At 45.5% G+C, this 72,089-nt stretch overlaps 1 protein-coding gene across 1 annotated transcript; it reads right to left on the bottom strand.

The window, feature by feature from the left end:
* Positions 1-49,582: 49,582 nt before the first annotated feature.
* Positions 49,583-59,132, bottom strand: LOC135919452 (uncharacterized). Its single transcript, XM_065453275.1, has 5 exons — positions 59,066-59,132; positions 58,671-58,843; positions 57,049-57,276; positions 55,577-55,754; positions 49,583-49,869 (listed from the first exon to the last, which is right to left on the bottom strand). The coding sequence occupies exons 1-5, from the start codon at positions 59,066-59,068 to the stop codon at positions 49,753-49,755; spliced, it is 699 nt and encodes a 232-aa protein (XP_065309347.1). The 5' UTR covers positions 59,069-59,132; the 3' UTR covers positions 49,583-49,752.
* Between the last annotated feature and the right edge of the window lie 12,957 nt (positions 59,133-72,089).

Raw genomic sequence — 72,089 nt, 5'->3', positions numbered from 1 at the left:
TTCTTTTTGTCTAAGGTTCTGTATTGTATTCAAAGCTTTATGTTTTGTATGTATCAGCATTCGTTTTAATGCTCCAAATGGACTGCATACCACGTTTGTTTTATTTTGGGGGTAGAGGCCATGGATGTATATTTAAGTGCAAAGCAATGCGGTGGTCTCAGCAACACTACTTTTTGTGTTAATTGGATATATAATGCCAAAAGCATGACGATGTGTGTGCGAGGGGTGTAGGGGGTGTTAGCTCGTGGAACGAGCGATGGGGGAGGGGGCATGGATTTAATTAAGGGCAAAGCAATTTGGTGCTCAGCAACACTGCTTTGTGGGTTAATTGGATACGCAGCGGCGACAGTATACGTGGATGTGCGTGTCATTTTTTGTATTTCAGTTTGCTTGCAGCGCGCAAAGTGTATTGCAGATAGATGTATGGTTGGTGTGAAAGCTGCTTTCTTATGAAGCGAGATAAACATTACTTATTTCTTTTTCTCTAAGGTTCTGTATTGTATTCAAAGCTTTATGTTTTGTATGTATCAGCATTCGTTTTAATGCTCCAAATGGACTGCATACCACGTTTGTTTTATTTTGGGGGTAGAGGCCATGGATGTATATTTAAGTGCAAAGCAATGCGGTGGTCTCAGCAACACTACTTTTTGTGTTAATTGGATATATAATGCCAAAAGCATGACGATGTGTGTGCGAGGGGTGTAGGGGGTGTTAGCTCGTGGAACGAGCGATGGGGGAGGGGGCATGGATTTAATTAAGGGCAAAGCAATTTGGTGCTCAGCAACACTGCTTTGTGGGTTAATTGGATACGCAGCGGCGACAGTATACGTGGATGTGCGTGTCATTTTTTGTATTTCAGTTTGCTTGCAGCGCGCAAAGTGTATTGCAGATAGATGTATGGTTGGTGTGAAAGCTGCTTTCTTATGAAGCGAGATAAACATTAATTTTTTCTTTTTCTCTAAGGTTCTGTATTGTATTCAAAGCTTTATGTTTTGTATGTATCAGCATTCGTTTTAATGCTCCAAATGGACTGCATACCACGTTTGTTTTATTTCGGGGGTAGAGGGCATGGATTTATATTTAAGTGCAAAGCAATGTGGTGGTCTCAGCAAGACTACATACTAAACTGTGTGTTAATTGGAAACGAAACGCCAAAAATATACGTGGATGTGCGTGTCATTTTTTGTCTTTCAGTTGGCCGTGCAAAATGAATGCCAAATGTATGATTGGTATGAACGCCGCTTTTTTATGAAGTGAAATAAACATTACTTTTTTTTTTCTCTAAGCTTCTGTAGTGTACTCATAGCCTCATGTCTTGTGTTATGTATCAGCATTCTTTTTATTACGCCACATGGACTGCACAGTGTTTTATTTTGATGGAATGAAATAAATATGGAATTCCATTGAAAGCTTATCCTAGCATCTCTTTTCTGGAAATGGCACTGCTGTTCAAACCCTGCCCGACAGCTGCCTTTCCGTATATTTTCACATCCTACAAAATGCTGCTTCCCGCCCTAAGCAGCGCGCGCCTGTAGAAATAAAAAGCACGCGCATTAATGGTACGAAAAGGGGATCAGCGCAGCAGGCGCCACGTGTACCAGCTAGTATTCAAAACGCGCGCGCACAAAACCAAAACCGGAAGTGTCCTTCAGGTTTTAACGTCGACGGCTAGGTGCGCTGCAGTCAATTCGGCCGCTGGGCTCTATGGGAGTGTCCCCTCTTATTGTATTTTTCTTTCTCTATGGTGCACCTAAATCTAAGCACACGGGTGTTTTCGCATTTCGCCCCCATCGAAATGCGGCCGCCGTGGCCGGGATTCGATCCCGCGACCTCGTGCTCAGCAGCCGAACACCATAGCCACTGAGCAACCACGGCGGGTGTTTGCCATAGCAAACAGCCTACACAGTTGCTGCAGTAGACGACGCAGTTTTTGCGAATATATTTCTTTAACTCCTTGAGATGTCAAATGCGGATGAATTATAACAAATGACATTGCTGTTTTCTTTTGCGCTTTTAACCAAATCTATTTTTTGACGTTAGGTGAATATGAGAAGTGGATTTGTGTCCGAAACAGGTGGTCTTCTGAACGCGCGATACATTTCGCCGCCGATCGCTTGCGGCGTCCGCAGTCGCGCAGTCTCAAGGGGGGGCGCTACGAGCTCGAAAAGTGATGGAGCGCACGGTGCATCGGCTCCGTCGACTTTTGACTGGAACCGCGGACCTACAAGCTGAACCCTAACAAAATTGGAGCCATCGGACGCCTAACATCACAAAAAATCTGCGGACACCAATCTTTCAGAGGTGGGCTAACTTTCGGCACTTGAAGCCTCCGCCACCCCACGGCTGAGTCAGCCCTAACGAAGGCTACGCTTGATGCAGCCGTCGCCGGGGATGCCGGTGGTGTGGCGGCGACCAAGATCGCCGAATATGACATGACCACCATGCAGTGGACTGAAATCGTCGCCAAAAACCAAAATGAAGGTGTTCCACCCTCGAAAATGAGTGTTTGCAAGCACTCTAGTGTAACTACGCCAGGAGAATACAACCAATGGCGACGCCAGAGAGGCGTAGCTGACGCAGGCGAGGATTTCCCTCTCCGTGATTCGCGGCAGTGCTCGCGCTGCGCCGAAGAAGGGAAGTACGAAGACGCCACGCTTGCATGTGCTCGCAAGACCCCGTCGTGGTACTGAAGCCCCGAGGGACCCTCAATTTGAAGATGGTTTTCAAGCGAGGAGCTGTGGGCTCCGCGGTCTCTAACTACGTGGGTGACCTGGCAGCCGGGGATGTCAGCGTCTGGCCCGTCTGAGAACAGAACGTGATCGTGTGCGGCACGCAGACCGCACCCATGGTGGACAAGCTCATCAAGGAATTCGATCTTTATGGTTGGGGAACAGACCTACCCTTTCCATGGCCATCGGAATATCAACAGTGAGTGTTGCAAAGGGGTCATCCGCATCCGCGAGGACGAAACCTCTGCTTCACTGAAGGCCAAACTCCGATGAAGCGAGAGCGAAATCGCTTTTGTCAGGATATTTAGCTCCTCCGATGTAGCGTTGGTGACCTTCGTGGGCCGAACATTACCTCGATACATCCAGTACAACTATGACTGTGTCCCCGCGGGCACCCACAAGACAATCCCGGCGTGCTACAGATGCGGCACAGTAAGTCACAGGGCAGACAACAAAGACGGACGCTGCAGATACTGCGGCAAGCAAGTTGGGGCCACTGCAGACGGCCTAATAGAACGCCAGTGCCCACCATCCTGCAGAGGAGGTACCCACCTCACTGGGTCGGCGGAGTGCACCGGAAAGTTCCGTAAGCTCCAGCGCCCAGCGGCAACGAACCAGGCAGGACCCTCAACAACACGGCCCAAGCAGCCACCACCACCTCCGAAGATGGGGAAGCAAGGCCAGCAACAGCAGAAACCTCCGCAACAGAAGCGCGGAAACAAGAACACGTCTTAATATGCCAAGCACGGACCAGGAAAAAAGCGCCCGACATTCCAGGCCGGGGATTTCCCTCCATTTGGCAACGCTCCGAAACAGCAGGTGAGCTGTTGGGCAGGGGTTGCCTAACAGTCCTCTTTTCCCTACCCCACCCCTCTCACACTCGATATGAATAAGAAATCGGAGCCCTTACGGAAACGAAATGGGAAGCTAGCAAGCAAAATACAGGCACTACAAAAGGTTAGGGCGGAGACCTCTATTCCGCACATGCTTGACGGAAATGACTCACTTTCTGTGTGCTCGGCCAGTGCGATAAAATCTCGCACGGCTTCGACCGGAGACCTGGAGGCCCGGGTATCTAATATCGAACAACAGCTATTAGCCAACACCAAACTGATTGCACAGCTCCCAAATATGATTACTGAAGCTGTGCAGACCACTATCCAACTGCAGACGCAGCACATGGTAGCAACTGTAACCGAGCAAGCAACGCGATCCGCTCAGACATGGCTTATCAGCAAACCGACACCCCTTCGACGCACCGGGCCCACATGTGAGGTTGGGCGTCCCAGTAAGTTCCTCCGCGCAACGGAGGAGGAATAACACGAGGACTTCACAGATTCTCTAGAGACTCCGCAAAATGTCCATGCAGCTCTCCCCACGAAACCACTCACTAACCCTACTGAACAAACATTATGAATGTGGTAGGGACTACTTATAAAGTACGGAAAAAGTATTTCTCGTTCTAGCCTCTATAATACGTGTGCAGATGCCACTGCTCTCAAGAAGACCACGTACACCGCGAAGATTGCCACTATGTGCCCACCACTCTCGTTGCGCGATAGCTCCTTTGGAGCGCACTCGATTCCAATATATCCATTGCTTCTTTGACATGGCTTTACAATCCCAGTGGACACTGTTTTGGGGAAGTTATTTTTCTGGCCGCTGCGCCAATGGTGAAGCTGAGGATGAGGAGGTGGACTGACAAAAAAAAAGATAGGAAAAAAGGTTGTGTGTCGTCGCTGATGACAATAGTCAACGTCGACGTAACAGCGTAGCAAAAGGACAGACGTATGTTACAGCGTAACAGAATGGATAGTTGGATGGACGGCACGGACAAGGAAAGGCGAGTTTCATGCACTTGCTGTCACAGGAAGGGGTGCAATATCGTTGAATAAATGCGTACTACAATTCAAAGACTTGGTCCTAGAAGCGAGCACTTCATTGTCCCCTGTTTTCCTGCAAACCAGTGCCAAAAACTGTAAACTGAATTCACACAGTTTGTAGCGCTATCACTGGCCTGCCACCCCTATAACAAGCTAAGACTGTCTAATTTTCTATTCGAGCAGTTTCCAACTTGTTAGCTTGGGTTATATGGCTAACCAATGGTAGCCATGCGGATTCCAAGCGCATTTTTCACAACTATAAAGGAAAATTGAGACTGCAGGGAGTGTAGTACAACGGAGCGAGAACGAAAACCCCTGCTCTAAGAATCTGAATTCTTCACCTAGCAGCATGTCGTCAGATACATTGATTTGTCAACGTGTGGCTTTCAACATTCCGCTTTCGTAATAGCATATACTTATGTTACAGCATTTGATCGTAGGTCACCGTGACTTTGGCAAAGATAAGGAACAAATGAACAGGCAAAAGGAAGGATAGATTTCCTTGAATGCGCAACATAAGATAGATGTGAGTTTTATTGTTTCCTCAATGTATGTTGTTAATTTTCCTTACCACGATTCCATTATCGTCTGGAGACAGTCAATTTTCAGAAGTGAATCGTTTTAAAAGCTTCCCCACGTGTTGGCTATGGCTTTCTGCTAATAAGCATGACGTCTCAACCTGAATTGCTTACCGCGGTTGCTGCCTTAACATGGAGGCCAAAATAAAGAACAAGAACATGCTCACGTTGGCGTCAAAAAAGCCCAGGTGGTAAAAATTTTTCCTCAGCCCTTCACTGCAACGTCCTTCATTAGCTCCTTTGTAATTTAGCGAAATTAAATCCGTCAATTTATTTTAAAACTCAATTTAACAAGTTTAGCTTATTGACTGAACGTTATTCGCCTTAGCTAACTGCATGGTTGGCACGAAACTGCTATACTTTACTGTCATATACGAGAGCTAAGTTAAGAAGTTAAGACCATATTCACACTATCAATCAGGTTATAGAGAAATGTGCGTAATATAACCAACCCTTATATATAGCTTTCATTGATTACGAGAAAGCATTTGATTCTGTCGAAACCTCAGCAGTCATGCAGGCATTACGGAATCAGGGTGTAGACGAGCCGTATGTAAAAATACTGAAAGATATCTGTAGCGGCTCCACAGCCACCGTAGTCCTCCATAAAGCAAGCAACAAAATCCCAATAAAGAAGGGTGTCAGGCAGGGAGATACGATCTCTCCAACGCTATTCACAGCGTGTTTACAGGAGGTATTCAGAGACCTGGATTGGGAAGAAATGGGGATAAAAGTTAATGGAGAACACCTTAGTAACTTGCAATTCGCTGATGATATTGCCTTGCTTAGTAACTCAGGAGACCAACTGCAATGCATGCTCACTGACCTGGAGAGGCAAAGCAGAAGAGTGGGTGTAAAAATTAATCTGCAGAAAACTAAAGTAATGTTTAACAGTCTCGGAAGAGAACAGCAATTTACAATAGGCAGCGAGGCACTGGGAATACATCTACTTAGGGCAGGTAGTGACTGCGGATCCGGATCATGAGAGGGAAATAATCAGAAGAATAAGAATGGGCTGGGGTGCGTTTGGCAGGCATTCTCAGATCATGAGCAGCAGGTTGCCATTATCCCTCAAGAGAAAAGTGTATAATAGCTGTGTATTACCAGTACTCACCTACGGGGCAGAAACCTGGAAGCTTACGAAAAGGGTTCTACTCAAATTGAGGACGACGCAACGAGCTATGGAAAGAAGAATGACAGGTGTAACGTTAAGGGATAAGAAAAGAGCAGATTGGGTGAGGGAACAAACGCGAGTTAATGACATTTAAGTTGAAATCAAGAAAAAGAAATGGCATGGGCAGGACATGTAATGAGGAGGGAAGATAACCGATTGTCATTAAGGGTTACGGACTGGATTCCAAGGGAAGGGAAGCGTAGCAGGGGGCGGCAGAAAGTTAGGTGGGCGGATGAGATTAAGAACTTTGCAGGGACGGCATGGCCACAATTAGTACATGACCGGGGTTGTTGGAGAAATATGGGAGAGGCCGTTGCCCTGCAGTGGGCGTGACCAGGTTGATGATGATGATGATGATGATGATGATGATGATGATGATGATGATGATGATGATGATGATGAAGTTAAGAAGAAAAAGCACCGCATTCCGCGAGAACGGTATGCTATACAAAGTCACTGTCTGCATACACACCACACACTCAAGCTATGTAGTGTATGCGAAGATGCTTCAAATGGCACTGGAGTCTAAGGCAACGAACTTCGCATTTCTTTTTATTTTCAATTTATCTCGGGAAAAAGTGCAGCAAAAGAATTACTTCAGCAGTCAATCTATTACCGAAATAACATTTCTCACTATATAGACTATATTTGCTTACATGTTGAATAGGTAATTGGATTTCGCCTCCTTTAGGACCTCCTGTAAAAAGTAGAGACGTACAGTCACGGACAGAATAAAATGGACCACGGGATCTCCGAAAACGTTCGATTCCCGAGCAGCCTCTAGCACTAACCAGTAAAACTGCCCACGACAACGTTGTTAGCATATTCTAGTCGAGGTCCAAAATGCAAAAACCAGATTGCGGTGTGACGTTGCGGAGATATTCAGCTTTTTCTTAGATTTCATGGTCCATAATATTCTGTCCGCGACTGTACATGTTTATGTTCTTGCTTTCGCGGGGGCGCTGGCTAACCTAATACTATGAACTTTAGCAGAGGCACGCCGAATTTGAAAACAGCTATCAAACTTGCGTTTTTGGTTTGTAATTTATGAATTCATTTCATAATGTGTTATGAACCCGTCTTGTTCTAGCAAAAAAATATGTGTTCGTTTCATCCATGTCCTGAAGACACCTAAAATAAGTTATATTTACAAGAAATCTTTTAAAACATTTAGAAAAAACAACAGAGCGCGCAAAAAGGAGCCGCGATAGAATTCACTGCATCAAGAAGAGCTATATTATGCATAATTGGTGCGAAATTGATGAAATTTTTGACCAACGGCTCACTTGGTGGCTCAAGAAATAATCGATCATAATATCACAGAAAAATTATATTCTACATCTAAATGTTTACTCTCGAAAAAGATTTACCATCTCCAAGAAACGTTGTTGTACGGCTGATACTTCCCCTCAGAAGGCAGGAAGAAAACAAAGGCGAAAGTACAATGAGGAGGACAACGAAAACCCTCCTGCCTTTTCAAACGAAGAATCCCTATGGACCCGCTAAGCTTTCTGTGGTTCCATATTTATGGCGAAGTTTCGCCTTCGTATACATGCATTTCGTATGTCGTCAACATTCCTTCTCCGTCTCCATCAGCGTCCGCAACACGGACAAAGTCCTTTGATGCTTCATTCCTTGCTGAAAAGGCCAGACGTCCGCACTGTGCGGCCCACTTGCATCCGCACGCATTAAAGATGCGCATATGTACAAGCATGCATCTGCAAAGCCCGTTCTCGGGACGCCTATTCAACGTGATCTGTTTACTTCCTGGCTCTGCGCCAGTCTCCTTACTTTTACGCTGCTCATCAGCAGCTCTCTCGGGAACGGGGACGCAGATTTCGCACAAAGCGAAACGTTATTTTTACTCGAGTTATCTTTATTAGCCTGGCAAATACAGTTTCAACTCCTCACAAACTTCTTCTTTTTTTTTTTGAATGCGTGATTTCTGACGAATGCAGGAATGGACTCTGCGTCGTGGCAAAAGCAAGGTCACATCGATAGTACAACATTTTCGTTTTGCATGAGCAGTCGCTGAAAACAAAACGCACGAGGGTATGGCGTCCTACTTCTTCATTTTGTGTTATTGCCGACATGAAACGCGGCAATTTTTTTTTGATAGATGGCGGGAAGCATGAAGAACGTAAATTATGTTTTGTGGTCGAGCTAAGCCTGCCTTTTTAGGGCCACGCTGAGCCCAACGACAAAACAGGAAATTGTGCCCCAGTTGCCTTCAGCGACGCGAACGGAGACGTTTCATTCATCTCCGGTTCTTGCATGCTACCAGCTTCTTTAGCTCGCTTTATTTCATCGTGACATTTATATATATATATATATGTTATATGTTTTAACTTCGAAGTTATCACGCATGTTTTTGGTTCGGATTAGCTTCTTTGCGTCGCTGAAGATTCGGACTATCGAGCAGAAATTTGAGTGAAGTTTCAGAGGGAGATACTTTACTTCCCTCTCTTGAAGGAGGTAAAAAATTGTCTCTGCTCAACTCCCCAGCTTCGTCATATATAACTGGTACAGAAGTATAGCATTTGTGCTACATGTCCACCACGCTTCTTTTTATAAAGCTCGTAATGCTGCTTTAAGATTTCCATTTTATATCCTGTGACATGTTGAAAAACCATAGTTGAAGTTCCAGAAGCATTTTTATTGCAAAAAGGTGCTTGTAATTTACCTGCCACGCTAACAACGTGCCCTATCTCGACGGACTCACGGCTTTTCCCAACGTTCCTGATACCCATTGCACTTCTTTAGTGCAGACGCCGATGCTCCATCTGACCACTGAGTTCACCTAAAAGATAGTAGCGATAGTATCATGATGCATGGTAATTTCGAGTGCACTGATTCATATTTTTTAACTGTAAACGTTGAATCAGCACCCATAACGTGAAAAAAGGAAGGATGAAAGAGGAAAAAGAACGCTGTAGGCTATCAACTGATGTTAAGAAAAAAACGACACATGTTCATAAAAAAACACAAAACACCCCCAAAAGGACACGAACACCAATCGCGCAAGCGCAGGACCTCACGCAAGGATGCGTGACCTATTATTTTTAAAAAATGCAGCTCTTTTTGGCGCAGAGAACCCGAAAATGTGGCTACTCAGTGACGCGACTAGCATAATTAAATATTACAACCAGTTAAACCAATCGCTCTCTCTGGTTTTTGATATTGAGATTACAAACAGAACCAGCTCTAGCTACCCTTCAGTGTTCGTAGATTAAAAATATTAACGTGCTAAAATTGTTCTTGACGAGTTTAAGTTTGACCACCATCTGTTGCTCTCTACGCACGGTCGCTCTTTATTCCCCAGTTTTGCGTTTCTTTAAATATATGTGCTTTTCTCTTTCTCTAACAAAACCATTCCTAACTTCATCGTTTTTTTTTGTGCTCTTCTATTCATGTCCTATTTTGTGTCTTTGCTTATGCTGGCTCTGCTTCAATAACGATTGTTATCATAAGCAGCTTGTATCTAATATAGGCTCCCTCTATGCGCACAATGTGCAAGCTCGACTGTGCTCAGCGTCTTATACACTTGTCGCCGCGGACTATGACGTACCCGCACATATCCAATCGAGTCCACAGCCCTTCATAGCTGTTACAGCGTATATAAATTCTTGTCGGCCGCCAAAGCGTACTCTCGCTGAGTAACGGAGCTCCTGCATCCTTTGTTGCTTTAACGTGAAGGTAGGGGTTCTCTTCCTGATTGCGTCCCTGATTTGCAAGCACGTCAGGCCTCATTCCGCGCCCACTCATATGCACTGTCATGAGAATACATGCGGCTGCTCGGGCCACGTTGGCGACGCTGAGGTGGCATTAGCGGGGGGAGACAGGCGTGGGATCGTTAATCAGCACAGGCGAGTGACAGCGAACACGGATGACCTCGCGCGTGTTGACTGTGAAGATTAGTTGCGCCGTGCTCTCGCATGTCAGGGTCGTCCGCTAACTCAAACAACGCTCCGCTTTAGGTTCGTCGTTCATCGCCATCCGATGCATATGTATATGAAATAAAGGGCGAGGATATGCGCGGAGTGAAGTTCAATACTAGCCATAGCTTACAAACCACTATTGCAAAAAAAAGTAAAGTTCAGTCCGAACGCTAATACGATTGTACGAAATAGGAAAATGAAAGAGGAATAAAGCTTCATGAGTTGATTTTTCAAGAAGAAGACGGTCAGCGGTAATTCAAATCTTGGCCAACACTGGGTGCGCGCCATCATAAAAGAAAAAACGAAGCGAGAGGAATCATACACGAGGGCGCGATCGTGAACACCTTCAGTTTTATGTCCATAAATTCTGCTTGCCAGTGAAGATGAGAGTTTATATTGTCGATTTCTCTCCAATTCCACCAATTCATCGTTTTTGAAAGTTTCATTAGGCATATCTCATGTCCATATTACACAACGCTCACTAATTCAAACGCACTACGAGTAATGGTATCACATTTATCGTGAACAGGCATTGCTTAGTTGATTTGCCTTAGTAGAAAGACGGATTTTACTTACAGGAAAGATAGAGAGGTCGTCCCGGGCTAGTGTGCCCTAGCCTTCTACTATGCGTTGGGTGAGAGAGCGTGGAAGTTAAAGTACAGTTATTAATGATGAGGGGGACAAGGGACGGAGTGAGCCTGCAGGGACATTGCACAACGGCGCTACTGAAGCCAGTCGTCCAGTTCCGTGGCATGCAGCAATTCCAATAACACTATCATTGTCTGCGGCGCCGTCGTAGTACCACGCCAAGGGTCCGAGAACAGCGCTTTCTGCCATTGGCTGCTGCCCTGCCGACGCTGGTTAAGGAGCTGTCGAGCGTCCGACTCTTTGGTCCATAACCTAGGCAATCAAATATTATGTATTCTGGCGTCTCATGCGCGTGGTTGTGTTTTCAGTTGGGGCTGCTCCACTATACGGTAGACGTGCCTGGCGGCTCCTCGTAGATGAATCCTCGGTATCAAGTGTGCCTAGTGCTGCCTTACATTTGAGGGTACACGTAAGTTACCGTTTGGCAATAAAACTTATCGCTGGCTGTGGAAGTTTTGCTCGTAAGCTTTGTACGTCATCGTAAGGGCCTGCATGACTGACATGATGAGCGAGCTGGTAATAGTTTACGAGTAGGCGATTCGCACGTCATCGACTTCACTATGAAGACACCAATCGGAACTTGAGGTTGTGGCCCCTTCACAGAGCACTGTCGGGAAACTGCAGTTTTTTAGCAGGATTATGTAATGCAGCCATCTCTTTAAAGAACACTGTACTTCCTGTAGCCTGCCCGACTAATCAAACAATTTGCCTGTTTGAGCTAATTACTTATGCTTACAGTCATGTAAAAAAATGTCATGCCGGTGACCAGTAAAGCTACAGATAGGGTCATCGCGCCTTTGAATTTGGCCTATTCTCAAGCGACCGCGCTGTGCTTTGTTCCAATCCGTGGAACATAATAGCAGGTTTACATTCCAATCGTTGTCAAACTGAAGATCGTACTGTGCAGTAATAAAAGTAGTATATTACTTCTAACCTTTAATTGCACCATTTCACATTTCCATACGGAATCATATCAGCTCTCATAGATGACACCATGCTGCAACTAATATGCGTAAAAGGATAGCGTGTATAGCGCTAACAGGCACGTGAAGGCACTTCTAGCATTTATGTGCCCTCTTTTTTTTTTAACGTCGGACTCTGCATCTTTACAGTTCTGGCTTAATTTTTTAAGTTTTTTATTTATAGAAAGCCTCTCTCTTCGCGCAGCCAAGAAAAAGAAACACGGGAATGGTGACTTCAGCGTCCTTATTTACGATGCGGTGTGAGCACGCATGCAAATTTTACTGTTGTCGCCATAAATAACGAGTGCGAACGGCACCTGCGGTCGGCGTGCGGCCGCATTTGTCGCTTTGTCTCGGGCTGCCAGCTTGCGGTAACTGCCCTGACGTGCGGAAATTCTTGTGTCGCTTGCCTCTCTGAGCACTTTTCGGATACGTTTGCTACAGTGTTGCTTCGTGTTGCTGTGCCTGTTCGACACGGGTAGTATAATAGTACCCAGTTCTCAAAACGATGGTTTTCAGACAACCAAAACAGACTTCATGCAGTCGGAAACTAGAATATGGTGTGGCGAGGCGTGCCGACTACAAGCACATCACAGTGAAGAGAAGAAGGAATCGAATGCTCTTCAGAGGCATTATTTTATACATTGCGTAAGCTGGTGGTATGTGTTTCGGGAAAGTTCAAGCACTGCTGCTCTGACTTCGCTTCAGAAACTTGTGTGAGCTTTTCAATTGACTGCACGGGCATTTCGTTACAAGAAGGAAAATACATCTCAAATTCCCACTACGTAACCATTGCTATGTTGCTGATCTTTTTGCAGCAATAGCTGGTACGGATTGTTCACAGTTGCAACTCCTGCATTGGTGTCGTAATGTCTGAATGGAACGCGCCAGCTTTGTGTGTATGATGTAAAAATTGTTTGTTTTCGTAGTATTCCCTGGTGTTTCTAGTGCCAAGTGTCAGCTGAAAGACATGCACCAGGAATAGTAGTTATCAATACAGTGCAGCACAACGGCCATGTTTCTCTTTTCATTTTTTTTCCTGGAGGGAGCATCAACGACACGTACGTGCTATAGTAGCATAGTAGCATGTAAGAAATTAGCATCCATACGTCCGCTTTCTTGACGCGGTTGATCACGTGAGCTGGCTCGCGCAAAAAGACGAATACGGCCCAGCGTGTGCGCCATTATTTTACTGGCCGCGAAGCTATACATAAGCGCTACAGTTACAGCATTACAGATCATTGCAGTTACAGATAACTTTTTCATTTGACTTTTTTTCTATTTATTGATGCCTCAACGGTCCCAATAGGACATTACATGATATATAGCATTAGACTGAATCCCCAACACTGGAAAAAACAAAAGCGATAACTAGCTTGCAAAATAAAAATGAAATTGTTATCAAATTTTAGTACATAATTTGTGTATAGTAAGTATTCCAGATCATTCGTGATCTCTGAAATTTTAGAAAAAAGACTGTATGTCGCAGCACGCCGAGATTAGGCGTCAGAGATGCATTTTGGGAGCACGTAAGCAAGCGCGTAAGATCTCCTAGGCATAGCAGGAAAACAATGAATAAATATCGTCCACTTCTCACAGAATCGCAATTAAAATGCTGATGTTTCAGACTCGACAGACTTGCCACAATGTACTCGATTTGTGCCAAAATGCTCTCACTAATCATGGACAACTGCTCTAGAACTAGTGCTTTTATTTTCCCTCTGTTTTATCATTCAGTTGCGCAGAATATGAATTTGGCACTCTTCAAGAAATCCTTCACACGCCTCTCTCCCAATTGATATGCTAAATAAAGCTAAGATGGTCATGAGAGTTTCACGTCTTTCTGAAGTGCGCGGTGTCTCTTTGCTGTGGCTTACGACTTCGCCCGCACACAACAGTAGCTCTCATGGCAGGCTAATGTTAGTGATGACAGCTACACAGGATATGTAGCGTCAATGCACCGTCGACTTTCATGGTTGTATACTTGTACCAATTCCCGGCTGATGTCCAACGTGAAGTCAGTATACCACGACGCCAGAAAAAAATAAAAAAGTACTGGTTCCTTGTTAAACAAAAAGCGCGCATGCATAGCTTATTTTCTACCTGAGCGATATATAGGAATGGTAGCTCGCGTTACGTAATCTTGCAAATTTGTATTACATTACGTTAACAAAGTGCTACGAAGCAAATTCGTGGCTGCCATACAGGTTGCGTCGAATTTAAATTTTATGATCGATGACGCCATCGCATGCCGCATCCCGGAACAAGAAGGAGTTCAATGTTCTATGTTGTACTTAAGTATTATTTGTCACCGGTAGCATCATCACGTTCATCATCATGTTTCGCTGGCAGAATGAGTCGCCAGGAGAGAGAATAATTGAACTGAAACGGCGCGGTGACTTCACCTACATGGCCTATCTGGGGAGGGACTTGTTATGTGGGCTAAACAAACGTCGCACATCTAGGCTTCGCAGGAGAAGCTCTAGGTTGCGGTAACTATAGTTAAGTTCATTCTTTTTTAATCCATTTATGGTGGACGGTGATCTTATGGCCCAATTCCAGCCACCGCATTCCCATCAGTTAACCATTAGTTAAGGAAACATTCGTCCTGCAGTTGACATAATTTTTTTATTAATAATGATGTAGGCCTGCCATTCGAGTACGTATAATATGAGTCCGTAAAATATCTCTCAAGGTTTGGGAATGCCTACACTAAACTGTTTACTTTTTGCTGAATTATACATTATGCCTTATACGCCCCCCTTATGTAATGCCTTCGGGCCTTTAAGGTGAAATAAATTAAATTAAATTAAATAAGCAGAATACAGAAAAATTTCATGTGAATTGTGTTCCGAATGCAGCTTTCGGCATCTAGTGCAGAGCGACACAAGCGCAAAGTGACACTGTCTACTACAGGGTAAAGTTACCTTGCCGCAATCAACACAGGTTTAGCCTTAGCTAAAATTAGAAAAAAAGATGATATAAAAGCGTTGGAGCTAATTTTCTGCGATAAAGGTACTCAGGACTCTCATTTATGTGCAAATGTAAGTTTTTCCTGTGCCCTGCGCTGTACCATAAAAATGACAAGTGCAGCCACTTTTACCATTGCAAACGTAAGCATCGTTTGTTGCTATGGTAACCATCTTTGCCGCTCGAACTTCCATTTACTTGTGCTAACCTGAAGGCTCTTCTACGGTGATAGGTTGAGTTAGCGTAAAGAAAATGTGCGCCTAGATACTCTGCGTGTGAACCTGCGCTCACTTCATTTAAATTTACAGCAGATTGTACAGTAACCGTCTGTGTCCTCACTGCAATGCATTAGGCACCCTTCGGCACGTCATAGGAGAGTGCAATTTTTCCATAGACCACCCCCCACCTGTACCCATAACTAACCCCCCTGCTATCCCCACCCTTTACGAGCGATGGGAGATCATGCTGTCCAGCCCCGCCCTGGAAGACCAGCTCCGACTGATCCACAGGGGCCAGGCGGCACTGGAAGCATATGGAGCCCGCGAAGAGGGAGCCACCCCATCAGACGCTTAACGCGTTTCATTTCATAATGGACCAGTAAAGTTGTTTCTCTCTCTCTGCCAGATGTGATGGAGCCGCTTGTCCAGGGAGCTTCTTGGAAGGGGCAGAAATTAGCTGCGCAAGAGATTACAGTGTTTCGATAACAATAAAACGTCTGACTCGTGTAGTTATCTAGTTATCTAGAGTCCATCGAGGGAGAAAACATGAAAGCCATATGTGGCTGACGCTTATTGACTATCACCGTTCAAATAGTTGCGCTTGATTTTCGTGAGCTTCAGAGGAGAATTTGAATGCAGAGCATGCAGCCCTATAGGTTGCCTCCTTGCTGAAGGGACAAGAAAAAAAAACGGGAAGAAAATATTAAACAATTAAATATGAAAAAAATATATAATTCATTTACGGAAAAAGTCATAGTAGTTATTCTGTCTAACGCTTAACTCAAGCTATTCATGCGAATGCGACCTACTAGCTGAAGGGAACCGACAAACGGCGAATAGAAATCGGTGCAGCTGCTTTGATGTTACTATTGGCGTATTTTCTATTAACAAATCGTATTATCTAGATAAACCCGAAATAATATTGCAGTACGTACCGTTGATATTGTGAATCCCCGCAAAACATATGTATTTTTAGTAAAAGCGTTAAGTTGATATTTGGTACTTTGTACCAACTATCATTAAATATCATGTAGAATTCTTCCGCCTCGCGTAATAGAATTCTACAAAAGTCTATTACGCGAGGCGTCTACCTGCACAAGATGGATAAGGTTTCTGATTAGACTTGACATTAACGATGATACAAAAATTTTATTTTGGTGGGTAAGCCGAATGCGATGCAGCCATTTATGTTGACAGCATATGAGGCTTCATTTATACTAAATCCAGCAGCCATAAAGCTATAGCCGCTTAACTTTCTGTTCTAGAATCTGTCCGTGTCTTTCGTTTCGTAATAATTTCCAAATAATCAGACATCATGTAAAGGATGTGTAACTGATGTAATAACTTTAATATTCTTACGGTGTTAAAAACAGTCAGACGTGTATTTGCAGGATATTTACAGTAATCGTAGCGGCTGACAAGATGGTCGACAGCGCGCGAAGTCCAGAGCGTCGTCTTCTTCCGACCAAGCTGACAACTTCTTCTTCGTCAGCGTGTCACATGACCCCCGGCGGCGGAAGCACCGGCTCGGTGCTGGTTAGGAGGCGGGCGAGTGATACAGCTTAAGACGCGCGACATGGACCACGTCGGAGCGATGCTGAGCCACGGTTGGCTTAAGAGGGGCGATTTCGTACGTGACGTCAGTTACTTTACGCAAGACACGGTAAGGGCCAAAGTAGCATGAAAGTAACTTCTCCGAGAGGCCAACGTGTCGCGACGGCGACCAAAGGAGGACCAGGGCGCCCGGTGTGTAATGGACGTCACGATGGCGGGCGTCATATAAGCGCCGCTGATTGTCCTGCGACTCCACATGTCGACGACAGGCAATATGAAAAACGAATGTATTTATGCATACTGGACGTCTACATACTCGATGTTAGTTCTATTAAGAAAACCACCAACGTTTCAATCCCACACAGATGTTTAAAAAATGAACAGAGAAGGAAAACATGTTGCCACTTACAGCCTCGATCCTGTTTTAATTTAAAAAGGAGATATGAATTCAACCACGCAACCTACAAAACATGTAGCATGACATCTTGTGTGGTTCCACCATGAAAAAAACTTTGAGAGAAAGAAGGCGTTAAACATGGGAAGTAAGAAAGCCTAAAGGCTTGGTGAAAAAAAACTAACGTGCACTTGTTGTCGGCTTTGTTATAGCTTACCATAGTCTACTAGAAGAGTAGTAAATTACCTATCAAGAAATGTTTCAGGTAGGGAGACATAGTTACCTATGAAGAAATGTGTCAGGTAGGGAGACACAATCTCCCCAGTGGTATTCCCTACATGCTTTGAAGTAAATTCAAGCTATTAGACGGGGAAAGCCCATGAGAGAGGATCAGCGGTCAATCTCTCAACAGCCTTCGGGTTGCAAAGGACATTGTCCTCTTCTGCAACACTGGGGATGGATTGCAACAAATTATTGAGGACCTTAACCGAGAAAGTATTAGAGTGGGGTTGGGTATTGATATGCAGAAGACGAGGGCAATGTCCAATAGCCTGGCAAGGGAGCAAGAATTCACGATCGCCAGTGAGCGTCTGGAGTCTGTGCAGTAGTACACTTCTCTAATTCAATTACTCACAGGGGAATCTGATCGTGAAAACGAAATTTACAGAATAAAAATGCCTTGGAGTGCATACGGCAGGCATTACAAAATCCTGACTGGGAGCTTGCCACTGTCCTTGAAAAGTTCACAATCATTTCCTTCTACCAGTGCTAACATACGGGGCATAAGCAGGAGGTTAACAAAGAAGCTCAAGAACAAGTTAACGAGCGCGCAAAGAATAATGGTACGAAATAATGTTAGGCGTAATTTTAAGAAACAGGAAGAGAGATGTGTGGATCAGAGAGTAAACGGGATTAGCCGGTGTTCTCTTGACAAAGAGAGAAATAGGGAGCGCAGTTGAGGATGGCACAAAATTATGCGGGGTTACGAAATTAGGAATTTCGAAAGCAGAAGTCGGAATCAGCGACCTCAAGACAGGGATAATTGATGATCGCTGAGAAAGGCCTTCGTGCTGCAGGAGACATATAAATATGATGACGATGATGACGATGATAATGATCTGCACACCAAGGGAGGTTATATACGCAGTAAATATTTTTTCAACCTTAAAAAAGTGCTGGTTTGTGTAGTGTTTAACATTCATACCTTTAAGGCATTAAATTTTATTATTGCATGAGAAAAATACACCTGCGATAAAAGAATTAAACAGTGTTTAAAAAGTGTATTTCTTATTATTCCCAAAACCTGGCGCGCACCGAAATATCCCACGCGAAAATGTGGCAGTGGCAGTTATGAAAGTTTATTCTGTTTAGTTTTCGCCTCGTGTGTTTCTCTTTCGTGCCGTTTTCGCCTCCTGTTACAAAGAAGTCACCCAAAAATGAAACCTTAATTCGCCCTCATTAGCAATTCGATATTGCCCTTTAAGGGGAGAGCGTTAACCATGGGCTAAACCAGCACCCTTAACGGTGCAACCATATTTATGTTCTGCGCAGTTGTCGGCCGAGCATTTTCATTAGGTCGGACCTAGCTGCGACCACAAATTGCTTGATGAGGACGAGCACGGAGGCGCCACTAAGCGTTATAGACTCGTTGGGCGGTGACCGATAATCTCTCTTCGCGTTTGTGGGCAGAGTGGTTGCGTCATTAGCGTGGCCGCTGGCCGAAACGCATTACTGCGTTACTCTTGATCGGTTAGCAGTCATTATTAAGGCCGTCTCGGCACCAATGCATCATTCGTTCATGATTATCCCTTGATGTATAACGAGAAGTTAATTACTAATTAGCAAGTGCGTTCGGCCAACAACCGCGGTGGCTGAATGGATACGGCGCTGCGCTGCTGAGCACGAAGTCGAGATTTCAGTTCGTGGTCATTGCGACCGCATTCCAATGGGGGCGAAATGCGAAAACGCTCTTGTGTCGACCTTCAGATGCACGTCAAAGAATGTCAGGCGGTCACAATTACTCCGGAGCCCTCCCCCCCCCCCCCCCTCCTTCCAACTAAGAAGTATCTCACGACCCACTATGCAGTATCGCACGTTAAACCCCACAGTCGTATCTTTTAAGGCGTGATGAGTTCTGTAGTCCAGGTTTTACGCAACCTGATCGGAATAAGAGAGAACGACGACTATAGCCTGCCGAATATGTTCAGTATTATACACGTCATTGCTGTGACGAATTAATGGTAGTTCGCTTGACCGAGTGAACCCATTGAGTTCCACATAAGCACGCTCATTTAATATTGTTCTTATCTTGCAAACTACGAAGTTTACGGATGGTCTCGTATGCTCGTTGCGTCTCCTACAAATTGTGCACGCGTTACATTTCCGCATGCCGAATTGCGTAATTGCCACTTTAGGCCAGAGTTGAGTGCAGTGTGTGCTTCTGCCACTGCAGGTCCGAAGCTTAGTATTCCGATGGATTTATCCTATTACCCCGTCGGCACTTAACTTTTGTTAACTCACCTGGCAAACTTTTCTTCCCTTTGTTACACTTCTCATACGCTTCACTTTACTGCCCCCTAGTCTCCGCCATTCGTCACGCTTATGCCACTAAACAGTACCAATCGGTTTTACTCCAACTGACTCTCTAGCTTTCCCTGAATATATGAATTTCTTTTCCTGTTAAACACATCAAATTGACCACAGTGCCGCATTTTCTGTCCGTTTCTGTCAGGGAAATGAAATTGCATTCGTGAAGCATTCACGCCTTATAGGGGCGCCTTGTCAAAGTACTACTTTGACTATTGAGACCGTTACACAAGGACGAGGGGGAGAAGGAAATAAAGAGAGAAGGCTTGAATCGCAGTGTTACTTCTCTTGTCGGTATAAATACAACACCCCCCCAACGGGTCCATGTGGTCGATCCGTCAGTACAGATGTGTGCGTGGCTACTGTGTTTCTCGTACAGCAGGATTAGGCTGAATCATTTTAGTCCAAGCGCTTGTAGATCTGACATTTTCTGAAGTCCTGGAATTCTTAGGCGTACTTTAGGGCGGCACAAACAGCATCGAGGAGACACTGATCTGGCCGCAGGTGTGTATCCCGATGCAAGCGAGGCAAGATATGCCCTGACAGCTGTGTTAAATGACGTGCGGGGTCTTTCCGCGGCGAGGTGATGGCAGGGAGTTCGGGCAATGCGCCTGACATGTGCACCCATTGTCTCGAGCACCCAATTGTGCACCCAATTGTGCACCCAATTTTCTTGAGAAATAGCAATAGTTTCAGCCCTTGACGCACTCTATGGTAATCTAAGACATACCCTCATAGCTTTGGCTTGAATGCTCTGAATTGTGCGCAAATTGGTTTTGCAGGTGTTGGATATAGCAGGTAGGCTGTACCGGAGGAAACCAACAAACAGCACCCTGTACAGCTGTAACATGGATCGTGCGGACACCATCCAGTTCTTTCCTGCAAAGAACCTGAACAGATGACATATGGCGATCAGTCGCTTTTTCACGTGGTTCACATGAGGAGTCCAGGGCAACTCTGTCAATCACAACAACTAAGAATCTGTGACTTCTCCTGGACGATATCACTTGTCTGCTGATTGATATGGTGTAAGAAGACATTGGCTTCTGGGTAAACGCCACCCCTGCGCACTTTTTCCATGTCACCTCCACACCTTGTTTACGAAGGTAGCATTATGTCGCTGAGGACGCCTTCTGAACCCGAGCGCGAGGCTGAAGCCATGTCACCGCCGATGTCCAGATATCGATGTCGACATATAGACAGTCGAGCGTTGCTTGACATGTGCTCGAGTTGTCCAGTAAGGGCTAGAATAAAGACGTTGGGCTTAGTGCTCCACCCTGGGGGACTTCGAGGCTAGTGTAGTGCTGGAGTGTCGGGCCTCACCCGATGAGCACGTACAATGAACGCATCTCTAGGCAGCTATGAACCCAGAAATATATCTTTCCACCAAGTCCTATTGCGTCTAACAATTTAAGGATGGCTTCACGGGTAACGTTATCGTAAGCCCACTTAACTTCTAGAAACAAGGCAGTATATAGAAGCGTTTACAGGCCTTGTGGAATTGGACATACGTAACCAAATCGACAAAGTAGTCTATAGATGAACGGCCGCACCTGAATCCTGTCAACGTGTCTAGATAAAATTCATAGTGTTCAGAGTACTACTCCAGACGCGTTAGAACCATCCGTTTCATTACTTTTCCTACACAACTAGCTAGCGCGAATAAAAGCAGAATCCGGCGACTTGTCGTCCATTTCTGGGAGACCACGCCAGTCTTCCATGAGTTGTTTTACAGGAGCAGTAGTGCTTTTCGAGCTCGTTCACCAAGGTTGCAAAGAGCGCGGTATGTAATGCCATCTGGTCCTCGTGCTGTGGAATGCCTGCATAAAGCAAGCGCAGCCTCTAGTTCATCCAGAGAAAAAGGACACTCAATACGGAGATCACGTAAAGGTGGTGAGTGGTAGAGAGCCTGAAAATTGCTTCACCGGCAATCCTCCTTCACAAGGATTCTGCAACTTTAATCTCTTTGCATTGTAGGTAAAGAGCCATGAATTAAATGGGTGGCGCTGTCCAGGGGTTGCATGGAGGCCACGAACTGTTTGCATATGAGACACAGGCTTTCAGAGATCTAGGCTCTCCCAGAAAGACATCCATCGTTTTAAAGCCAGCTTGTTCATATGACGCTGTGTTTTCTTCTGTGTGCATCTGGCCAATCTGAAATCATGAATGGACTTTGTGCACCCATATCTTCGTTCCGCAGAAGAGCGAATTTCCCGAAGTTTCTTTGACGCGATTTCATATTCGGTGCTCGTAGAGCTTTTCAAAATAGAATGCGTGCCAACCTGTAAGCCACCTTTTATTGCGTCCCCTAGGCTGGATGCTATGTTGTCTCGACAGCAGTCTTCCGTGATTGAGTTAAATTTCGGCCAGTCGCTGCATTGGACTGCGCCGGAGAACTGCATTAGACTGCGCGGAGCACTCAGTCTATAAATCGTGAGATAAGTTGGGATGTAGTCACTTGCCCGCGCTTCCAAATCCGAGCACCATTCAACCCTTATGTTAAAAGAACGCGAAACAAAGCGGAGGTCGAGGCAACTACTATACGCTATGCCTCGCAGATAGATGGGGATTCCATCAATTAACAAACAAAGTTCTCGTTCAGAGGCAATGGACGCCAATCTTCTGCCCCCCGAGTAAATCTTGGAGCTTCCCCTGAGATAGGGCTGGGCATTGAAATCTGCAGTGAACCGCACGGTGGAGGAGTCGTCAAATTTTACCGTAAGCGATCGCATTTTAAACTTGATAGTGATAAGTAGGCTCCCAGACTTGAGATAGAAACCTTACTCTTCTCCACAGTCAAACACGCGTACTAGTTTGCATTGTCAAGTGACACAGGGTGATGGACATACGACGAGGTACGGCGTATAAAAACAATAATCTTTTTTGTATGGCCCATCGGTGGAGGACATACTCGTAATGCCCCATCCCCGGAAAGTCTGATGGGAGATGACAGGTTTGGCTCACAAATGACAATAATAGCAAAACCATTGATGAATACAAACTGTCGACAGTCGGACATACACGACTTGAGTCCTCTTGCGTTCCATCGAAAGACAGAAGCATTCTGGAGCTCCTTTCGAAACAATGGCATCTATAGCGGGTCATTGCTTTACCCTAGAGCCGCAAGCAGTGGACCCAGGGTGTCCAGAACCTACAGCGCGCTCTGCGCCGACGGCTTTTTATGTTGCTGAGTAGAACATGCATAGCATTCGTCAGTGTCCGCAACATTATTATAACCTGGAAATCATCAGGCGCTGTTGCATCAGCGGTTTGTGAGGGTGTCTATGGCGGCGCTATTCGAGGTGTCTTCGTGGCAGGTTGTGCGCTTGGAATTGCGGACCACTCTCGACTCTTGCCCCTTTCTTCGTTGTCGCGGCATCTTTCATGGTGGCATTCCTCGTTGATGACGAAACCGCTTTGGCGGAAGGCGGCATATTGCTTGCTACGTCGTTTCGTTACGCTCTTCGGTAGCGATACCGTCGCCGCCTAAGTGTAGCAGCATCCTTGCTGCGTGCTGAATGATACTGAACCATGCGCGTTAGAGCCGTGAATTCCTCCTGGATCCTCGGGCAATCCCTCAATGAGGCCCCGTGGGAACTAGGGCTATAAGGGCATTTCAGGACAGTCGCGTGGCAGGCGTCTTCTGAAGGGGATTCAGCACACCACGGGCATGCAGCATTGTTCACACAGACGCTTTTTACATGGCCAATCTCGAAGCACCTGTGACATTGCAGGGGCTTGCACATGTGAGGTCGAACTGCATGGCGTACATGGCGAACTTTGATGTGGAAGGGAAGGAAGTCTCCCTAAAACGCCAGTTTCACGCAGCGTGCGTTTCCAAGTCCGGTCAAATGCGTGCTGACAGTGCTTTCTGTTGTTGGCTTTATTATTATTGGCCACTCGTTAGCCGGAATGGAAACGTCGACGTCATAAATGACGCCAACAGTGCAGTTACCGCCTGTAGTGATCATTTATACAGTGCCGTTACCACGTTTAGGGATCATTGATCGCACTTTTACTTTGCCGATTTCCGTGACATTCCGGAGGCTTTGTAGTGCGCTACAATGTAAAACGTCTACAGCCAGGACAGTTTATTCTTACGTTTTTAATCCCATCCGGTGCGATGCCCTCGAGTAACAAAGAAAGAACCTGCCTAATGCGGAGCTGTAAATTGGTCGCAGGGTTCATGAGCAAGAAGAGAACAGTGTGCGGCGAGTGCGGTGGTATATCCGTCAGGGTATAAACAGTTGCCGGCGATGATACCCGCAGGAGTCTTTGCCTTTGTGCTCGTGACGATCTTGAAGTCGTCGTCCGAGGAGTCGCAGCTGTCCGAGTACAACTCGGTGGCCTCGCTGTCTGTGTCGCTTGATTCGCTCCCGCGCTTACTGGACGCAATCCAACCAGACGGCTGCGCCAGAAATGACCTCGGAAGTATTTTCGTCCATCGCCGTAACAAGAGAGGGGCAGTGCCCGGAAATTACAAAGAAACAAAGGGAAGATGCAGAGGCAACAGTACCAGCGTTCAACTAGAGTCACTTCGTCGTTGTCCGGTGCATAAAAGATGCAGATAGGTAGATGCGCTACAAGGAGGTATTCTATATCAGCGTCTCTATCTTAATTCACTTTGCCTATTTTACTAAATATTTTTTATTGGATCCACATCAAACAGGCTGCTTCAACACACTCAAAATCGCACTTGTTAGGGGGCAAAGATTCTAGGCATGCACTGAGAACATAATGGATGGTCGACGTACATGAAGGATCACTTAAAATAAAATTATGGTGGCTAACGTACCCAAACAGCGTCCAGACCCTGGTGATCAGGATCACCGGGGTCTGGACGTCGGAATAATTTTGACGGCATGATGTTTTGTGTTAACCTGCACCGAAAGCGCCGCACGCGAGCACTTGTTCATTTCGTCTCCATCGCAATGTGGCTGCCATGGTTGAGAAGGAAGCGCAATATCTTGTGCTAAGCAGTGCAACTGCTGAGCACAACATACAGCAGAAGTGAGTTGCCACCTCGGTCTCACACTATATGTCCACTCAATTGTTTCTTGTAGAGAATAGGGCTATTTCCTTCTGATGTGAGTGGTGGACCTGTGTCAGAATAAAATCTTGTTTTCTATTTCGCCTTCGTACAACGCAAAGTTTCTGTTTGCTCTTTTGGACGGTGCCACAACTGCTTCTTACCAAGCCTTCGACAGAGACTCGTCATCCGCTGAAAGAAGCGTCGTATTATTATTATTATTAATATTATTATTGAACCTATTGTTGAACCTATTGTTATTTTCAATGTTCTGCAAGTTGCCATTTTGTAACCTCTGCCGTAAACTGCCGGACCCAGTCCTTCAAGCCTCCTGTTGGCTTTGACGGGCCTGAACCTCTCTGTAACCTCTACAAAGTGGCAATTATTATTATTATTATTATTATTATTATTATTATTATTATTATTATTATTATTATTATTATTATTATTATTATTATTATTATTATTATTATTATTATTATTATTATTATTATTATTATTATTATTAGTCAATTTATTTATGAACGACTTTCCCACGATAATTACAAAAGCCACTGTGTATCAATGTGCAGATGATACAGTTCTACTCACTCGTCATATGCATTATGAAGAAGCAATTAGCGCCCTACAAAATGCAGTCCATAAGGCTATGCAATGGTTTGAAGAAAACTGTGTTTATATCAATGCTAAGAAAAGCAAAATCATGTGCTTTCGTAGTCCAATAAAAACTCAAAAAATGAACTTGCCAATATTTCTCCACAATGAACATTGTATTTCATGTAAATGTACTGCTATAGAATATGTGGAGACATTCAAATACCTGGGTATAACGTTCAACAGCGGCATGTCTTGGCAACATCACATGGCGTTTTTGTGTGGGAAACTACGTAGTGTTACATATTTACTTTTCAACATAAAGGGTTTAGTACCTCTACCAGTCAAGAAAATGATAGTGCATGCACTAGCGTACAGTGTGCTGAGGTATGGGATAACGATCTTCGCCTTTTGTACAGAGCAGTGGAAAAATCGGATTGATAAACTACTAAAAAATATATTAAGAAATGTGGCTTATGGTACTACACTTAACGACAATAATATTTTTCAGGAATTAGGATTTTGCACATTGGAGGGTTTATTTACCAGAACTGTTATTATGCGGCATAATTGGAGCGATGAATTCAAAGAGGCATACGATACACCTCGTTTGTTAAGAAATAAAAAAACGTTTTAAGGTACCCTATTCCACTACTAAGTATGGTGAAGCGAGAAGAAGTGCATACATCCCAAAAATATTTAACGATTTGGCCGATGAATTCTTCTTGGCAACTTCGAAAAAACAGTTGAGGAAATTATTGATGAAACATTGAAATTTACTCCTGATCTTTACTTAAGTTGTTGATGTGTTTCTCTTTATTTACTATGTCATTGTCTGTTAACGGGTAATACTACCAAACATTCTTCTCAAAGTTGAAAAAACGTGTTATTATGTATATGTCTACCTTTTCACTTTTTATGTAAATATATAACCACATCGCTGTACCGACTCTGCCGGGCCTAGTCGCACAAGTCCTCGTAGACTTAGACAGGCCCGTTTCTTTGTATTGTGTTTGGATGTGTGTCAATAATTATTATTATTATTATTATTATTATTATTATTATTATTATTATTATTATTATTATTATTATTATTATTATTATTATTATTATTATTATTATTATTATTATTATTATTATTATTATTATTATTATTATATCTAGAGTAATTCCATGAATGCGTTTGACTCCATGGGTTAATAATACGTTCATTGGGCGTTGCTTGGGAAGTCGCAGATCCCTTTGAACTGACAAGAGAACCGCTGAAACCGCTGTCAAGACGCAACAGGCTTCCGAGAAACGAATGCCTCCTCTACTGAGAGCAACTGCGTAGACAGTCAAATACTTCTGATGATCCGCGCAGAGAGTGAGCTACTAGGCAGCCACTCGTACGCGCACTCGATCCTTTGCGAACCCTTGAAATTGACTCATATTCTCTGCCGACTAAGACAGCTCCGCCTCCGAGGAAGTATTAGTGTTGTTACGCAACTCATGGGGGGCCACCATCGATTTAGCCCCATTGTGGGAGTATAATGCTTTCAGACATGCGAGCTCTCCTTGTGCTAGACAGGCGATCTTGGCTCTCAGCGAGATCCATTCTTATTGTCCGCGCTTTAGAATTCGTTGGCTTCGCTTTCGTTCTAAACGCAAAGGAGCTTTGTTCAGCGAAGAATGGGTCTTTTGCATTCTTCTTCGTTTTTGTCAAGCATCTCAGTGTACGAGTACCAGTCTCATTTGTTCGAATGCTAGACGACATAAAAAATATAGTACTATTAACACTAAATTCAGAAAACCACTGTGATTGTCAGCTTTCTCTTTAATTTATCGTTTACCGGAAGGTTACTTCTCAGCCACCAGTGAATTTCTCTCAAAGGAATGTTACAGCATGTCTCTAGACTAATGCTGGGATTATGAAAAGCAGCAAACCTCTGGCGCCGAGGGAATTAGGAACGACGAGAAACTGTAATTAGGTCCTGGCCACAAACAATGCTTCACAGTCCGCACGACTAGGGTCAGAGATAACACATTGTAATCGGAATCTTCATGTTCTCGCCGGTCAAGCAGTCCATCCGGAGCCACTCAACGTGCGGTAAATACATTTGCAAGCTTGCACAATGTGCACTCTATCCCGATCGTTCACCTCTATCAGTATACCGAGAGGGTTGCACTCTGCGTATGCATGTATGCATAGTGAAATAACAGTTGTCTTACCATGAGGAGAGAGAGAGAGAGACAGAGAAAGAGAGAGTGGTTTTAATAATGGAAAAAGATTAGCCTTTGTAGCATGGTTAGCCACGTGAGCGGGACTGAAATGAAGTAATTGTATCAAAGGAAAAGGGAAGGAATGTAAGTTGGATAATCAGGCACCTTTTACTAAGAGGTAGTGTACAATAACTCGGCGAATGTGGCAGCGCAGATGAGGATGTAAAACAGCTTTTATGGTACCACAAGTGCTTCTAAAAAGTGACCGGCGTCTAAGCTCACGGGACTTGATCTATGACCAACGAATATGAGCCGTATTATCAAGGGCGCCGCCATAATATGATGATGATTTATTGCCATTTTCTTTGAAACGGGGCGGCAACCATTAGTACCCTAGCCTGCTTGAGTTAATCACGCATGGTATATGCATGCGCTTTATTTGCATACGTCTCCTTATTCTTTTTTCTCCTTTAAGTCACTTCTCTCTAAATCTACTATATTTACCTTGTACTGCTACCTATGCTTTTAACAGATCTTATAGTATCATGCAATTTATTCCCTGCTTTATTTCGCTGCCAATAGCTTAAACGCCTCTCGCTTATTTCGATTCCCGACTGACTGTTGCTTCCATCCACCTTAAATTTGAGCGCTTCTGGAAGATATGCGTTAGCGAGGGGTCTAGTTCGGTGAACACCTTCGAATTAAATTAGAATGTGCTGAGCAGTTTCCGGATTTTTGCTGCGTCAGACACATGGCTCATCTTGTTAGGAATATTTTCTCCGGTGTGTTTCCTTCCTTAGGCAACCAGCTCGGACCTGAAATAACAAAGCACTGCCATTTTGGGGGCTGTACACATTTTCTATTCTAATTCATTTCTCGCAAATCTTGTAAATTCCCACGGTCTTTTTTGTTTATGTACTTTCCATCCTACTTGCCGTCTCTGTTACTCTTTCATTTTGATGGCTACTGGTTATTCATTTACACTTCCAGTTGCCCTGTACTTGGTTGCCAACTCTCTTGAGCTATTCCTCAATGCTTTGTCCACGCTTTCGAGATACAGATACTTACGCACTTTAGCCACCCATTTGTTTTCTTTTTTTTTAATTCTTAAGGGAGAAAATTTCAATAAATTCAGAAGGTTTCTCGCTATTATTGAGGTGAAGACAACTTCGTAGAGTCTGTCCACAGCATTAAGCTTGAGGAGCTCCAGAGATGCATCGAGCCATAGGAAGAAAAGTTAGTTATTTTTACCTGTGATAGAGACAATTGGGAAGGGAACGACGTGCTTTATGCCACGCATGAAATTCTTATTTTTTACAGAGTCCAGTTGCCTTTGAGTGCACCCTCGCATATAAAGTGGTTGGTGATTTACATAAGGCTAACAAAAAAGCATACATTTGAAACTAGAATAAATTGCACAATTCTAACATGGCTGCCGCGGCGATTTACAAATCAATCAATCAATCAATCAATATCAGTTGAAATTTTGAGGGATACATATCATATATTGTATTACTCAGGGATTCAGGCCCATACAGGAATACACGTGACAAGCTATTTAAATACTGTTAGGTTAAACGAAATTCAGTTCAGCTGTTTCCACTCGCCACCTCCCCCCCCCCCCCAAGAAGAAACTACAAAATGTTCAAATTTACGTGAAGATCGATCTGTTAGCAGTCCTGCGATTTCCATCATTGCAGTACGTAAAGTGATACAGGTTTTCAGTCACTGCACTAAACAAAATACAGATACGTACACGCAGGCGCGTGTTTTTGCAACACATGTTAGTATGTACACAACTCCAAGGGTGATAGCCGCAGCCAAACATACTGTCACTCAAGCACAAATGCAAATGAAACACAATTTTTTTAATACCCTGCAGCTGATTTGCTTGGTACTAGCAACGACTGATTACTATTGAAGGCTTCGCAAAACCAAGACCACTTCTACTACGGCTATCTTAGGTGGTAAGTTCCAGATAGAATAGGCAATCTTATGTCAAGGTGAGAATCCCCATTCTCCGATATGAACGAAAAAAAAACTATCACTATGCTCGATACATGGCGGTATGATTATCATCAGTTAAACTAATCGGGAGCAGTTTCAGCGACACGGGTAATGAGCAAGGTAATCTATAATTCGGGCATCTCGTTTTCTGTAAGACTCCTTTCTAAGGTTCTTTCTAAGGGCTTTTCGTTAAACTTGATTTCATGTGCCTCATTGACTTTACTACAGTTTGTCACTCCGGTTTGGTTTACAATAAACTGACACCTATCTCGTACATATTCGGGGTACTTGATTATCACCACAGGTTTCTGTGAACTTGGGTTTTCAGTTAGTTTCCTGGTGAAATATTGCTAGAGATTACCGTGAAAATATAGTTTCCACCCACCATTAAGGTAATAAATTTATGCTGTGTGTTCGTGGCAGCCCACCCACATAAAATTTGAGAACTTTTCACACAATGTTGTGCTTCTTATGACTCACTGTGTTTTCCATGCAGGAATAGGAACACTGTCTGTTTGAGGGTGAATGATTTTTTTATAACAGGAATGGCTAGGAAGTACCTAGAGTCTGCGCAGGATCGACAGCGATAGGGATAGTCTTGCTGCAGTTGTGAAGTTACATGGTGGATATCGATACTACTGCTAAACACTGAATGCGTGCAATGCAACGCGTCCACATTTACACCATTGCTTGGGTTTGCTGCGCAAGCTCCGCCAAACCAATGGTCGTCGCCACTAAATGCACATCGGGCATTTTGCCCGATTTTCATGGGAGCACTTGATAATTGAGATGCAGAAAAAAGTCGAATTCGTATATTACTAATCGCGCCAGAATGGGAGTTTACGAGGCCCATGCATCAACTTATTTGGTGGTCGAGCACTCTCTATGAAAGCTTAGCATGCCTTTTTCGATGGACTAGTGGTGTGACAGCGGAATGTTTGAAAAGCTAAGGATTTCATTATTCTAAACCCTCGAGAGAGGCAAGCCTGCGCATTCTTGGGATAGGTAGGCTGTCATGATCTAGGAATAGTCAACAAACAAGGTGTATTAAGTTTACGCATGGAAATTACACAGCTAAGAAAAATGGATGCTACGCTGGCCAAATACGTTAAATTTTTTCATGATTTAGTTTACCCGTGATAAGGCTAAGTAGATGTGCTGGTTCGCGGCCAGGTAGCATTGTGTAAAAAGCATGCTCTCACAACGAGGCTCATGATTGAAAGGACCAGCAGACACTATTGTATTATAAGTTTCCTCGCCCGTGTGTATTTCGCAGCACTTCCTTGTTTCCGGTCCTGTCAATGCACCACAAAGCCTGTATAATTTCAACATTTAATCCATTTTACTGAAGAAATATGCCTTATAAGACGCCTATCGATGACGCTAACTGAAAAAAAATGTTTTCTGAATGTTGTGCCAACACATCAACTACTGTGAGCTGATACCACCTTGAATACTGACGCGGTGTTTCCGCCTTAGATTTTCCAGTCCTCTACTCCTCTTATGTTCAATAACGGCTGTAATCACATTTCAATCGGTAAGAAAGCTACAGTCACTGACGGTATTCTCCCTCACAATCACAGCCCGACTTAAGATTATGAGCGCTAATGAAGGCTGGCCCTACATGGGCTGAATATAAGTTAAATATTAATCCTGAGCCCTGTGGTGTGAAAAACTGCCGTCCACTTTATTTTCTCTCAAGATTTTAAAGGTATTCTTCAAATGCTAATACATAAACGATTGCATGCATATTTTAGGCGCAACGTTTCTAGTCTTCAAAATAGGCTTACGTCCAACACCACATCAGCAGAAACGAACATAAGTAATGTGCTACTTGTTAAGTTACAGCGAGTTATTCGTGTTTAACTGTAGTCAACTGGATGCCGTTTACGTGGATCTCAGGAAAGCTTTTGACAAAGTGTGTTATCAGTTACTGCTTCCTAAACCGCGCAATAAATTGCTTGAGCAATATGTGCTTTATTACATGGTTCGAAAGCTATCCTCCTAATCGAGTAAAATTGGTAAAACATCCCCCGCCTTTTCAAAAGATATTCACATCTGTGCGTGGAGGACAAAAGGCAGCAATTTAGGAATATATTAGTACTTGCTGTCTTCTTTAATAACTTATTTTCTCTTAAAATCAATCGCCAACACTCATGTTTACTGAAAAATTATTTAGCAGAAGAGACTGTTTTCTGCTATGAGTTGCAGGAGGACATTTGTTTTTTATATCAGTGGTGTGTTATTACCAGATTTTTAATTGAAGCGAAAAAAAAAGCGAGTGTGACGCTCTTAACAGTGGGCGTGCTGAAACGTTTTTGAATTACACTTTGTTTGGTGAGAATATTTTTCGTGCTCTTGGTGTTCGCGACGTTGGCGTTTTCGTCAATTCAAGGTTTTTGTTTTCACCTTTGTGCGTCTTGTATTGTCAGCTGTGCGGTGAAACATTCGTGCCTAATATCTCGGCTGACGAAACATTCTCTCCTCCAGGCACGTTCTTCGTACAAACATTGTCTTGTGCACTGGTCAGACAGCGACAGGAATTTGCACCATGCGGAATTCTATTTGTAGCCACCAAAGTATACCTTTATAGAAGTCGTCCAGCGATGATCTGTTCGCGATTACTGCGATGGTTGAATTCGTTGAAATCAATGTTTTGACTCTTCGATCCTGTTACTTAACATACGTGTGCCTTCTTCGAAGGGCAGGAGTCTCGAGCGTGGCTGAATAGTTACGGTTCCGAGTTTACTTGCTTAAAACCAGCAAGCGCTCTGACGTATTTTAAAGCAAAGCTTTCTGTGTTAACCCTCCGGACTTTCCTGATTCTTGCGGCTGGGTTCTGCTGCTGTCTCGTGTAAAAGCTCACACGTAGAAACAATTCAATTATCTGCCAGATGATGGGATCGAACCTGCGCACCAGTTTTGAACCAACCCAAACCGAAACATGAGAGCGTACATGTTATATTTGCGTCAATGACACCAGAATAAAATGGGGCAAAGTTATAGCTTCATTACCGCTTCACAAAACCTTCAATTCACATTGATTCCAAGATGTGAATTTGATCTGCGCAACGTTTATCCTAACTTTCTTTATCTTGCCTCGAGATATGGCTGCCGCAACGGTACAATGCCTGTTCAACTGATGTCGATATGCTTAATTCAGTGCTGCTTGTTACTGTGAGTGCTTGCGCTTGTTACTTGTGCATATTGACGTAGTAGTTCTGCGGAAACCCGCAAGGTGAAGAGAAGTAATGAATAAAGGGAAAATCAGACATCCATATGCATATTGCATATTGTGCATATTGTGCGTTAGTGTGTTCTTCCCATGAGTAAGTCACTTCATGCATCATTAATCTCATCTTAAGCAACATCCTAGGCGTGTGGCGTGGCAAACATCTCTAGCACATATTAAAGGCTGTATCTCTCTCTCTCCCTATGTGAAGTCTGCGCACGAAATGTTTGGAGCAAATATCTTCAGCCGTTATTTAAAGTTCTGAATTTCTGTACTAGAAATGCTGGAGTGTACATTTACTGCAGTAAAGGCAACAGAAGGCGCCAACTCAAGTAAAAAGGCAGCGGCACAGTAAATAAGAAGAACCAAACGTTCTTTCTGACCAGTTATTTCTCTACAAGTTTTGGTGCGTTTTCGACAGCAACATGTAGGACCCAAGAGCCCAGCAACAAGTAGCAATACCGATTCTATTGTTACGGTAAAGGAGGAATTTCAGGAAACCGGTTAACAGAATAGTCAAGCTTGAAACCAATGGCTGCTGGAGAATAAAAACTAGAAAATCACATTTCAGCAGAAACCCAACCATAACATTAGGCGCTCTAATTCGTGGAAGGTGCTACACGAAGTTCTTGTATGTTGCGCCTGGCGGATCACTTTTGAGTTGAGGAGAATGCTGGCAAAATACGTAGGGATGTTAGCATATTTATTATGTAGTTTTGCATTTGTCGCCTTTATCCTTCGATTTGATCAAAAAGTATTGACAAACTATTTTACAGACGCTCACTTGATCCTACAACACTCTTTGTCGCATCAGAGAGCCGCTGTGCTTTTTCTGTTTTATTCGTGTGGTGGATATATTAGAAAGGGTAGTAAGCAAGAATCAGCAGCATTTTCCTGGCTGTCTTTAAGCAGTAAAATCCCGCAAGCATTGCGCCTTCAGGGGCAGGGTGCTGCCCGGTCGTTGAATTTTTGTGTGCCTAAGAGCACTTGTCCCTTTCTAAAGCTCACTCAGAAATGAAAAAAAGAAAGAGAAAAAAATCCTTGTGTGCTATGTCGCAAACATGCCGTAAGCGGCTAACCACTCAGAATTCTGAGCTTTCGTAAATATTGACGCGCAAACGATACCAAAGCCCTTTTCCATTTCGATAATTGAAGCCTCAGTAAGAAAGGACAAAAAAAGCAAGCACGTTTGATACGCATTGAGACCAGACTATTGACCCTTGTCCAGTGAAAACGTATATCAAACTCGACAAGGGTCCTGCTCGGGCTTACTAATAATCTAAACGGAGCAATACAAGAACAAATAGAAATGTGAACAAAAGAAATTACTCTCTTAAAGAAGATCTTGTTTTTTTTCCTACACCAATGAAAATAAATTGCACGAATTTCCTGTCGTCAAGCACGCCTGTCAACATATTATCGATTTCGTGGACGTCAAAATCCATTTAAACAAAAAACTTCTTCACTATGAAATGAATGGACAATAAAAAAAATGAAATACACAGAGGAAGCCATTGCCATCAACCCCATATATGTCATAAATGGCAGGATATCATTTATTGTTTGATTTCTACACTTCCCCTTATAACGTAATGAGTTAACATGATGTTCCCATGGGATTCATCTCATAGGATTCGCACAACTGCCACGATTTATTATAGTTACTTCCATGCGCATCTTACCTGCGTGGAGTAAGTGAAGAATTTCGTAATTAAGCCAAAGAAATATACTTAAAGAGTAACGTTAATTTCGTGTCAAGGATTGCCAACATAACTGCGTTCAGAATTCCGTCTCTGGCATAAGGAACGCGATTTCACATGCCCTGATCGGCACCCAATAGCGCGGCCCCACCGATGCTTTAAACAATGCGAGTATGAGCCAGAATGGTTCGCAGTGCTGATCCTCGAAAGATTCGGTGTAATAGCCACTCGCTAAAGAAGCGAGGAAAACCGTCTGCCTAGCTCCCCCCAAGTAAGACTCAAAATGTAGGCATGAACTAAAGTCAGCCTTTACATGCAGTTACTTGAGTCCTACCACATTTTATATTTAATGTCGGTGCTGCTCTAGTCGTATTCGCTTCGAGACTTTTGTTATATGGAACATGAGGTTGAACCAACCTTTTGTATCGCCTTCAGGCCAGTGTCAAAAGGTCGGGACACATAAAGAGCGCAGGGCTTGTTTTCTATATTTGAACATGTTACAAAAAAAGAACAGAAAGTGAAGCAAATGTGAATCGCGAGATAAAAATCACGGAAGCGTAAAGTAGCCTCACGACCCCAGATGAATTATGAAAATCCACTAATGACTCTTTAAAAACAAAGAATCCTTTTTTCGTTTCTATTTTTACTGATTGACATTTCATAACCTTAAAGTACAGTTCTTCCAAAAGTCAGATAATAACTCGACATATCTTTTTATAATGAAGCTGTATATGGCTACCCAATTCCTCCGTCTGTCCATCCTTCCGTCCGTCTCTCTGTCGGTCGCCTGTACGCCGAAAACTCCTCCGGCGCAACCCAATCCGCATGCGCAAAAGAAGAGAGTAAGAAAGGCGCGCGATTAGTCAAGAACGCCTAGATAGCACAAGGCCTGCTTTCTCCGATCGATAAGGTCACGCTACCTGGACCAAAATTTCCATTGACAAGGCTGGTGTGATGAAAGCGCTGACGTCAAAATCACTGTTGCCTACACGAGAGCATTCCCATTAGGTTCTATGGCAGGTGGGCCATGTAACATGACGTATGGATCGGAGTGAAAAGTCCTTGTGCTATCTAGGTGGTGTCTGTTTAGCTGCGCCAGTAGTGACGTCCCTGCTCCGTCGCAGCCGAGCACGCGTGCGTGCAACAGTTTCTCTTCGGCTCGGAAATGGGTAGGTTAGCGTCATACGTAGTCCACAGGAGCAGGCAGCTTTCTATCAGCAACACGTAAGGACAGTGGCAGCATGACCATGACGGCATGACGACAACGGAATCGTGATAGCGTAACAGCAATAGCGGCCACAAGAATACATGGCAACGACAGAATGGCAACGCCTACGCAAATGACGTTTTCGTTTCCGATCTTTACTCCTTGGAGTCCACATACTATCCCGTCGATTTGCTTATAGATCGTGCAGATGCGACGCACTGCGCTAATTGGTCTAAGCTAAGCTACGAAACTCTGTAGTTCGGCAGCATACGTCTAGTGGATTTCGGCAACGAACGCACACAGCAACTGTTATTTCAGGGTGAGCCACCTAAGTTTCGGGGGCGGGCCAAACCAGTTTCGGGGATGGGTCAATTCAACCTGGTGAGCCAGGTCGGTTTTCAACGTGGCTCATCTCAATTTTTTAATCGGGCAAAGTCAACTTTTTGGGGGGTGAGCCACCCAAATTTTGAGGGTGGGCCAGATAAACTTTTGTAGTAGGGCATATCGGTTTTAAACGTAGGTTTACTCAACTTTCCGATTGTGCAATGTCAATTTTAGGGCAGGCCACCCAAATTTTGGGGTGGGTCAATTCGATTTAGGGAGTTGGTCAGGTTGGTTTTGAATGTGGGTCAACATAATTTATTGTCAACTTAATGTGGGTCAACATACGTCAATGCTTTAGGCGTTGGCCAGGTCGGTTTTCCTTTTCATGGGTCATAGTTTTCATGGGTTTTCCTTTTCATGGGTTTTCACGTGGGTTTTGGTACCATCGGATGTTAATTGCCGATTTACGCTCGAGCCGCCATCGCCGCAAGCCGCACCGCACGCTTGCGATGGCGCGAAAAATTGCACGTATCCAGCACTTGTGCACAAATTATCATTTACACTGTGTGCACAGTGTATACCTTACACATTGTAAACCGAAATTTGTGCACATGTGTTTCATACGCGTAATCTTTCGCGCGACCGCACGCGTGCGGTGCGGCTTGCGGCGATGGGCGGCTGGAGCGTAAATCGGCCCTAAGCGGAAGCTACGTGGGTGCTCCTATATCATCATCATTATTATTATTATCATCATCATCATCGTCATCCTCATCATCATCAGCCTTATTACGCCCACTGCAGGGCAAAGGCATCTCCCATACTTCTCCAACTACCCCGGTCATGTACTAATAGTGGCCATGTTGTCCCTGCAAACTTCTTAATCTCATCCGCCCACCTAACTTTCTGCCGCCCTCTGCTGCGCTTCCCTTCCCTTGGAATCCAGTCCGTAACCCTTAATGACCATCGGTTATCTTCCCTCCTCATTACATGTCCAGCCCATGCCCATTTCTTTTTCTTCATTTCAACTAACATATCAGTAACTCGCGTTTGTTCCCTCACCCAATCTGCTCTTTTCTTATCCCTTAACGTTAAACCTATCATTCTGTTTGTTTTTCTCGGCAACCACTTCACCAAATTAGGCGAGCTTTGTTGCATTTAGAAGAAAAGCTTAAAGTCTCATGACCTTCGGTTTCGAATCTTTTATTTAGCTCATCAATTTTTTATTAAAATATTGCAAATACCAAAAATTTTCGGAAAACAAAACTATGAAGTTTACAACTCCGTAACTCAGCACTGAAAAATGATATAACAATTCTGTGAGTTGTACTTAAGAGTACATCTAAAGCGGACAAAATTGATAGGTTACACATAGATCTCAAAAAATTTAGAAATATGGAAATATGGCTTTTGCAGAACCCTTCTACACATTGTCGAAAAATCACGTAAGATACAAAATCACACGTCCAATTTTTCCGATTTAAATTATCTAATGGATACTGTTTATAGAACTGCGATATCTGTTCTTGATGCAGAGGTATTAATTTGTGAACTTGTGCTTTCATTTTTGTCAAACTTCGAATTTGTGAAAATTTTGTAACACGATTCAGGCCCTAAATCAAAATTCTGCTCCCAACAGTCACTATAATTTAAATTCATTTCTCAAATGCAAAGAATGTCAATAAAATCGATCGACGGGTTATCTCATGAAAGTGTTTTTGTGCTTTACACATATTTGAATGGGCCGCGTCAGAGTTGGGCCCGAGCTGAAGCTTCCCCTTAACTCCGAGCGCCGGTTTTCCGTTTCATGGGGCATATAATGTTTTCACATTTAAACACCGAAGTGACATTTGTCGAGAAACGTGAAGCAAAGCAATAAGCGAGGCACGCAATGCAATGAGCCCAGCAACAATGAGCATGGATAACTGGTTCGCCCGCGCTGTCTGGGCCAGGCGTGGGCGAATCTACCTTGCGATGACGGTGCAAATTGCATCACGCGCACCGCTGTTCGCGCCTACAGCACTTGTGGTTTCGGCGATCTGTGCGACAAGACTCGCCGTAAACTGCAATATTTTAGCTTCATTTTTATTTTTCATTTTCTCCCTTTCAAGTGTAAGGACCAGAACAAAAGCGAAATTATCTCACTAGAGGGGGATCGCGTAGTGCGGCCAAACTGGATGTCCACGCCTGTCAATGGTCTTGACTGGACGGTGCGCAATATATCTTCACTTGTGCTTGGGCCACGTGCTCTGCTGTTCAACTTTCATTTGACGCTGATAGCGCTGATAGTACATGCATTCGCCATTCGGCTTCTGCATTGGTTACAACTGAAGCACACGTAAAAAGCTTTTGGAAGTCAGCGCTTAGTGTGTTTTTCTTCTTTTGTTCCAGTTTATCGCGCTATTGTCAGTTAAACATGAACTACCAACATGTACAAATCTCTACCCTTCATATCTGCACAGGCTGCACGCATACCTGCACAGCAACCGTGGTGCTTTTACCAATGAACTTCACTGCTATGAATAAATTTTATGTGCTCTATAAGTAAGGGCTCACCAATATGATTTGCTCTAACAAATAAATACTAATATTTTTTTCATTTTATTGTTCCTGCCATTCAACTAATGTAGCACGTTTAAATTTATTTAGTCTTCAAGTGAGTCAACTCTGTCTACAGGCGCAAGTTCTTGCTATATGAATTAATTGACGACTCTCACGCCGCCCGACTAGATCTCATTTCCGTTGTGCCGCACATAGCTGAAAGCAGCAAGTCATATTACATTTTAATTGCAAACATTTTATATACATAAAATATAGCAAAATCGTAAGGCTAAATACTATGTTACATATAAGAAAAACAATTTTTAATGCGATGCTGTTTCTGGCACACAGAATATCTTGTTGTATTATGGCAGATGTAAAGCAAAGCAGACTATGTAGTTCCGATAAAATATATTACAGAACAAGTTTAAAAAACAAACGATAGAAAAACATCACAGTAAACTAGGGCCACAGAAATAGAAGTCCTTATCGCTTTTTAAGTCAATTTTAACTATATAGTGTATACTAAAGAGTTCTGAAAACTGTTAATCTGGAGCGAGCGTGCCAGCGTTCACTTATTGACGGGCTTACCTTATTTACACCCCTGTCCGGAGAAATGTAGGTTTCTAGAAAAAAATATTCATTATGATATTTGTGTCACTGAAGACCCCAATTAGAAAATGTTCGTTAGAATCAGACATTTATATTCCCCCCCCCCCCCCACAACAAAACAAATTTGAATTTGACTTGTTCATAGGTAACAAAATTTCCAGCAAATGAAATGGTGAAAAAAACGATTGATAATCTCGTTCACGCATTCATTGACCAATTTATGTCGCTATAAACCTTGCAAAGAGTCACTGGGGGGAAGACCACCTGGAACATTCGTGTCCTCATGGGTCCTCTTCAACAGCGGCATAGCTCTTGTGCGTGCACATTGAGAGACACAACTATACGGCTCGCGTGCCACCTACGAGTACGATGCTTGTAACATGGGACATCATTTTAAAGCGAACATATCTGACTCTCTCGCTCTTTCTCGTAGCGGTCGTGGTCATTGGTGGTCGGTTTTCACCTGCGATACCAAAGCGCCGATGCAAGGGTGCGTTCTCGCACGAAAGGAAGATGCAGGCTGCGGGACGCTTTCGTCGCCGAGCGCCCGCTGTTGTAGCCCATTGACACGCATGCGCTACAGCCCATGGGTGCTCCGGGGCGTCTGAAAGATTAGATGCTGTGGTGGAGAGCCTGGCAAGACGACAGCCCGCCACTTATTTCGCCACCGTCTAAGCACGTCGCGCCGGCAGGAGAGGGACCCCGAGGAGGGAGATAAAGATGGCAGTTTCTTTGTATGGCGCCGCTTGCGCAGCTGTAGACGACGTGTACATCTGATGAACCGGTTAATATGTATCTCCACTTATACCGTCACTGCATCTGTGCTGGCTAATGGTTGTGTTCTCTAGAGAACTACTCAATGCAAAAGGAAACGTTAGGTAAATATCCTCACTTCAAGAAATATACGGCTTCAAACGCATCATTATTTTATTAAAGAGAATTGCTTTCTGTGAAGCGTTTGGCTATTCTGCTGAATTCGCAATCATTGTCGATGGTTCCAGCGCAATTTTTAGTCACGTATTCTTCTTGTTTCTTGTTCATTTATTCATTTAGGCAATTTTAAGGTTTGGTCGTGAGGCGTGGCTGAAGGAGACCAATACCCTCTTGACTTAGCCCTTCTACTTGCTATAAAGAAGAAAGTATCACCCTAATACAGCACGATTTGTATACAAGCAATTACAGCTATTCAGTAACCAAACACATACCAATACATTGATAACATTTCTGCACTGCTACGTCATGTATTTTGTCCCCTACACCATGACCCATTTAATATAATGCCAACAGTTTTCGCAGCGGAGCTCATTTTGATATAAACTTGGCTTGGCTCACTACGTTCGTCATGTTCTGGGCTTTAAAAATGGCAAAAAGCACTAGTATTAACATTCCTTCCACAAAATCGATACTTCGTCGTTGAACATTGACGCCTTTTTCAGCTCGTGTTTAAGACCGCTTGAGACGAATATTAAGCAGTTTCCTGTTTCGGCAAATGCCCAATAAACCAAGGATGTTTGACGTTGACTGCCTATAATCTTGCAATGGAGGCTTACTGGTGACAGGCTTTCAGTACAGCCCACGTAATTGCAACACAGCGGCCGCATCTTGTTTACCCTCGGTGTCGCAGTCGTGTCAAGTTTGCATCGCCGACACAACGGCCCCGTTTTTCCTTTTGGCTGTATCATGTCAAGCTCTCTTCTTGCCACTTGGCGCGGCGGCTGTCTATTGCAGCATACGACGAGCTGGCCACAGACCATCGTTCTGCGCTCGCTCGCTTTTTCGCTCAGCTACATGTTAGTCATCAAGCAAAATAGTGCTTGCCCTGCTTGACGTTTGCACGAAGGCACCATCTCGTCACGAAACTCTCATAAGCCTTCGCGAAGGGGTGGCACCGTCTTATTTCTCTCTCATCGTGCGCCGTTGGAGCTTCACTGCACGAGGGCTTGACATTAACATACTAGATACGCTTCCTGCTTCTGTTGACAACATGTGCCGCATCAGGGCCCCACAGTTGGTCGCAGCGGTAGTGACAGCACAGGCCGCAACGGTGGGCTGGTCGCCATGACAACGTCCACTCTGCTAAGTAATTATTGCAAAGAGCCTTTGGCAAGCGGAGCCGAGCAAAATATGTCGCTAATAGATGCACACAAGATGCAATAAATAAAGCAACACAAAGAGTCGCGCTCTTCGGTCAAAGAAGACCGCCAGAGGCTGCAAGCTTTCGGCAACGCCGGTATTCTCAGTGTGGTGAGTCGCATAAGACTTAGTAATCGTATGGCAGCTTTCGGTAGTAACCACCGCATCTAAAGTATTTGCCGCGACATTAGGTTCTGATTGAAGGGTTGGAAACAGCGTCTCAACCTAATTTGAACGAATCATGAAGGTCCCTCGAAGCTTGTTCGCAAACCGTTTAAATTGTCTAGCTTATGGCTGTGTGCTTACACTGCCATTATCATTATTGGCTGGTAATGTTATGTCCTGAACTTCCAAATCTTCTAAATGTGCTTCTGTGGTTTTTATTGTGTATTAGTAAACATCGTAAACCACATGAAAAAAGAAAAACAACAGCAACAAATACAGCCGTACTTTTCATGATAAATAAGCTTACTGGGTAACTGTACGCGGGCTTTATATATGCGTGACAAAAATTTAATCTACGACAGTTGAGTACACATAAATGACAACACTTACATATTATAGACTTCCGAAGTCTAAAGAACGCTCAGTAAAGAATAATAGCCGCTCTGAAGTAGGTGGCGCTTCAAAGTTTTCTGTGTCTGCTTAGACTTTTCAAGCCAGATGACTATGGTTTGCAAAGAAACATACCGCATTTCAAAACTTGTAGATCAATGGGTATAGCGCAATGTGTTCTGCCTTCTAAGCAGCGTTGCGAAATTGTCGGTGTTTAAGCAGTGTTTCAACGATGAAACCAGGTTAGAAGTTCGTAAAATATTGTTAGCGATGTCCTTGACAGCGTGACTCATTTCAGAAATAACTCGGCGTGGCATTCACGAACTCCTATTCCATCCGCATTGCAATGGCCGACAGCCCTGCTTGCGACACCTGCGGCTACGAAGAGACGATCGCGCACCTCCTCTGTGGCTGTCCACGTTACAATGTGCAAAGAAAAGTGCTCGTGACCACTCGAAAAACTGGACAATCTCCCCTTCACAGAAGACAAAGTTCTAGGACACTGGTCTAGACGGGTTTCGGCACTCAAGGCCTTAAGGGCTTTGCTCAAGTTCTTAAGGACATGTGAACTGTGCGACCGCCTTTGATTATTGTTGCGGGTAACATCGCGTTACTGTGTGCATTTTTCTTGTTTTCTTTTCTCCTTTCCTTCTCTTTCTATTCCCTTTATCCCTTTCGCCAGCACAGGGTAACCAGCCGGTATTTACACTGGCTAACCTCCTTGTCTTTCCTTCCCTTTTGTCTCTATCTCTGCCTCAGAAATAATTCCTTTTCGCTGCTACTTTGGTAGATTTTAGCTCTCGTCTAACATATGAGTGCACCAGCCTTCCACAAAAGTAAGATATGTATAATAATTTAAGTAGAACACGCTCCCAATGATTCAGTGCGCGCGACTTTCTCGCCCAAGAAATGCAATCCAACTAATTCTTGCATGCAGTGTGCATGCGTTTCTGGTCTTTACACGAGCTATACCTTCTTACAATGAGTAAAGACATTGAATAGCCCAGCATGTTTTCTGTGAAACCATTGTAAATATGTTGAGCTAAACCATCTACCGTACATAGCATTCATGCAGCAAAGCTGCTCTGATATTCTGCTGTATATATTAGTTGAAAGCAGGGCTGGGCAAAGATACTTTGCACTTGTGTCATAATACGCTACAACATACTCGAGCAAGAACGCAAGCGTGACCACGTGTCGATGATGCACCAGTAGGGATGGAAACCTTATGGCCTACCCTCGCTGGAGTGCTCTGGCGGAAAGAGAAAAGAACGTCGCTCCGCTTAATTTGTTCAGGTGGTTTAGTAGCAGCAGTATAAGGTTGAAAAGCGGAATTCATTCAACATTTTTATTTTAGCATGCATGGTGATGTTGCGGAACGGTATCTTGTATTTTAAGGTACACGATGCATTCTCTTATGTATCGGAAATACAGGTACTGATACAAGTCTTGCCAGACGCATCCTAATACAAATACAAGTAACCAAAGAGTATCTAGGCTAGTATCTAAGATGCCTCCATCTTCGATACTGCTGAGCACTGCTTGAAGGTTAGCAACTTAAGAGTATGTTGCTTAGTGACTTTTACGAAGTGGTATACATCAAGGCCTGTAGCTCACACCCTCATATATTACAGAGTAGTAGAAGCTGGATTACAGCGGTAGAAAAAAGATTATGCCGGTTATTTGGGGCAATGAACTTAAGTAAAACGCAAGTACTCCGGTGCAAAACGATTTGTTAAGAATGATTTTTAGAAATGATAATTTATTTAATTCAATTGAGAACAGCAAGTAATTTCCCTATGCATGATTTATTTATTTATTTATTCGTACCTCAAATACCCCATTTAGGATTTTACATGAGGGGTGGGCATATCTGGATCATATCTTCAATGAATGCCTTGAACGATGAATGGCTGGAGTGGTGCACCGCTTCAGTAGGTAGATGATTCCAGTCTTTCACTGTATGAACGAAGAAAGAGTTAGGACGAGCGGTGGTGTGAGCTGGAGGGGAATAAACAGCCTTTGAATGGCTATGACGGGATGAAGTGCAATGCGTAGGCGTAATCTCGGTCTGGTGAAGCAGCGAGTGATAAAATTTGCAAAATAGGCACACTCTTGCTGTTTTGCGATGGTCCTCGAGGGTTGGAGCAGTGTGTGAGCTACCTGTCAAATTACCAGACCACAGTGTTTTGGATTGCATTTCTCTTCCTTCCGCGTCTTATTCTGGGGTGCCACAGGGCTCTGCCCTATGGCTACGGCTCTTTTTAGGGTTTATAAATAATAAATTGAACGTTATCTGCTCCTACTGTGCGCCGATGACCTCAAGTTGTATCGTAAAATAAAAAGCTCACGTGGCTGCCAATTGTTCCCTTCCAACATCAGTTGGACATTTTTCTTTGACTGTCGCTACTGTTTAGGTAATCTCAAGGCGTCGGTAACCCTTGCCGAATCTATGCAGTAATTTTTTGTTCTCAGAAAGGCTGACAGGAGTGTTGAAAGTATCTTCACCGCAGCGGCAGTGAAAGCTGTCAAATTTGCTGGTGACTATTCGATGATTACCGGCGAGCAAGATGGGCTAAAGAAAGCAGGCTGTATTCTTGCCGCGCCTAATAATGAGGGAATGGGTCTGAGCTTTACTTGTAAGTTGCCAACAAATAATGAAATCAGTTTCTATATTCAAAGATAAGTTGCACCATACAGGCCTAGAACGGCCAAACGATCCTTGAATTACTCGTCGGTCCATTCGAAATTTGTATAAAAAAGCATGGTCGCTCTTTGTTTAGGTTCCGTTTTCAGAAAGTCCTCCTAACATCTTGTCGACTTCCGTGTTTTTTTGTATTTTTTTGCAAGGCCTAAGACATATCAAGGAAGCCGGTTTTCCTAAATCCACTCTTCTTTTCATTTGCGAAGGCTTAGTAAAGAAAACAAATAAATAACTTCATCAGAATAATACACTTGTAGTGATTAATTATAATTAGTAGTAATTAGCGCATTTTTCTTCATTGGGCTTCCCAACATTTCATTAGTCAAATGGAGTCTTATTTGGGCTTATTTAATTTCAACGTAACTAACCATATTAGTCATTTATTTACTTTAATTGCGCTTAATAGCTCTTTGTGGTCAACGATAAATCTCAGCTGTCATACGTATTCGTAAGGTGTTCTCATACATACCTCCATAAGACCCCATGTATACCTAGGCAGCGCATCGTGTCACGTGTTACAACCAGGCGGACGGACGGACCGATTTCTGAGGACAGTAACCCTAGTATGCTTACGCATTAGCACGCGAGTGGACTTGAGGTTACGTTCAGACGGCATAGATGAAACGGCTTGAATGATGACCAAACCATACAGAAAGAAATTTCCAAACTGCCGCTGGCACGGACGCCAGTCACAGCAACAGCCACACCATGATAAAAGGCGTAGTACGTCACTAACAAGCCAGGAAAATGCGCTAACATCGATTATATCTCCTTGGGCATCTGTGAGCGTGCTGCGCATATAGCACCATTGGGCGCTCTTTCTGTTATCGCCGTCGGTAAACCGCCAAATGCGGGCACCGGTGACACAGCGCATTTCTGTCGATGAGCGTCGTCTGCTGTGACGCATGTGGCGTGGGACTGAAGCTTCGTTGTCGCGTAGTCTACACGTAGGTGATAAATCGAACTTAGTGGCAGCAACACATTAAGGTGCTGCGAAGTTATCCTACGGCCCCGACTTGTTTGCGAGCAAGGCCTTTTGAACGTTTTTCTCTGCTTGCGCCTACGAAGACTGGAGTTGAAGAACGAACGTCGCTGCATCGAGTTCGCTGTGTCTGGAGCCGTCGGTCCCGCTATGTGGTTTCTGTAAGGGACATGGCGAAAGTCATTTGGATAGCTTTTTTTCTAGCGGCTCTAACAAGTTATAAGGCAGGAAGCCTTACACAAACTGAGTTGTTAGCCAGATCATCCTACATGGGCAAAATATTCGTAGGTGAAGAGTTACGCGAGTGCATAGGAAGTTGTGAGCAAGGCCCGGGCAGCTGACTGGTACATTCCCCTCCACTTCTGCAGCACCCTCTGCAGTGCCTGCTCGACTGGAAATCCAGCAAGTAAGTCTCTTTTCTTTCTATTAGCCTGGAGATATTCATCTCACAATAGTTGAATAGTCTAGATGAGAATCCGAAAGGAAATTTGCTCTTCCAGAATTGTATGAATTTGGAGGGATCAAATACACAACTTCCTATATTGGCAAGCTGACCGGTCGAATATTCTTATCGCAGTGAGCGAGGTGCGATTTCTCCTCAGGTGATGTGTAGATGCATAAGAGCGTGGTGTCGGGAGTGAATATAGGCCAGGAGTGAGCCTGTAAAAGACCACCACCGATAGTTACTCGGAGCTTTCTATACGGCCTTCTCATGGGCAGCAAAGTCGCTCAAAGACGGCCCATACGTTTGCGTCATCTACACCTTTTAGAAATGCTTTGCATGATGAAGTTAATCATAAAGGTTTGTTTCTCCCTAATTTTTAAAAAGAAGTTTTACATCATATCATCAAAGTCACACACAATGTGTTTATTAGCTTGATCTTTAGGGTGAGCATGGTGCTGCTTAAGTGTAACGGTGCCTCAACGTAAGTCCCATGGTCGAGTAGGCTCTGTTTCTAAATAATAGCAAGGGAACTTATTGAGCCTGCTTGTTAACGTCGGCGGTCTCGCGAGAAGTAGCATATCACGCAGGAAGTGGCTGATGGGCAATCGTAAAACTAAGTACAAATGCAAGATGTGTAAATGCGACGCTGAAAGACATTATTGTATTGAGTGAGATAGGTACCACCGGCCACGCATGGGAAGTTTCCCCTGTCAATGTTCAAAGAATGCTTGTCGCAGTGCGCTTCATCACATGCTGAACTCGTTTTCTTCGCTTTATCACTCTGATAGGCTGTCGTTGACTTTTCTACATCCGCGCATTCCGGCCTTTGGAGCGAATTTTTCTGCACGTGATCACTAAACAACGAAAACATCACCGCAAGGTGGTCGTCCAGATCCCTAGGACAAAAACATGGGAAGGCTTACGCAACGCCATGGTATGAATGTCACGGACACCGAAAGAAATAGTCAGTTGAGCGGCGAAAAAAATGTGAAGGGCTAAAAGAGCATCAATACGAATGAACCGAAGAATAATATCATAAAGGCCATTTGAAGAAACACGACCTGGTAAATTTATTGCTCATATGCAAGAAGGGCGCTTTGTTAGACCCTAAAATGTCCCCTTGTCTTTTACTATTAGGCGAGAAAATGTATGATGCAGTTTTGATTCAATTTTACAAGCGGTTTGACAAATTTCAGGCTGTATATACTTGACAGAGTACGAAGTTTGTGCCGAACGTAAGTGCAGTTAGGCAGCAAAAATTTGAGAGAGGGTGTAGGCACAACTCTTCTACTGTTTCGATTGAAAGTGTCCGGTTGCGCTTTATCACGAGTCGGATTGCTGTATGAGAAGGCAGAATTGTACGCATGTACTTTTCGTTGCAAATTAATATTCGTTTTTGTGAAAATGAAGGTTCGCGCACAGACATGAAAAATGATCAATGTCGAATTTCTTCTTGTAATTCTTGTAATGTCGAATTCCTTGTAAAGCTGAACAATACTGGTGCAAAAATTCGTCAAGTGTGGCGAAGGTTTTCTGGAAAAGATGACGTACTGAAAGGAACTATGTTAAAGTGGGATCAGCGTGCTCGAGGAGGTCGTGTAGGCCCCAAGGAGGATGGACGATAAGGACAAGCTTCTGCCCAGCTCCGAGGTGAAAATATTTATATGCGGTGTTCTTTGGCATCAGTGACTATGGAATAGTGTTAGAATAATATCAGAACCACTCGACGTGGAAAAGTCGCCCGCTTGCCGCGTTTGAAATCATAATTTGGAAATGAAAAAGTTTTGCCCCATGATGTGCCGAAACTGTTGACTCCTCAGCTCAGGAGTCAGCAGGGCGAATGAAAAAAAAAAATGCTAGCCAAAAGAATGTTGCGCTGATCGGAAAACTTCAGACGACAGTGATTAAATTTTGCAATGGTTCGTCATCGGTGAAAAAACTTAGATTTACGAATACGACATCATGCTGAAGTCATGGAATTAAAAGTCGAAACAGAAAAAGTGACCCTCGTTCCACGAAGTGAACCCGTATTTCGCGTGAGCGTGCTTTCTCTCATTTCGGCCACCATGGTTTATGTAACTAATCACTTAGTGGTAATTGATTGTTTATCTTATTTGATTGCGTCCTTCTCCGAGCGCCATGTGCGCTAGGAGAAGGACGGGGGTGCGCCCCTCTGTCAAGCCAGTCATAGGCTTTTTGAGTGCACCCCTAACATCCCTGATGTTGAAATAAAAGTATTTGTATTTATTTGTATTTACGTCGGGCGGTGAAGCCATCCTCTCCACACCGCACTACCTGTGCGAGTTGGCACCGCGCCAGCTGTGCCGATGACGTCATCCGCAGCACCACTCACCTGTTGTTATCTAGATCATCCATCATCCGCGATGACAGCTGCGGCGCTGACCTCATTCTTGGCGCTGTGCCAGCTTTTATCGCCGAGCTTCATACAACTGCATCGCGCATATTCAAAGTGGGTGCATACTAGCTCACGCATAAAAAAAAAAGAACCAAGGCCAAAAAGCGAAAGAATGAACGAAAAATTAGTAATGTTGATCGTATTTGTTGACTGCAACAGAATTGTGCGCCGCTGGGTTTTACCTGAAAGACAAACTATCAATGCAGCTTTCCGAGAGGAGGTCCTCAAATGCCTGAGAGATCGCGCGCGCCGCGTGCGATCAAATTTCTCGAAAGAGGGACGCCGGATTCTGCGCCAACGACCCTGGACACTCCGCATTGATAGTGCGAAAACTTCTTGCAGGGAACTTAGTTTAGCTTCCTGCGAGCTTTCTTTCTTTATTTTTTTTTAAATTTTTTTTTTGTTCCGGTAATGCGAACTGCTGCTCCCGGGGCAGAATTTCGTGAATGTTACGACAGTTTTCCGGAAGAAATGACATCGCTGCTTAAGCGCCTACCTTAAGAGGACTTCCAAGGGTGATTCCAGCATTGTAAGAACTAGAACCAATATATTGTGCCTGATAGAATTTCAAAAGAGACCCTGACGCATGTTGGCTTTCGTAAAAAAAAAATGTGTTTTTTTCTTCAACGTACTACATCAACTTTTAAGATGGAAGTTGTAACTTCAGTTCCATGGATAGGCTATCATAATTCTACATATAATTAGGTACAATGAGGCTTCAAGTCAAAGCCTCAAGGCTCTTCACGTGGTGGGACCACACATTATCAATAACAGAGAGGCAGAGCATCAAGTGCCGTTTCTTCGCACAAATATTGCACATTGGAGAAAAAGATGTGTCAATGTGTCCCAAGCCACTATCATTAGTGACGGATTTGTAAGCTTACTCATATGCTAATCTTCACAACAAAGACGGTGGCTAATTAACTAGGTTCACATCAACTTTCTTGAAGCAGAAACCATCATCTTGCTTGGGATTCTAATTCAGCACTTTCAATTTATTTCACTAGGCTTGACGGGCAAAATACACTCTCAGATACGCTGACAAGGAATCACATTGCGTCAGTGTGGTAGTGCAGTGGTAATTCCTGCTTGCCGTCCATATCAACGCCAATTACCACTCACAATTCAAGACACCACCGCAAAACGCCACCTGATTCTATGTTCTTTCTTGTACGACTACTTGTCTGAGAATCGTACGTGTAGCGTTCGAAGAGCGATTCCACTTGTCGGTCCCATATGCTATGCGAGAAAAAAGAAAAACAAGAATATTAGCAGAGAAGCATGGTTCTTATTAGATAACGTATAGGCAAATAAAAGGAAGGCAGAAGCGGGGAACTCTTTAAAGCACCCCGCTCGGCTGAGAGCGCTGCGATAGGAGCGTTCGGTAGAGAGTGACGCCTCTCGACACGATATCCAGCAGCGGCCGCGTACTTTTGCCTCAATCATCGCTGTAGTCCTCACGCAGCGTCGCTGAAGCGCTGGCTTGTGCCGTAATCCGCTTAGTAGCGCCGATTTCTGCTGGACGGTACCTGAGCTCGAACGAAGCACTGCATACCTGCGCAAAGAAGGTTTAAAAAAGCCGCAGTTTCTCCCGAAAGGCAGAGCATTGTTGGCGACAGCAAATTATCGGACAGCTATACGAAGGAAGGTTAGTAGTTTTATCAACCATGTAAATTGCACAAAGATGAACTAACACTCACTTAACAAGGACGATGTGACGCGCGCAATGACAAACAGGAACGGGGGGGGGGGGGGGGTTATTCTGTAAGAGTCCACCTAGTGGACTGCCCACTTCGGCTGCTGCTCATTTGCTAGGGCCGCTCGTCTCCTTCTCTCTCGCGCAGCAGCATCCAATCAGCAGTGGCTGATTGGATACCCCCCCCCCCCCCCCTAATCTCGCTCGATGACTGCGGACACTCGCTGTCAGAAGGCTGGCGTGAGGAAGGACGGCAGCAGCGGCGAACGAAGGCAGCGTATAATGCCTCTAGCTTTAACGCGGCTCCAAGACTTGAGATCGCGCCACCTCAACATTCTGGAGGCGCGAGCTCTCCTGCCTCCCTTCTCCCTTAGGACGTGTGCAACCCTCATCCTCCTGTTCCTCCTCCTCCTCCCACCACACAACACGAAGTGATTGGGAATACCACCCACATCAAACGATCATATTTCTCACCCTCTCACATTTCCTCTCGCACCTACGGCATACAGCGTCCCCGGCCACGGCGGCCTCATTTCGATGGCGACGAAGTGCGAAAATACCCGCGTAACTTAGATTTAGGTGCGCATTAAAGAGCCCCAGGTGGTTCCAATTTCCGAAGCCTCCCACTACGGCGTGCCTCATAATCAGATAGTGGCATTGGCACGTAAAACCCGTTAATTTAATTTTTAATTTAGCATGCAGTGTCGCGGGGCGTGACATGATCGTATTGTACTTGAACTTACGAAACAGCACCGCGACAGTGAAAATATGCCTGGACTGTCCGTAAAATTAGTATAGGAACAAAAATGCACAAAAGTGAAATACCACAGCATTCTCTGCAAATTAAACACCCCAAAACCAAGTAGCCGTCCCTCCTCTTGTTCCTGCTATCACCAGCCCGGTCAAACTTACACCTTTCTCTTGCTCAAATGTTTCGAGGGCTGTATTCAAATAACTAAAAAACAAGCAAAGAAATCCTTGGGAGCTGTGCAAAGGGGGAAGGCACCTGGGGAGGATCAGGTAACATCAGATTTGTTGAAGGATGGGGGGGGGGGGGGCAGATTGTTCTAGAAAAAGCTGACTACCCTGTATATGCAATGCATCATGGCCTCGAGTGTACCGGAATCTTGGAAGAACGCCAACATAATCTTAATTCGTAAGAAAGGGGACGCCAAAGACTTGAAAAATTATAGACCGATCAGCATACTGTCCATTGCCTACAAAGCATTTACTAAGGTAATCGCAAATAGAATCAGAACAGCCTAGACTTCTGTCAACCAAAAGACCAGGCAGGATTTTATAAAGGCTACTCGCCATATTCACACTATCAACAATAGACCATATTCACACTATCAATCAGGGGATAGAGGAATGTGCCGAATATTACCAACCCCTATATATAGCGTTCATTTATTACGAGAAAGCGTTTGATTCAGTCAAAACCTCAGCACTCATGTAGGCATTACGGAATCAGGGTGTAGACGAGCCGTATGTAAAAATAGTGAAAGCTATCTATAGCGGCTCCACAGCCACTGTAGTCCTCCATAAATAAACAAAATTCCAATAAAGAAGGGCGTCAGGCAGGGAGATACGATCTCTCCAATGCTATTCACAGCGTGTTTACAGGAGGTATTCGGAGACCTGGATTGGGGAGAATTGGGGATAAGAGCGAATGGATAATAGCTTAGTGACTTGTGATTCGCTGATGATATTGCTTTTGTGACAAAGAAGATCAGCAGCCTGAAAATCCCCGTTTCCATCACGCGGCTCGTCCCCAGTTCGTTCGCTGGCTGCGCCATACCTGCTGGTGCTGAGTTTGTCGCTGCTGCTCTACGAGCCCAATAAGCCCCCCTTACACCTTCCTTAGGAAGCTAGGAGACCAATTGCAATGCATGCTCACTGACCTGCAGAGGCAAAGCAGAAGGGTAGGTCTAAAAATTAATCTGCAGGAAACTAAAGTTGTGTTTAACAGTCTCTGAGGAAAACAGCAGTTTACGATAGGTAGCGAGGCAGTGGAAGTGCTAAGGGAATACATCTACTTAGGGCAGGTAGTGATCGCTGATCCGGAGTATGGGACTGAAAACATCAGAAGATTAAGAATGGGCTGGGGTGCATTTGGCAGGCATCTTGAGATCATGAACAGCAAGTTGCCATTATCCCTCAAAATAAAAGCGTATAACAGCTGTGTCTTACCAGTACTCACGTATGGGGCAGAGACCTGGAGGCTTACGAAAAGGGTTCTACTTAAATTGAGGACGACGCAACGAGCTGTGTAAAGAAGAATGATGGTTGTAAAATTAAGGGATAAGACAAGAGCAGGTTGGGTGAGGAAACAGACGCGAAATAATGACACCTTAGTTGAAATCAAGAAAAGGAATTGGGCATGGGCAGGACATGTAATGAGGAAGGAAGATAACCGATGATCACTAAGGGTTACGGATTGGATTACAAGAGAAGGAAAGCGTAGCAGGGGGCGGCAGAAAGTTAGGTGGGTGGTTGAGATTAAGAAGTTCGCAGGCACAACATGGTCACAATTAGCACATGACCGGGATAGTCGGAGAAGTATGGGAGAGGCCTTCGCCATGCAGTGGGCGTAACCAGGCTGATGGGGCTGATAATGATGATGATTATGATGATGATGACACACAGAAACCTCTTACACTGGAATCTTCATTAAGAGAAAGTTCCAGCCAATTGTAATGCCGTACAGATTAATGTTGATGGCAACCGGCGAAGGTTAAAGAGCACTTACAGACACAAATATTTAAAAAAAACGACCCAAAATCGAAGCGATCGCAGTCTCGCAATGTTTTCTGTTTTTCTCTCTCTCCTTCTTCAAGCGGATAGCTTTGTTTGGATACCCTACCAGTTTCCTGATTTGGAGGTGGCTGGATTTTTCAACTGATAGTGAAAATAGCGCCGGAGGTCGGCAGAGGCGAGGCCACTTAACGTATTCTCACGCGAGAGCTGTCTAACCGTGTAGTGGGAAAGGTTCGTCCCCGAATACCAACTAGCACTTTGAGTCCCAAGTTTTGGCGCGCGAGAGTTTTGTGGTGTCCGAAAATTTAGACGCCGAGGTCGGTGGCGGCGCTGTGTGGCTTTTATCCGCCGCCCGGGCTGACGGTTGCGGGGCGTATAGGGGTTCCGAAGTCCGCATGCGCGACTCCTTGTCGAGATGCGCTGTGCGTCTTGACGGCACGCCACAACTTTGCTCATAGAGCGGCTTCACCAGAGCGTAGTGTCTGCGGATACTTAAAAAGCAATGGTCGGAGGAGCATGTGGCCTCCGGTGAGTAAGTAAACGAGCGGGGAAGTAAGCGCGGCTGTGCAGCGTAGCTATTGCCGTGCCATTCTGGTCAAATTAGTTGGTTTCCGTATCTGTTCAGAATGTACTCATCACATGTATATTCATTTCATTCCTTGTAAGTTGCACGTGCACATTCTTTAGAGTTGCTTAACTTCATTTTTATTATTACTTTTAATAATGTTCATTTTTTAAAGTGTAACAGAACATATTCCCCTGGCGCTAATGTTATTCACCCGAATTTCAGTGCGCTCGTACTGATTATGCATGTATGAAGGTCTATTCATGCCCAGGCAAGTGGATTTATACTACGTGTTGTATTAATGAAGCTACTTGCGAAAGCTTATTGTTTGTACTGCGGATGTGTGTGATGCCGATGTTGCCTGGTGGTGGCCCCCTGGCCTCGTCAAGCTGTATGTTTACAGCTTTCTTGCCAGGGTGGCCTTCAACACTGTACTTTGTACATATTGTAAATAAACTTGACTTGACTTGACTTGACGCCGTCGTGGCTCCGTTGTCGTCGTCCCACTTTGGATCGTGCTGCCATCGTTGTCGTGCCGTCGCCATAATAATAGTCACATCGTTGTCGTCACACTGTAATTCCTTTTATAAGAAAACACGCGCAATGCTGAGGTTGCGGGTTCGGCTCCCACCGGCAGCAACTTATCTTTTTGTCCACGATAAAAGAGTGTGGGGCTCGCGCAAAGGTACAGTATGCTAACTACTTTGACTATTTCTCATTAGGTATATGCGTAGACCACCATATAGCTTTCGATCTGCGAGCTTTGTAATTGGCTCAGCCGAGGGCTCACATTAATGAGAGCAGCGTTCCGGGCAAGTTGGTAATCAATTGCTTAAATGTAGGGGGTGTGCGAATATTCGAAATTTCGAATACGAATCGAATATTTTCCTTATTCGAAGCGTATTCGATTCGAGAAATGCATATTCGTAAATTCCCGAATATTCGAGGACGGCCGAATAATGGTCGAAACGGCGAATATTCGGACAGACTGTGAATAATTTAGTAATTAACGAATTATATGCTTGCTCCACATTCTCCTAAAAACATGTTTATTCACTGAGAGCTTCACATGATCCGCTCATTATCTGTATGCTCTACATCAAGATGGCAAGTTGGGCCAGTTTGTTGGGATTCACAGTAAGGTGCGTTACAGCGCAACACAAAACAGGGACAAAAGAAGGTACAAAACGACGACACAGCGTTACAGCACTGTGATCTTAAGTGCTGTAACGAACCTTACTATGAATGTGTACGCTCTGTTCCAGTCTATCTGCATCAGGCCCGTGAGACATGATCAGTTTCGATTTTTTTTTTACCAAGCTTTATTCCAGGGCTCTTTCATAACAATATATGATGTACTTTCAGGCTTTGTAAGTATGCGCAATAAAATATGCACCTAGAAAATTTTACCTGGACAAATGTTGTCACAGTGCATAGAGAGCCCTTACTTTCTGAACATGTTGAGCAGTATATTTTCCTTCGCGATAATCTGTAACAAGCGTTTACCTGACAGCATTACCTGACATTACCTGAGTGCGTTACCTATAATGAGTGCCTCTTTAACCTGAAGCAGCCTCGTTAAATGCACTATTTTTAAAAGGGTAATGAAGCTATTGTTACCTCGTTTTGCAATTTTTTAATACTACACATATATTCGATATTCGATTCGATATTCGAAGACAGTTTTTCGCCTTATTCGTATTCGATTCGTATTCGAAAATTTCAATATTCGCACACCCCTACTTAAATGATATTGCGTGACATAAAAAACGACACGGACGTGAGAGAAGACGACACACCAAGCGCAATCTTTCAACTCAGTTTATAGTGCCACTGCGTCATTTTATACATGTCAGCCAACGTATATCGCGCATGCGCTTACAAGGAAATGAAGTGTGAATTCATGTAACATGGTTACGTGTCATGTGATAGGAATTCATGTAACATGGTTAGGTGTCATGTGATGCCGCGTCCAAGTAACTTAATTCTCACGTCCGTGTCGTTTTTTATGTCGCGCAATATCATTTAAGCTCACATTAACGTTAATGGTTCTTGATTTCAACTGCTATTTTTTCAAAACTTCGCACGTTATGTGGGGGGGGGGGGGGTTAACAAAACAAAATACCTTTGCGTCATCGTAGCAAGTTAGTGGGAGCACGGAACGTCCGCCTTAAGGCGTGGCACTCCTTTGTTCTCTTGCAATGGCATTCCCCGTGTGTCCCTCTTACAAATGGCGCATACCTGATCGACACGCATCGTACGCTCCAACTCGAACACCTCTCCCAGCGGCGCCCTGCTGGGTGGTATGGCGGCCCGCTCGAACGCGGCGCGCAACACCTCACGAAGCCAGAAGAGGCAGGCCGAGATGTAGAGAGGGGGCTGCTCGCTTGTCGTCACCGCCAGCCTGTGGTAGTAGGTGCTGCGGAGGACCACAGAGAATCTCTTAAAGGGCCTCTCGCCAGGCCACACGGCAAATTATCAAATACGCGGGAGGTTGTTACGTGTCCTCTAGGGAGCGTTCTGCCGCAAACATTTTTTTCAAGTCGGCTCGTCAATAGCCGAGATAGAAATAGTGCCGCGAACCCGCGACTTCAGGAAGCGAGCTCCACTGCCAAGCGAGACGTTCTCTCCAATTGCCCCGTCTAGCCTCCGCAAGCGAAATTCCTTCCCTGCGCTCTTCCATACCGGAGCTCGGGAAACGCGTATCGCGATAGTTAGCACCTTAAAATAATTTCTGGAAGTGGCATGAATTGCAATTTATTATTAGATTTTAGTAATCGTGTTCTGTGGTTACGCGCCGAATTTTAATGTTTTTTGTGAAAAACGAAATCAAGTATCTGACTGTGATGCAATAGAGGTTCATGAGACGTGTGACATCAGGCAATAGTTTTCATTTCTTTATACGCATGTCTAAAGTTTATAGTTCTGCCGGCTTCGCAAAATAAAGCTTACTTGAAGTCAGCGCCTGTGGTGTGTCCTACCTTCTGTCGTCGTCTTTTGCGCGGTGCAGACATGTCGATATTAATTAACCAACTCGCCCAAGCTTCCATGCAGTTCACCAAGAATAGCTCAACGATGACGCAAAATCATTGTTTTGGAGTCTATGGCCTCAAAAAATAAGGACATATCCCCAACGTTGTGTGCTCTACGCTGTGCGTGCGCCATAAGCACGATGCGCTGGGCATCCCACGTGCGTATGCAATGCTATAGATTTATTACTTAATACAGGTACACGCAACGCACGTGCAGCACCCTGGCGTAGTGGAGCACGAACGCTCCCCTTCGAAGTTAGATCAGCTCGGTCATACCCAGCGAGTCATCGTAACCGCAGTGTTCGGCTGCTCTTCCATTTCAAGATGGCGCTGGTATATTTGCTTTACAGCTATTACGTCGCATGCAACACCACAACCCAATTAGTAAGCGTGTTTGGTCTGCTCTGATACTCTCGATTTTTTTGCGCATCCGCGAGATTAAGATTATACGCCAAGCTGAAATTTCCCCTTCATTGCCACAACGTCTTTCCTCTACTGTCACTTTTCTGAGGGCTAGTATACGCGTATGGGTTCATCTCCAAAGCCAACAAAAACAGGGCAACGGCAACCGGACAAGCGAGTAAAGATGCATCACGTGACAGGCGCTTTCCCTGCATCCTCCTTTATCCTCGAGCTGTTCCAGCTCGTCTCCCTCTCCCGCGTCAAGCAAGGCCCACTCACGTGAGTTTGGCCAGTTGGTAGACGATGCTCACGAGGCCCAAGATCATCGAGCCCGCGTGACACCTGCCTCCCCACAGCGACTCGTGCTTCGCTAATGCGAGCGACTCGGGTGAGCAGCGCAGCAGGGCCACCACGAGGATTGCGTCCGAGGCGAGATAGCACACGTGCAGCAGCATGTCCAGCAGGTAGATGAGCTTTAGGGGCAGCAGCTGGCTCAGTATGTGCCGCCTGCGCAGGTTGATAACTTCGCCTGTAGAGGATGTCGCTCGAAAGAATGTAGGAGGTAAACTATACTCACGATAATTTGACCAATTATCCCCATAAGATGACGTACCGAGAAACGAATGAGCCTACGCAAAAAGCAAACTATAATGCGAATGAAGGGTGAAACACGAGAGAGGTGACATCACTAGAAGTGCGAGAAGGCACTTACTGAAAACATTTTATTGGAAGACTCGCACCTTGGTAGTCCTAGCCGCTTGCACTGTAGGAAGAGAGTCGATCGCTTCTCCAAAAATGTCCTCCCTCAGAAACTCGTATTCCGTGCCTTCGAGAGCATTTTAAATCCCGCACTTCTTGAACGTGCTTCAAGAATGCTGGCCCAAGCGACTGAAATACATTTACAGGACGTGGCTCGTGATAGCCGCAAGAGCCGTCGGAGTGGAAGTCTGAGCAGTCTCTGTTAACCTCATCCACTGCACGTAGCAGCACTTGACGCCGTCCTCGAAGGGTTGGTTGCGCTTACTAACTTATACAGGAGCACATAAAAATATTCAGTGTCCTTCCACTCTGCGAAGAAGGATGATCAGCGAAGCTGTTAATGCAGTCCTTTAATGGCCAATTGCAACTCCACCGCGGGTCGCCTCGGTATTGCACTGTCTTTGGTATCGGCCCAAGTATGGGGAGCGCTTAAACGGCAACTCCGGCGTTTTTTAAACCAGAATCAGATATTGTCATATTCGATCGGCACTGGCAGTCCTGTCACTGGGAGGGCGATTGAATTTGCTTAGAAATTCATCAATAACTTGAAATAACCAATAAACGAGATACCGAAACCGAAACAGGTAGCTGGTTTGTGTGACGGCACGATGAGTCGATGACGTCGGATTCTGCACTACCATAATGTAAACACGCAGAACGCGTGCTAAACACGCATTACACTTGGCGCTAATGCCGAAGAAGCGAAACTGATGATGCCTCCTAACGACACAGGGAGCTTTTACAGTTCCCGCACTAGGCAGCGGTGATTTAGGCGACGATTTCAGTGGCAGTGGCGGTGTCTTCTATGACGTCACAGACACAGGGTGGCCAGTAGAAAGTCATAAGTCGGGAACGCAAACAATCTTTAAAATTCATTTTCAGGAAAGCTAAATGACTTGCAGCCAGATAGTTTGGCACAGGTAATCAGAGCGCAAAATAGAACAAATATTCATAATTTTGTTAAGATCACTGGGCATCGAAAAATCACCGGATGCCCTTTAACGCCTGCTTCAATACCGGGTAGGCCCGGTATTGCACTATCTTCAGGATCGGCGCACGAACGTGGGTCATAATAGCAATAGAACATGCCTTTGTCCGCGTGAGACACTTGAATAGTGATACACCATTACTAGTGAACTCACCCCAAGAAAATGATGTTAAAAAGGAAGGCCGCGATGCATATCAGCACGTAGCTTTGGTGGTGCTTGGGCTGCACCGCGTAGTATGTGTCCTCCAACACACCGTATGCGGAATGAGCCATATAGACGTGGTAGATCTCCTCGAGTATTTCACTGATGGTGTACCATTTCCCAGTCTGCGAGACAAACGGAAAACAGGTTATGCGATATCCGGATCGAGCGCGACTCTGGTGACGATTACGTGGCATTGAGAAGACACATGCCTATTCGACATGCGCTAATCCAGCTGCAAGGTTCAGGTTACCTAAATTAATTGCAGTGCCATTGGTCAGATCACTCTGCATGTAACCTGCACTTTTTTGAAACAAACCAGTAAACTTACTATGCTTAACACTCACCATTGTCGTTATCGTTGTTGTCCAGGGAATATGTGCTCTGGTTTCGTGTGGTGCCTACGGATATGGCTCAACCCACTGCGGGGGATCGTTCATGTGACGCGTACCCACTATTGTGGATTGGCGAAGAAAAGGGTGGATTATTTCAAGTTACATTAAGAAATAAATTACCAGGACTGCTATAGATTTAATGTTGTTTGAAGGAGAAATTGCATGTTAAAAGGAGAAAAATAATAGCAGTAAGAATAACTAATCAACAGTTAAAAAGTACATGTACAAAAAAGAAAAAGTACAACAGTTCATTCGGTTGCACTGCATATGAAATTCCTGGACAGTGGATGATGATGAGAAACGTTTATTTGCTCTATTTTGCAGTGATTTTTGCGGCTTCAGATGGAGTCTTCCATCTTCTCTCCAGGGTCGGTTCCCCTAGTCCAAGGCTCCGCTGAGGGTAGCTGCCCTGCGTTCACGCCTTACTAGTCCTTGTTGGACTTTCAGGATGTCGCTGGATAGCATCCTCTCCCACTGTTCCGCGCTCGGGTTTTTTATTATGTCTAGCCCTTCTGTTTGCTGGCAAGCCCATGTGGTATGGTATAGGGTTGGTTTGTCTCCACACCATGGGCACTTGGAGCAAACACCCCTGTGGCTGAATTCCGGAGTAGTGGCCCCAAACGAAAGAATAAAAAACCGAGCACGCCTAATAACTTCTTATGAGTTGTGAATGCGAAAGCATTAATGCCCAATTGAGTGGCGCTGAGCGCTCCTTCCAGATTCGCGCTGCGTGTAATGTACCATAGCGCTACAGTCACGTGCAATATCAACTGCAACATGGTGCCCGCGTTCAAAAGGGTCCCGAGATTGCACGGTGACGTCGTTCATACGAATAACGGGAGAACTAAATGCCGTTACAATTACTGGTACTTATTACACCAATTTTTCGTATGTGGACACCGCCGTGCAATCCTAGGGCCCTTTCGAACACGCTCACCGTGTTGTAGCTCATACGGCACGTTGACAGTACGTGCTGCCCGAGCACGCAAGCAGCAGCAGCCTGCGGTGTAAACTCCGTATGCCACCCGCGCCCTGCGCGACGAGAGACCGAGGAAGCAGCCGTGGTCACCAAGGCCGGCATGCACGAGCAGCAGCCAAGCCCAATCGGGGATGAGAGAGAGAGAGAGATACGGACCGCGCGCCGGCTTCCGAGAGCGAGACGGCGGCACCCGCACCCGCGCGTCACCCGACTGCCTCGCCGACGGCAACCCGTCTCGCCCCGCCTCGTCGTATCTGCTGCGTGGAGGCGTGCTGGTGACGTGGCGTCGCGGCGATGCCCTTTCCCCTCACGCAACACCGCTTCGTACGCTCTGCTCCATCAAGGCGCGCACGTGACCTGGCGTCGCAGCCGATAGGAATTTAGGTGTCATTTCGATGTTACAGCCACCGAATTTTTCGCTCAATGGGCCGTTTGGTGCTTTCGCATAAAATATATCTACCAAATCTAGCCTAGGCCTTTGAAGAGGCACTGCTAGTAATACAGTTCTGCAGCAGTAACGCAGGGACAATATATAAAAATTGGCAGGAAAAACTGCACTTGACGTCCACGTAATGCGAAGCATTCATGACTTGCAGAGAACGATTGTATGAATAACGTAAATGTTGTGTAGCGAATATCTATGTATAGCAGATATAGGCTGTAGTGTTTATATTGATAATAAGGAAGACACTGTTTGTAATGGCAAAATATAAGATTTAAAGCAAACTGAAACCCAGTGACACACACATACCCAGGGGCCCCAGGGGCACGCACAAGTGGCACACCCTCAGAGGCCCCAGCGAACATACCCAGTGGCATCTAAATACCTGTCTCGCGACAAGACGCAGCGATACAGGTATCCGCACACGCTAGGCCTTTACATTGATCCCTCTTGAGAGATACCAGCCATTAGCACGGACCCCTGCATAAAATTCATCCATCTTGTGACTTTCATATGCCGCGAGGTTTCTCTAGGAAAGATTCAACCACGGACTCAACTAGGAAGATTCAACTTACGGACTCACCAATTTGCTCTGTCCGTCATGGCCCTGAAGACCTGCAACATGCCCTGTGCGGCTGCTGCCGCCACTTGTCAGATAGACAGTCTGCGAAGGCGACGCTACACCTGCAACGGAACTGGAGCATGGAACTGCGGCCTTTTCGGCCCGTGACAAAGCGCCACCTGCGCGTTACGCGCCAATGCTGCTCATGTTCTTGCGGCCACAAACCTTTACAAAACTATGCAAATATCTCTATTGTGTATGTATGTGTGTTTCTGACTGTATGTGGCTGTTTATGTGCTTTTGGGATGACAGTCTATATCATAATTATCACCCAGTACCTGGAGTAGCGTGCCAGGCGATCAGACATGCAGCGCAGCAGCAGAAGCAGCAGCGATCGCTCTCGCACTTCGCGACGCCGAGAGCAAGGGAAGGTTCAACCGCGTCCTTACGGACTCACAAGTGGCATGTCTTTTATATATGAGTGGAACGCTCCCTATACAAGCCATTCGAATCCTGGGTCGCTCACTAGAATGGACCCACGGTATCGTCTGGTGCCCCGGGCACGAAGGCCTGCGGGGAAACGAAGAGGCGGACTGCGCAGCTCGAGGTCTCACTAGCCAAGCGGCAGACCACACCGTTCTTCAGCCCCCGACAGACCGACCCTCCGGCTAGTCCCGGCCATTACGCAGATGACGACGGATCGCAAACGCTACATTGAATGTCGACGCACACTGCTGCGGTCCAGGTGCAAATTTTTGAAAGTACTGAGCATATTGTAGGCTTTGAATCTCCTTCTGCTTGCACTATGTACAAGCGACTCCCTCATGTTCAGCTTTTAAGGGGTTTTCCATTATTAGTTTTCGTTTTCTTTTTTTATCGCTGTTTCAGTCAGATGTTACACTTGCTGTCTTCTTAAAGGCACGTTCAATCAAAAAAAGAAAAAAAGAAAACACAATATTGTAAGAAAAAGCTAGGAAGAGGCTGCTTCTATTCGCTTTGTTAAATCGTTTTATGTGCGTAAAACTTATGCTCGCTCGCTTCTTGAGTATATATATATTTAGTAGTGTTCGCAAATCTCCACACGATCTGAAAACGATGGTGCAGCTTTACAGCCACTGCCATTTATTGCAGTAGTTGCAGCCTGGCTGTGTGTTAATCTTTATTATTTCCGAGATGTGATTGGTTTTCTAAATATTGTGTGGCTTAGAATTTTTCAAATTAAGCTAGGGCTTGCTGCAAAACAGTTCGTTTCAGTCGGTATCAGCTTGCTTCAGGCCACCTTAATTGCAGAAAGAAGGCCACCTTAATTGCACCTCACAGAAAGAAGCAAAGACAGTCATGCTTGTGTTTAAGTTTAGCTGCATATTGGTAGATGCCTTCTCAGTTTTGTAAAGCAAGCTATGGAAAGTAAAGTACAGCAGAGACGTCGCACGCAATGAAAGGACGAACACACAATACAACTCAGCCAAACATTAAATTTTCTTCCTTATACGCTGAACGTTTTATTAGCGTCATCATCAAGGCAGTTTAGCGCTGTCGCATACAGACTGTACAGGCAAGTTTTAATTGAAGCAATAGTTCTAGTACCACTGTCATGGCTGTGAGAGGCGCTGGCTAACGCTCTAAGGGCTCATCTTGTGTACATATACATGGTGTTTCAGCAAACACTTTCAATTATTTCTAAAGGTCGCCTGTGTCTGATAGCACAATTATAGTTCATGAGGTGGTCTACTCGAAGTGGCCAACACTACTTGCACAAAAAATATGAATGCATAACCGGCCAATTATCAAAAATCCACTAATTAAGTTTTTAAATAATAATCTTGTAGCCCAAATTGGAATTTACAAAATCCAGCCGTGCAATTGGCGAGGCAGACCCACTTGGAACGAATTCTCCCGATGACACCAGTTTCGAGATACTACTTCCCGAACTTCGCAGAGAAATGCATTGGCATTGCACTTGGTTTCGCGCCTAAATGCATCAAACGACGTTTTGTTGAAAAAGTAAGTGAAAGTTTGACGGCGCATATGTGGTAAATGGTGTCATCCGCACACTTATCTCGAAGTGGAAATGCCTTGCAGACTCGCCTACTAAAATTTGTAAATTGCGATAGGTGCCATAGGGTAATTCAATTAAAAAATTTGAAAGTGTTCACTGAGACAACCCGCATATAGCAATACCCAAAAAGACCGCAGCAATAGCTTTATTGTTAAGGTTCCGCGCCTTCGGTTCGGTAGAGTCCGGCCGCCACCGGTGGCAAATGGTCTTCCTCCTCTTTTAATTTCATTTTTCTAATTACCTCCAAATTACCATTCAATTTAGCATACCAAATAACGTCTGAAAGCCTTCCCTGGCTTCTATACTCTGTTTTCTTCACATGGCTGCAACTAACAAAAGAAATTGATCGCCTATATGGACTCGTTTTGTGCTCCTCGTTCATTTCGGCACAATTACCTACGGTTGAATGCCTCAGCTGAGGTAAATCAACGCCCAGATGTCGTTGGAATCAAGATACATGTGTGCCTGTGGGCGCGTGAGCGTGAGTGCGTGTATGCCTGTTCGTCGTAGCCGGCCCACTTCACAGTTTTCTCATTACCGGCTCCATTCATCATGCACAACAGTGAAGCCTCGGATGTCAGTAACACGTGCGCGCTGACGCGTTCACCAGCAGGGCGGCTGCGTGTAGTCAACACTACGTGCGACGTAATTAGACGCCGTCATTTCTCTCTGCGAAAGTTACAGCACCTCGTGACTCGACTGCAAGGCGGGCACGCTTCGCCGTAATGGCTGGCCGAGTGTTCCCTTGGCTGAAAAATTTGCATCACAGAATGACACACGGGCGCAGCTAACAGGCAAAGCTTTGAGGCTTCACAGGAGCTCAAGGTCATTAATTATTTATGTTTGCTGCTAAGGGTCACGTATCTGTGAGCAACTTCAATAAAAAAGCAGCTGATCCAACCAGCTGGCATCTGCATAAAGCGAAGCTTGTGTGAGTGCATAAAGAGTCGAAGTACGGTTTTCTCTTTATTCCTTCACCCGCACGGCTGCTGTCTTTGGTGGTGGTGCAATGCGTGAAGGTTGAAGATCACCGGGCGTCTTGTCTTGTCTTGTGTCCTCATCAGTGGCGCGTAAGTACTATGGGGGATTGGCCAAGAAGCAGGTGGTTTCCCGTATGGTTAGAAGTAGAGAGAAACTAGATTTGTATAGTGGAGCGTGGGACGATAGTACTGTAATTTAGAAGTGTAATGAAATATTGTTAAGAATTTCGATAAAATCAGTCCTGTAGCTTTTTGTGTTCTTTTTCTTATCTTTCTCCGCACGGTCGCCGCCGCCGCTACCGCGCTGAAGATGGTGGTGGCGATGATGATGATTTTTTGGCATCCCCTTTGAAACGAGGCTGTCAAATTGTCACCTAGCCTGGCTGAGTTACTCAGGCATCCTATACATGCTTTTCATTCTAGCATTTATTTCATAAATCTCTTGAATCGGTCATCTCTTCCCCAAAACTTCTCTAACTCGTTTCGCTACCTATGCCTGTAATGGCTACCCGCCGTGGTTGCTCAGTAGCTATGGTGTTGGGCTCCTGAGCACGAGGTCGCGGGATCAAATCCCGGCCATGGCGGCCGCATTTCGATGGGGGCGAAATGCGAAAACACCCGTGTACTTAGATTTAGGTGCAAGTTAAAGAACCCCAGGTGGTCGAAATTTCCGGAGTCCTCCACTACGGCGTGCCTCATAATCAGAAAGTGGTTTTGCCACGTAAAACCCCCTAATTTAATTTAATGCCTATAATGGATCCGGCTGTATCAATCTCTTCCCTGCTTACTTCTTTTTCAGCTATACTCTAAACGTCTATGGCTTATCTCAAATGCTGACGGGTTGATGCTTCCATCCGCTTTAAATCCAAGTGCTTCTGCAAAGTGCGCGTTAAATTAAATTATGGGGTTTTACTTGCGAAAACCACGATCTGTTTGTGAGGCACGCCGTAGTGGGGGACTCCCGAAATTTGGACCGCCTGGGGTTCTTCCACGTACATCTGCATCTAAGTACAGGGGGATTTTCGCATTTCGCCCCCATAGAAATGCGGCCACCTTGGCCGGAATTCAATCCGACGACCTCGTGCTTAGGAGCCTGAAGTGTGCGTTAAATACGAGTATCCCTGCGTCAATGACTTCGCTTTCCATTAGGATGTGCTGAGTGGTCTGCGGACTTTTGCTGCAGCATACACATGCCTCCTCCAGTTCTGCGGAGGCGCGGAGGTGAGCGCCATCTGGTGGCATTGCAAGGAACCCAGCAGCACTGACGTCGTTCGCGTCATCCGCTGTTATTGGTTGGCTTATTGGGCATGCGTGCAGCCCCGCAGCATCCACAGTCCCGAAAGGCCCGCGAGGTTCGCAAAGCACAGCTATGCTTTTAAAAATGGAAGTACGCAGTTCTGTGGCGACATGATGGTTGATCTTAAAAATAACAAAAGAATGGATAGCACGTAGATATAGTAGGTGCTTCTTTTCTTAGACCGACCATTTTTTTCTTTAATTGTCTATGTAAGATAGTAACATTTCAATCCTTGAACTGAATTCTTCGAAGAGGCATACATTATTGGCACAAGAAATCAGAATGCCTTATCGATATGTAACAAAATTTGGCTAAATAGTTTTTTGGTTATTTCATTTTGGCTCACATTCCAATCTACCGACTGTAACCGTTGAGGTCGCCAGGCATGTCTGCCTTGAATGAACTCTTGCAGTTTCACCAATTTCGAGATAACGCCATTGCACTTGTCATACAAACGCACTGTTGTCCCAAGTTACATTTCAGCTGTAAATATATCGTAATCGGTGCTTAGAATTTGTTTCAAGTGAATACACCTTACAAACTCATTAGTTAGAATTTGTAAACCGCAATATGTTCGGCATATATGATGTAAAATAAGAATTAGGGGAATATTGGTAATTAGTCAATTTCCATTACTGTTTCTCGTGTACGTAACGCCCGCTTCTTAGAGGCAGTGTGCTCAAGCGTGACTAGCGTTTGCATATATATATATATTGTACTGAAGGCACTTGGCAGTGGGCATGGTGCTAGTGGATGAGAAGAAGACGACGAGGTGTGCTTGCTTCCCCGTTTCGAGATAGGACCGACCTGTTTTAAGCCTACCGCTGCAACCTAGAGCTAGTGCTGCTAAGCGAACACCACCCCCGTTGCATTTGGTGGAGCTGCTGGGTTTCTCTTCAACATCCTGGAACTCCGCAGTCGGACGCTACTACCAGCTGTTACAATGGATGAACCGGGACCGTCCCAGGCTGCTGCTCCCGTGCCCCCGGCGATCGTCTGCTCTGGTGTTATCCGTCAGCGCGATCCGACTATATTTAGCGGCACAGACGACCACGACGTGGAAGACTGGCTCGCCGAATATGACCGTGTAAGCGCCTATAATAAGTGGGACGACCGCGCCAAGCTCACCAATGTCATATTTTACTTGACTGACGTGGCCAACCTATGGTTCCGCAATCATGAAGCCGATTTTACCACCTGGTCGGCTTTCGCGGCGACTTTGGCTGAGGTCTTCGGCCGTCCCGCAGTTCGTCGGCTTCGTGCTGAGCAGCGCTTGCGTGGTCGAGCTCAACGCCAGGAAGAGACCTTCACCAGTTATATTGAAGACGTGCTCTCGCTCTGCAAGCGCGTCAACTCATCCATGGATGAAGCAGACAAGATCAAGCATGTCATGAAAGGCATCGATGAGCATGCCTTTCAGATGCTCGTCGCGAAGAGTCCCCGCACTATTGCCGAGGTCATACAGCTTTGCCAGCAGTACGACGAGCTGCGCAAGCAACGTGCATCAACACGCGCTGCTCAGCAGGACACTGCGGATCTCTCCCCGTTGGCCTTCGGTCGCGACGCTGCCGACATCTCTGCCTTATTGCCGGAGATAAAGCAGTTCATCCGCCAGGAAGTCGCACGCCAACTCTCTCTGGCGAATAGCGCACCCGAGCCGTCGACAACCCTGGCTCCTGCGCTGCGTCACGTCATTCAGACGCAAGTTGCCGCGGCGCTGCCATCTGCCCCTCCTCCGCAGCCTGCAGCTGGACCGCCAACGTACGCTGACGTTGTCGCCCGGCCTTACGCTCCTCCGGCTCCTGATTCATACCGGGCCACCGGCACCTACCATGTACCGCCGCCTCCTTCGCGTCCGCTAGTCGGTCCTTACTCGGCTGCTGGAGCCCCTGTCGTCAACCCGTGGCGAACACCTGATAACCGGCCAATCTGTTATTCGTGCCATTTTCCGGGCCACGTAGCACGATTCTGCCGCCGTCGCAGCCCCCGTTTACCTGACAGTGGGGGTGCCTCAAGCTACAGGCCTGCTCGACTTCCGCGTCAGGACCACTCCAACCTTCCTCCGGACACCTCTTACAGTCGCCTCCCCTTCGATTCACGCCGGTCGCCTTCCCCACGTCGCCGATCCATTTCCCCGATGGTTCGCCGACCCAGCCCAGCCCGAGAGGAAAACTAGCAGTCGCAGTTCCAGAGGCAAGAACTGCGTTTCCGTCGAACATTTCAAGGCCTCATTCTGCGCCGGCGAACGAAATTGAACTGTCCATAGACGGCGTCACCGTACACGCACTTATCGACACCGGAGCCGCCGTTTCTATTATTAGTGAGAAGCTCTGCCGCAATTTGAACAAAGTGACCATTCCCCTTACCTCTCTTTCTCTGCGTACGGCAACCTCGCATCGCATTCAGCCTTCAGCGTCGTGCACAGCCCGGGTTGTCATTCAAAGCGTTCTGCATGTTATCGAATTTCTCGTCCTGCCTCGTTCCTCGCACGACGTTATTCTTGGTTGGAATTTCCTATCTGTGAATCAAGCTCTTATCGACTGCGCTCGTTGCGAACTTACGTTATCAGTGCCGTGTTTTGACCCTGACGACTATTCTTCTCCTAAAGTTGTTGCCGCCTCTGACATCGATATTGCACCTTTCTCCGCCGCTCTGGTTCCTCTGTTATGTAGCTCTGCTGCGAACTCATCTGTCCTGTTTACGCCGTCGACCACTTGCGCGCGCCGCCGGAACTTTCTGCTTCCGTTTGCTGTCATCACTTTTTGCGAAGGTTCTGCTGCCCTTTACGTGTGCAATCCATCCGCCTGCCCATCATCCCTACTCCGCGGCGAGTGCCTGGGTACAGCTGAAGCTTTCGATAGCATTCTCCCGGCCACCATGTTTGGTGATACGGCATCACTTCCGATTTGTGCCGTAACTCCTGCCGCCGCGACCGATGCCCCTGTAGACGTCTTCGCTCGTTCCGTCGACGCAGAACTCACACCTGCGCAGCACACCGAAATCATCAAGCTCCTCCAGCGTTTTCGTGACTCATTTGACATTGGCCAACCATCCTTGGGCCGGGCGTCCGCAGTCGTTCACCGTATCGACACCGGCCAACAAACACCACTGCGCCAGCGTCCGTATCGTGTGTCGGCCGCTGAACGCCGTGTCATCGACGAGCACGTTGACGACATGCTGGAGCGTGGCATCATCCAGCCCTCTAACAGTCCCTGGGCATCTCCGGTTGTCCTTGTTAAAAAGAAAGACGGCTCCATTCGGTTCTGCGTTGACTATCGCCGCCTTAACCGAATAACGCGCAAAGATGTATATCCTCTGCCACGCATCGACGATGCCTTGGACAGTCTGCAGGGAGCGGAATTCTTTTCCTCGCTGGATCTACGCTCCGGGTATTGGCAAGTGCCCATGGCAGAGGCCGATCGCCAAAAGACAGCCTTTGTAACTCCTGATGGGCTATATGAATTCACCGTCATGCCGTTCGGCCTCTGCAACGCGCCTGCCACTTTCGAGCGAATGATGGATAGCATTCTTCGAGGGCTGAAGTGGAAAACGTGCCTCTGTTATTTGGATGACATTGTGGTTTTTTCCACCGACTTTGCGACACACCTCAGCCGCCTCGAGCAAGTCCTTACGTGCCTCTCCACTGCAGGACTGCAACTAAATTTGAAGAAATGCCACTTCGGCGCTCGCACGCTTACTATTCTCGGTCATGTAGTTTCCAAAGACGGTATCCTCCCGGACCCCACGAAACTTAGCGCCGTAACCGAGTTCCCCAAACCAACCACCATGAAAGAGCTTCGCAGTTTCATCGGCTTGTGCTCATATTTCCGGCGCTTCATCCGTAACTTTGCCTCTATCATCGCCCCCTTGACGCAGCTTCTCACCGGCAGTTCTGACCTATCAGCCTGGTCCCCGGCATGCGACGACGCATTCCAAGAACTGCGACGCGTTCTCACCTCTCCTCCAGTACTGCGACACTTCGATCCATCTGCACCAACTGAGATCCATACGGACGCTAGCGGTGTCGGGCTCGGCGCTGTTCTTGCACAACGCAAGGATGGCTTCGAAGAGTACGTCGTCGCGTATGCTAGCCGCACCCTTACCAAAGCCGAGGCGAACTACTCGGTTACTGAAAAGGAATGTCTGGCCATCGTTTGGGCAATCGGAAAATTTCGTCCTTATGTGTACGGGCGTCCATTTGACATCGTGACCGATCATCATGCCCTATGCTGGTTATCTTCCTTAAAAGATCCAACTGGTCGGCTCGCCCGCTGGGCATTGCGCCTACAAGAGTACGACATCCGCGTTGTTTATCGCTCCGGCCGAAAACATTCAGACGCAGACGCTCTATCCCGGTCACCCCTGCCCTCCGGTCCTGTCCACTCGTCTATTTCCACACATGGAGCCTTCGCCCTCAACATTACCGACATGCCTGCCATCAGAGCAGCGCAAGGACCCATGGATCTCTTCGCTTCTTGACTTCCTGTCTAGCCAGTCGCCAGCGCCAATTTCTCGGACGCTCCGTCGTCAAGCAGCGCACTTCATCATTCGAGATAACCTGCTGTACCGCCGCAACTACAATTCGAGCGGTCGCAAGTGGTTGCTTGTGATACCCCGACACCTGCGCCCTGACATCTGCGCCACGTTCCACGACGATCCCCAATGCGGCCACGCTGGTGTCTTAAAGACATACTCTCGCATCCAGCTTCGGTACTACTGGCGCGGTATGTACCGCTTCGTTCGCCAGTACGTCCGGTCCTGCCTCATATGCCAACGACGCAAGACGCCACCTCAACATGCCACCGGCCCCTTGCAACCTTTACCATGCCCCGCGCGCGCGTTCGACCGCGTCGGCATTGACCTATACGGTCCGCTTCCCAACACTCCAAGCGGCAACCGCTGGGTTATTGTCGCTATCGACCACCTCACGCGGTACGCCGAAACTTCAGCCCTAGCATCTGCCACAGCACAAGACGTCGCCAGTTTTGTCCTTCGAAACCTGATTTTACGCCATGGAGCACCTAGAGAATTACTGAGCGACCGCGGTCGCGTTTTTCTCTCCGACGTCATTGCAGCATTGCTAAAGGAGTGTCGCATCATTCACCGCACCACCACGGCATATCATCCTCAAACTAATGGGATGACAGAGCGTTTCAACCGCACCCTTGGCGACATGTTGGCCATGTATGCTTCATCTGACCACTCGAATTGGGATCGCATTCTGCCTTTCGTCACCTACGCTTACAATACCGCCAAGCAAAGCACCACTGGGTTCTCCCCTTTCTTTCTCCTTTACGGACACGAACCTTCATGCACTATGGACACGATTCTGCCTTACCGACCAGATGCTTCGGAGTGCACGACTGTTTCAAGAGCGGCTGCTTACGCCGAAGAATGTCGCCAGCTCGCTCGTTCGTTGACATCCCAGGACCAGTGGCGCCAAAAGCATCGCCATGATTCATCTACTGCGGCTACGTGCTTTGCTCCTGGCTCGCTGGTATGGTTGTGGGTGCCCTCTACTCCTCCAGGCCTTTCCTCTAAGCTGCTCTCCAAGTACCACGGTCCTTATAGGGTACTGAAAAAAACATCCGCGGTCAACTACCTCATCGAGCCAACGGAAGCGCCTTCCGACCAGCGTCGTCGCGGCCAGGAAATTGTGCACGTCTCCCGGCTCAAGCAGTGCCATGACCCCCCTGTGTTTTCCTGCCCTTAGGTCGCCAGGATGGCTACTCTTTCGGTGGGGAGTGATTGTACTGAAGGCACTTGGCAGTGGGCATGGTGCTAGTGGATGAGAAGAAGACGACGAGGTGTGCTTGCTTCCCCGTTTCGAGATAGGACCGACCTGTTTTAAGCCTACCGCTGCAACCTAGAGCTAGTGCTGCTAAGCGAACACCACCCCCGTTGCAATATATATATATATATATATATACACGCTAGATTACTATACCAGCCAAGTTTACTGTGTAGTTGCGCTTTTGATGCAGATTTTGGGAAACTATGCGCTGAAGTGTGCTTCCTTGGCTACGCATAAGTGCTGCTGTTCGTTCAAGTGTTTACTTCGCGTAAGCCACTGTCATTAGAAGAAAGCTTTAAAATAATGAATTGCCTGCCACGTGGTAAATCCACTTTGAAACGGCCAAGGACAGCGATATTGGCAAAGCAAAGGTCGCGGGAGTTATATTACACTATTAGAGACGGGGGCAACCATATGAAAGGCGGGAACACAAGTATATAGGAAGCAGCAGCTATGAAAATAATAATGTGGCATGTAACTGGTAATTCCTTCCTTGCCATCTTCGCACAGTGCCATGGAGAAAAAATGAACAACAACTGTTCTTTTTTCGCGTGGTGTAGACTCACATGCTAAGCGAATTTTAACATCCACAATGGTCCTTCTTAAAGCCATAGTGTTAAGATCAGTGGGTCACAAGAAATCCGGTGTCGACGTGTCGGTGTCAGCGTTTCTGTGAACGAAAACAAAACTCCCGTATATAAATATTTAGGTTCATGTACATGCCACGCCTTGCTATATGACATTCGGTATATGCGGGTTATATTTCTGCACCATTCTATCATTAAAGTTGATCATACCTTGCCTTAAATTCTTGACAAAGTTATTCCGTGGAATGTTGAGAATGACATGCCACAAACAAATGT

Source organism: Dermacentor albipictus, chromosome 5, assembly GCF_038994185.2.
Source record: "Dermacentor albipictus isolate Rhodes 1998 colony chromosome 5, USDA_Dalb.pri_finalv2, whole genome shotgun sequence".
NCBI classification, from domain to species: Eukaryota; Metazoa; Arthropoda; class Arachnida; order Ixodida; family Ixodidae; genus Dermacentor; species Dermacentor albipictus.
Note: the sequence above shows the minus strand (reverse complement) of the source record. Positions and strands in the feature narration are given on the sequence as shown.

Excerpts from the sequence above, each read along its gene's own strand:
- LOC135919452 (XM_065453275.1), bottom strand. Across the intron at positions 57,277-58,670 it reads TTTAACATCATTTTCTTGGG|GCGGCACATACTGAGCCAGC; the intron begins GTGAGTTCACTA and ends CAACCTGCGCAG. Across the intron at positions 55,755-57,048 it reads TACCAACTGGCCAAACTCAC|CACCTACTACCACAGGCTGG; the intron begins GTGAGTGGGCCT and ends GGTCCTCCGCAG.